Raw genomic sequence first — 72,089 nt, 5'->3', positions numbered from 1 at the left:
ATTAACGTGATTGGTACCTGCATCAATATATCATTCTAGTGATATTTATAGCTCGACATCAACTAGTTCACCTACTTGAGTTTGGGGATATCTATCTAGTCATCTGTCAAATTAGTGTGTTCACACTATGGACTACTTGTGTATTATGTATATTGTATGATCTCTTATTCTAGATAGACTATTATAGTGGATAAGAAGAAGAAGAAGAAAGACTAGGATTTTCAACTTCCTATCATGTGCCCATTCTCTATGTTTTTTATATCTTGTAAGAGCTCAAGCTCCTTTCTCCCCCTATCTTATAAGAGCTCAAGCTCCTTTCTTCCCCTGTCTTTTCATGGTATGAGAGCGGCATTCAAGTGAGGAGCTATGCGCCATAGGGACAAGAGTCTATAAGAAAGCCTTTCTATGAAGTACACTTGTGGAGATCTCTCTCATATAATCTCCAATTGATAGGCCATCTTTGTAAACTTAGAGCACTCAAGAGAGTATAATAGATCTTTATTCTATGCTTGTACAATTAGTTCTGTATTTCAAGTTCATTTTGGCCTTTGTTCAGGAGTTACAAATTATTTATGTGTGAATGTGGCAAGGTTCACAAACTCTACAACCCTCGTCATTTTGCAAATAGGTTACAAGTGTTTGGTGTGACAGACACTATTTACAAAATATTAGATATTATGGGTGTTACTCAAGGTATGCTTATGGACTAAGTTTAATATATGTAATGAATGAAGCTGAGACGAGAGAGGAGAAATACTGAAGAGAGATAAAGAGAGCAAAAGAAGGGAAAGAAGACTAGAAGACGAGAGAGAAAGTTAGAAAAGAGGGGAGGAAGAAGGAGGAAGCCATGGAAGTTGAAGACGAAGGTGAAGAGTATGTTCTTGATAATAACTTGTTGCCCTGATTTGGGACTCTTACACCGTATATACCCCAATCAGTGTGACTGGGTGTCTAACCCTTAGTTTCTATGGATCCTGCTTTTGTTACAATCTATCCCCACCCGAAACGTTTTTGCCCTAAAAAATGAAGAGGATTGGAGGGGAGTGATGGGTGGGTTTAGGGAGTGGAGTGCACAGTACTACTCTGACCCACATTAAAATAAAAATTGGTGGGTAAAGATTAGGGACAACATGTTGTCCATGACACGCATGTTGAGATAAAATTGTCATAACTTTTGATAGGCTACTCCTAATGGGGTGTGCTGCATGTCGAAATGGAGCTTATGATGAGTACTTTTAAATCACATAGGATGCACATTCCTAAGATTTTAGCAAGTACAAAACTATTCTAAAATAGTGTGCAGTATGCAGACAGGGCGTGGTCAAACATGGGCATAACTAGCTAGTCTTCAGTCCATTGGGCCTCTTGGAGGTGAGGAAATTCATTAATAATGGTGGCTGGGCGCCGGAGGCTTCTTCTAGCGGTAGGCCTTACCATTTGATGAGGTATTCCTTGATTGATTGAGATGTCAAACATGGGCATAACTAGCTAGTCTTCAGTCCATTGGGCCTCTTGGAGGTGAGGAAATTCATTGATAATGGTGGCTGGGTGCCAAAGGCTTCTTCCAGTGGTAGGCCTTACCATTTGATAAGGTATTCCTTGGTTGATCGAGACCTTAAGTGCTTATCTTGTTGCCCAAGGATTGCTAGAGGGATATATTGAATAATACATTCTTAATCTATGGGGGGAAGTTCTTCCACATAGTCCATTGTTGGGCGCTAACACTCAACCACCAAGACCCACTGATTGCTTATTGTTTCAAGCATTTCAAGTCGAGCACTGATGGCTACCTCTCACATAGACGACGGGCAATCTCTCTCTATGAGTGTAGTGAGCTTACCTCCATGCCCGATCAAGTTACCTCCTCTCCCGAGCACTTTGATAGCTCCATGATCCAAGTGCAAGCTTCAAGCAAGCTCGATCCTCAAGCTCCATGCTCCAAGCTCTATTTCGATGAGCAAGAGAAGAGAAGAGAAGAGAAGAGAAGAGAAGAGAAGAGAAGAGAAGAGAAGAAGAGAGGAGAAGATAGAGAGCTTCTCCACCATAGTTTCTCACCCTCCACTCTCACTCCCTCACATTCTCACACTCCCTCTCTCAAGCACAACCTTAAGCAAGCAAGCAAGAAGAAGAAGAAGAAGAAGAAGAAGAAGAGAGCTAATTTTGGCCACACACAAGAATGAGCTTCTCATTCACTTTTCAACTTTATATACAAAACCCTAAATCCCTTTTGGGCGGTCATCCCCTTATACCCTTTTTCACATGGCCTGGGCCCTTTTTCCCACTGTCCTCTTATCTTCCTAGGCTCTTCCTTCCTACCACCCATCTATCTTTAAAATTTTCATGGCGGGTGAGAGCCTGGAGAGCCCGACGCTCTTAAAATAAATCACTCATTCATTTTCATTATTCAATCTCTACTAACATGAAAGAGATAGTACAACTAGGTTACCACTAACTATGACTAACTGTAGTTAGGTCAACACCAAATTATTTAATGTCCCACACATGAGTACAACTGGACACAATTGTAGGTAATGTCGGTCATACACATATACATATGAGGAGTTGAGCTTGAAGTCTCAACACTCCCCCTCAAGCTCAAACCAAGTGGTGAACTCCAAGTAGCTGTCTAAAGTAGATAAACTTCTCTTTATCACGTGATTTGGTAAAGATATTTGCTACCTAGTCTTTTTTCCTCACATGCAATAAGTCAATCTTCCCTTGCAAGTATCATTTCTCTGATGAAATGGTAGTGAACCTCGATATGTTTGGATCTAGCATGATAGATAGGATTTCTAGCTAACATCACACTGCTAAGATGATCACAATGCAATTTGACTTTGTTGTCCAACTGTATCCTGATGTCATTTTGTAGTTTCATAAACCAAAGTGCTTCACATGCCACTAATATTGCACCCCTGTATTTCACTTTCGTGCCGGACAAAGCAACAATAGGCTGTTTCTTACTACTCCTACACTTCTTCAGGCAATTCACCATTCAAAAAAGCATTTTAAATATCCAATCTGCCACCATAATTTCTAGCCCTTGGATATTGTCAATGCAATGACCGTTCTCACTTTTTCATCTTGGCAATTGGACTAAAAGTCTCTTCATAATCCAAGCCGTACTGCTACGCATACCACCATTCTAGCAAACCATCTGACTTGCATTTTACCTTGTAGACCCATTTGTAGCCAATGGGTACTTTGCCTTCAGGTAGCTTGACCAAATCCCATGTTTCATTTTCAGCCAGTGCTGCATATTCTTCATCCATGGAAGACACAAATTCTCATCTACAACTGCATCTTCAAACTTCATAGGTTCTTTTGAAGCCTGTTAATCTAGTCATGTAAGCATAATGATGGGCGGAATATCCACTATATGTCAACTTGTCAACTAGTTTTTTGACTCTTTCAGACCTTCTTAACTGCGCTTCACTCTAAGCTTTCCTTCATGAGGTGGCACATACCTACTATACCTTACATCAAGTGTCATAACTAAAGGTATTCCCAACTCACTGTCCAAAATGTCACTACCATGTGACTCATATCTTGCTGCAAATGGATTTGTCACATCATCAAACATATTTTCCTTTCCTTTATCCAATCTCCCCCTCGCTAACATATCCATGTCAGTGGATGTAGGAGTACATTTATGCAGTTGTCATGTCCAAGGACTAACTGTAGATAAAGCATCACTTGTAGGACCACTTATAGAAGTACTCACTGAAGAAGAATTTTTAGCATTAGTAGTGCTAGCTAATCCATCAGAAACCAATGTAGTAGGATTACCATACCATGAAGCCAACTTGTCAATACTACGTCTTTATTGATCAAGCTCTCATGAGTGAACTGTACATAACATTTGTAAGCCTTCCTATCTTATGCATAACCCAAAAAAACACTCTTGATAGCTTTTGGATCCAATTTCTTCCTCTTTTCATCAAGAACATAAACCTAAGCAATGCAACCAAACACCTTAAGATGCATAATGTCAAGCTTGTGCCCATACAGCTTCTCATAGCGAGTTACATCATGAATCCGAGATGTAGGATTTAATGCTCTTTTTAGTTCATACACCATCCAAACCTGTATATGTTCATAATCAGGGTCCACAGATACTATCCAATATCATAGATTACTTTAAGAAGTAATAGATGCTTGATGTCCACAGTTCATGACAAATTTTCAGCCTGTTAAAAACTTCCAAAGCTAAGAATTTTGACACTCTAAAACCATGCTCAAATGCATGAGAATAAGGGCATATACATTGTTAGGATGAAAGCCACCAGTGATCTGGAACCACTTATTGTTTATTGTAGTAAATAACCAGTCTACATAGGTCTGTGCTAAATATCTCAAAATCTATGAAGAATTTGAAAAAACTTTCTTCTGCAAAGTTGTAGATCATACTGAACTAGTTAGCAATAACAAAATATTTCTCCAAAATCCATTTTTCTAGCAAGATGACTTCTACAAAAAAATGGGCTGCATGTATTGTCTCCTTAGATGACGTTTTTTCAGATATGATGTCTTTGATATCAAATTGGCACTCATGGGTGATCAATGAAGCCTTAGGAAGTTCCCAAACAAGCCACAACAAGATTTTGCACAAACACAAAGCATAAATTCTGATGCATACCTTGACATGAACAATGGTAGCCTTTCTTCTTCACCAAAGACTCTTATCTTTAAGCTCTAGATCCAAACTTCTTCAACGCCATGCTCTAGAGAGCACATTCATGTTGGCTCTAATACCATGTTCAAAGATAAGAGAGATAGAGTGGAGCCAAAGAGTAAGCAGTCAGCTCATCTTATTCATCTTCATTATTCAATGTCTACTAACATGAAAGAGATAGTACAACTAGGTTACCACTAATCATGACTAACTGTGGTTAGGTTAACATCGACTTATTTAATGTCCCACACAAGTACAATTAGACATAGTTATAGGTAATGTCACTCACACACACATACATATGAGCAGTTGAGATTGAATTCTCAATAGAAGCCCATTGTGATATGAGTCCATTTCCCTTCAGGAGTAGGGATAGGCTGTAAGAGGCCAGTGGGACTCGCCTGAGTGTACTGTCCTTGTTCTATTGGCATGGGACATATTTGGTTACAAAGTCCTTGACATCCCTCCATAAACCTTTCCAATAAAAGCTCTTGGAAATCTTGTCATTATGTTTTGAAAACACCCAAATGACCATCAGTGGGACAAAAATGCATCTCTTCCATGATCTTCTATGTGAAGGGAAAAGTGTGTGGGATGACGATCTTACCATGGGACCAAAGAAGGCCATGATTGAGTTGATATTGGAAGTTTTCAGCCATGAACTCATGCTGTAATTTTTGGAAGATGTGGCTGGAGTTATCGTCTGACAAATAAGCTTCTTGAAGCTCTTCAATCCAATCACTATGCAACTCTGAAATAGAGGATACTCTGTATGCCCACATTCAAGAGAGTGAATCAACCACTATATTATCTTCTCCCTAACTGTGAGAAATGTCAAAGGCATAGTTTTGTAAGGTTTCCACCCATCACCTTTGCTTAGGAGTCAAAGTGGACTGAGTCGTCAAGAATTATTGGAGGACGTGGTGGTCACTTTTTACTTGGAAGCGACAACCATACAAATAGTGGTGCCATTTCTTGATCGCACGGAGAGTAGCCAACATCTCCTAGTCATACACATTCATCTTCATCTCCTTATCATCAAGATTGCGGCTCTCAAATGCAATCACACTATGCTTTTGTAGCAATACTGCACCAATACTGCTACCATTGGCATCACAATGAATGGTAAATATCTTAGAGAAATTATGGCAGACAAGGATGTGGGCGAAAGTAAGCACATTGTCACACGGGATTTGTGCTGCGAGGGTTCCTGAATGTCACTCATCATAGGGATGCTAAGCGAGATGAAGAGAACTCACACTATAACAAAAAGGTCTCATAGACGCACTTTTAGACGCGATTTTTGAATATAGAGAAAATCTTACGAGCGCGTCTATCCGCCCATCTATTTGTGCGTCTACAATGTCGCGTCTATAATCGCATGTATGAACGAATTTACACGCAAAAATAGACGCGCAATAGATGTATATATACACGCGTGAATACATGTGTATAATAAACCAAAATTACTCTTTATTTAATTCATTTTGCGCGTCTATTTGGTAGTTAGACGGGCATATAGACACGCTTATAGACGCGCTTTTACAATCACCCGTAGATGCGAACGGAAAACAAAAAATCTCATTAAAAAAAAAGATATTTAATTTCTTTTTTAAATTTGAATTATCTAGCGCGATAAGCGCGTGTACTCTGCACTGTAGACGCGCATATAAACACGTATTTTTTGCAATTTAGACGCACGGATAGACGCGCAAAACAGAACTTGAAAAAAAAAACCAAAGAGCTCCACATGCTCTTTGGTTTTTTTTTTTCCCTCCCATACATTAGATTGTGCATTTGGGAAAAAGACAATGGATCTAAAAGCACGAGAATTGAAAATAAAAGTCCATGTATTTATTATAGATCAAAAGCATTTACATGGGAAGTTTAAGCACTTGCGACCTAAAGCGTGGCCGCAAGCAGTAGGCTCAAAGATAGATCATACATATACAAGAAAACAAGGCCATAGAGGAGGTATGGTGCTCCTCTACGAATCTGAAGAAGAAACATCTTCGCTAGTACCACCATGGCTACTAGTGTCGCTATCCCCCTCCTCGCGATGCTCCACATCCAGGTTCGCCTACACACACAAAACACTACAACAAAAAGGCCTCATAGATGCACATTTAGACGCGATTTTTGAATATAGAGAAATTCTTACGGGCGCGTCTATCCGCCCGTCTATTTGCGCGTCTATAATTTTGCGTCTATAATCGCATGTATCAATGAATTTACATGCACAAATAGACGCGCAATAGACGCACATATACACGTGCATGTAGACACGCTGGTGGTAGACACGCTTTTACAAGCACTGGTAGATGTGAATGAAAAATAAAAAATTTCATTTTAAAAAAAAAGATATTTAATTTCTTTTTTAAAATTGAATTATGAAGCGCGTGTATAAGCGCGTATAGTCTGTACTACAGACACACGTATAAACGTGAATTATCTGCAATTTAGACACGCGGATAGACGCGCTTCCACATGCTCTCTGGTTTTTCTTTTCCCCCTCCCATACATCAGATTGTTCATTTGGAAAAAAGACAATGTATCTTACGGGCACGAGAATTGAAAATAAAAGTCCATGTATTCATTATATATCAAAAGCATTTATAAGGGAAGTTTAAGTGCTTGTGACCTAAAGCGTGGCCGCAAGCAGTAAGCTCAAAGAGATATCATACATATACAAGAAAAAAAGGCCTCATGAGGAGGTATGATGCTCCTCTACGAATCAGAAGAGGAAACATCTTCGCTAGTACCACCATGGCTACTAGTGTCGCTATCCCCCTCCTCGCTATGCTCCACATCCGGGTTCACCTATACACACAAAATATGAGGGTTGCTTACATAGACAAGGTGGAGAAAAAGTTATAATTAGCTATACTTTTAATAGGAAAGTAAGAAAAACATACCTCCTATGGCTGTCGAATCCTCATGGCTCGGTTGTATTGGTCCTCAGTGATGAGACCCTCCTCATAGAAGTGAAGCCATGTTGCTACACGGTTATGGCCTCGATGGTAACCTACCTCTCTAGGAGTAGGTGTCCTACCAACGATGATAGTCTCCAAAAAATTTAGATATATACAAATAATTATGAGTCACAATATATTAGAATAAAATATACAAAGAATTGAAAGAAATATAAATTTAAAAAAACTAAAAATCAAAATATACTTACAAACTCTGCCTCCCATGACTCTCTGTCGCCCGATCCGTAATGCGACGATCCCATTGTTTCCATTTGGATCCGTCGTGCCTCTACGTACAAGATGAACCTCACGAGGATGTTCAAGGAAATGCAGAACAAGATAATAATGTGATTGTCGATGATATTGATGAAGTTATTGAGCAATATAGCAACACATCTGATAGTGGGATAGACTTATTTGTTTCGTTACCTCTTGATAACATAGATCTAGAAGTAGATAGTTTAGCAAGGGCTGATCTCATTGAAGTTGAGATGGATCATTCACTGTAACATACTTAATTTGCTTATTGATTCAATGTGTATTCCTAATTCTATTATGGTTTTTATCATGCGCACACGTGCATACTCAAGAATCAATAGTCAAGTTTAAAGCTAAATTGAATTTTCCATAAGAAAAAGGAAGTATCTTTTAGATGCACGTGTTTCTACAGATGCTTGTGCTTCAGCCGATGTACATATAGGTGCTGCACGTGGAGTACCTGCATATGAAGTACCTGCATGTGGAGTACCTGCATGTGGAGTACTTGCAATTGGAGTTTGGGAAGTAGTGCCAGGCTGAGATCGAACACCTCGTTCGCTATGGGAGAGCGGCCAAGGTGTCTGGTCATCTCTCCCATGAAGTCTTCCCTACTAGGAAAACCTCCAAAAAATGCATTGACTCCCCTGCCAAACGAGGCCAATGTATCATTCATGCGATCCAAATCTGGGTCATTGCTAGATGAACCAAGATACGACATCTGCAAAAAAAAGACAGGAAAAAGACAAATTTGTTTGCATACAAAAAATCATATATTACCTATATTTTCAAAGAGCTTTCTTTAGACATTGAGCATAAAACTTAAGTGCTAATGCTTCTCATAAACAAGAAAACTGATAAAGACAAACATGGGATTGGTCACATTCATCATTGCAAAAATATATTATTTTTTATCAGAGCTGGGAGAGCTGGCACGTGTATAACCACATCTAAATTGCAGGTTAGACGCGCTCTCAGATGCGCTCCTAAAGTCAACCTTCTGTTCATCGCGTCTATATTCGCATCTAAGATGCAGTATAGACGCACTGTCAGACGCATATTCCAGGTCAATCTGCATGCGCGTGTATCATCGCGTGCAGATTGACCAGCACACGCGCCAGTACATGCGCTCTAAGACGCGCCCTCAGACGCAATGAGAGGAAATATTTTTTTGCATCTATACCTGCGTCTACACTGAAATGTAGACGTGCTAGCAGACGCGCTTAGTGGGCTGATTTTAGTCTGACAACCGCCATTGATGATTTACAAAATGCAATACATAATGGAATCAGAAATCCTAATACACAGACAGAGTAGAGAGAGAAAGAGAGAAACAAAGAGAGAGAGAGAGAGAGAGAGAGAGAGAGAGAGAGAGAGACTCACCTTGGGTGTTTGGTGTGGCGGGTGGTGGCGCTTCTTCCTTCTCCTTCTTCCTCTCCTTGGTAAGTTACCCTCCCTTGATGCTTGCTTGCTGCTTCTTCTTGTTCTCCTCTCTCTTGTTCTCTCTTTCTTCCTCTTCTTGGCTTTCCTTTTTCCCTTTTTGTGTGTTTGAAATGAAAGAAGAGGTGAGTCATGAGAAGGTGAGGCATGAAGAGACTAGGTGAGGCATGAAGAGACTGCATGTTGGCTAAACTCAAGCTTCAGAACCGCAAAAAATGTAGGAAATGAAAGGTGCAGTCTGAGAAGAAATGATTTAAGTATGGTTTGAATTTTGATGTGTGCGTCTATTTTTGTGTGTATATGCGCGTCTATTGTTCATGTAGACGCGAGTATAGACGCGAACATAAATGCGAAAATAGACGCTAATATAGACGCATACGTAAACGCGGATATAGACGCGCATTTAGGCTTTATCATAATTTTTTGTTTTTAAGATAAGTTTTGATAGTGAATTCTTATCATAAGTTTTAATGTATTTATGATGATTTTTGTGTATTTAAAATTGAGATCTTAGAATAATTAATACACTAGCTTTAAGTTTTTATATAAACATATGAATGAAAAATATTTTGATGTTGTCATGAATTAGGTTTAATCATGTCGTCGTCATCACCTAGTGCGGTGCACGCTGATGAGTCAATGAGCACATTCTCAAGTGAGGATGAAACATTGCGTCTTCATAATCGAGATGCATGGCTACGACAAAAAATTAAATGCATGTGTGATCGTTGTCGTGGATGTATTTTTCGAGCACGTCGAATTGCAATGTCACTAAGATTGTATGGAGAATGGGACCGAGAAAAATCATCGGTATTCATTGTTTTTTTTTTACCACTAAGATTGCTAGTCTATGTTACGGGAATTATATATCAATGTACATGAAACTCCCTTTTGTGGTTGAGCTGGATGTAGTGCCACATCCTCAGATGCTCCCTCCCGGGCATCGAGAGGCTGCAAAACATCGACGCGAGGAGATAGAGTCTTCAAGAAGAGTAGAGACTCATGACCATGATAGTAGCCCTCATGAAATGCCCCATCAAGTCGTAGAGGATGAGATTTTGGATAACATGGTATACCATCTATTTTTGCAACCGGTTCAGGGAGAAGGTCACTCTACGAAGCCAGATGATCCACTATATATAGCATCATCTACTCCGTTGTATGAAGGTTGTACGTACTCCGTTATATATAGCATTTGTACGTACTCCGTTGTATGAATCATAATATTAATTGTTCTATTTTGAAATCAGACAAAAATATATGTTAGTGGTTTTTTAACTCACTTTTAAAAATATATGTAGGTTATTATCACAAATGCTTCCAAAAGGAAACAAATTGCCAACTAAGAGAGAGCAAGCAAGACATTACTTGACATCTTTGGGAGGCCTCGATTATGTCAAGATCCATACATGTGTCAATGATTGTGTCTTATTTCGGGGGATTCATGAGTTCGCACGAGAGTGTCCTGTTTGTGGTGAATCAAGATACGAAGTGGAGATGAAGTCAATGGATGTGCCTCGTAAGATTTTGCGACATTTTCCGATTGTTCCACATATAAAACTTATGTTCAAGTGTAAGTCTATTGGAAAGCTCATGTCATGGCATGCTAGTCATCATTTAAGTAATGGAAAATGGAGAATCCCTGCAGACACACCGGTATGGCAACATATAGATAATTTATGATCTGTTTTCAAAGAAGAGCCAAGAAATTTGAGATTTGGTTTAGGTATGGATGGAATCAATCCATTTGGCATCAAAAGCACATCATACAGTGTATAGCCAATGGTATTTGTGAACTATAATATTTCTCCATCCATGATAATTAAAAAGGGACATGTAATGTTGTCCCTTCTGATTCCTGGAAAGCACAAGGTAAAAAACATGGACATTTACTTAGAGCCTTTGATTGAAGAGTTAGAAATGTTATGGGAAGGTATTGAGGTGCAAGATACAAGTGCGTCTGCATCCTCTAGAGATTTCACGTTGAAGGCCATGTTATTGTGGACCATGCATGACTTTCCAGGATACAGAGAGTGTTCAGGAACATGTATATAACTCTATATTTGAAATTCAAGACTTGAATCAATTGCATTTTATTAATTTACTTGTTTTTTCATATTTAACCACATCAGGATATCATCCAATTCAAGATGGGAGAGCTTGTGAGGTGTGTATACATTGTATTTTTTGATTATATATCTTTGAATTTCTACACAAAAATAAACAATTCTCAAATACATCCTGACAGATACATGAGCTCGAAGGAAATTAATCCAAACACATTGCAAGATGCTCGAGTATTATCTGTTGAGGTGGTTTGTTTGGTGGAGGAAATTTTTCCTCGATCCATTTTGACTACTCAATTACATTTACTCGTACATTTGATTGATGAGATTGCACTTTATGGGGCAATTCATGTAAGGTGGATGTTTTTTCTTAAGCGCTTCATGAAAACCTTGAAAGATTTTGTGAGGCAAAAAGCACGGTCTGAGGGAAGCATTGTTGTTAGTGTAATCATCCCTTGTTTATATCTCTGAATATCTTGCTAAAGTGGATCCCTCTCAACCACGACTATGGAAAGATGATGAAGACTTGAGGATGGCCTCTATAGTACCTCAAGGAAAAGGAATGAGTAAAGTGCTAACAAAAGAAGAACTCAGTAAGTTAAATAGTTTTTGTGTGCTCAATAGTGATGTAATGAGCAAATGGGTGACACTATATGATGAAGGAAGGGCAAGAAGAAAAAGCAAAAGACAAGAATTTCGCACTAGATATGGACGTAATGTCTCATTTCCAGATCATCTAAATGCGCTCCCACTTCATATTGATATAGATTGGTTACATGAGGAAATGGAGAGAATGAAAAAAGAGGAGGAAATTAATATATCTCAAGAAGAGTGGGAATACACACGAGGTTGCTTATCAAAGGTGAGACATACTATCAATTAATTTTTTTAATAAGTTTTATTTTATATAAATAATTGACGTGTTTGATCTTTTATCTTTTACTACTAGTGCACATTATTCAATGCACTTTGGTATGAGGGTAAACATCTTCGAACTCAACGTATAGATGAAAAGAGAAATATCCAAGATTGTGGTGTCCTTGCTAACTTCGAGGATGCCAATGGTACCATGGAAGGTTATTGTGGCTTGATCCAAGATATTCTGAAGCTTGACTTCAAACGATTCTTTATATATGTACTCAATGTGAAGTGGTTTAAAGAAGTGGTAACAAATGGTGAGTATTGCACAATCGGACGTCATCCAAGTGATTTTGTAATCATTGACTCTACAAAATTTCACCAAAACAAGAATAACACATTAGTACTACCTCAACAATGCGAGCAAGTATATATGCAAAGGCTAATTTTTTAATATGTATACATGTGATACATATACACAATATAATAAGTATTTAAGTTTCTTGCTTTTGTTTTTCAAATACAGGTTGTGTATCATCCAATGGTAAACAATAACCGATGGTGGTATGTCATCTCTATATCTAATCATTCAAAACCAATATATGGTAATATTACCAACATGGAGATAGCAGATGACAATCCAACAATTAATGATGATGTGTAGGATGACACCATAATGGATGATATGCGTGATATAGTACAATATAAACCTCACGAGGATGTTCAAGGAAACGCAGAAGAAGATAATAATGTGATTATCGATGATATTGATGAAGTTATTAAGCAATATAGCAACACATCTGATAGTGGGATAAACTTGTTTGTTTCGTTACCTCTTGGTAACATAGACCTAGAAGTAGATAGTTTAGCAAGGGCTGATCTCATTGAAGATGAGATGGATCATTCACTGTAACATACTTAATTTGCTTAATAATTCAATGTGCATTCTTAATTCTATATTTATCATGCACACACGTGCATACTCAAGAATCAATAGTAAAGTTTAAAGCTAAATTGAAATTTTCATAATAAAAATGAAGTATTTTTTATCATCTTCAAGTAGAGAAATTACAAGATACATATTGCAATGCTTGCTACTAATTGTAAGGTTTGTGTCGCTTGCTGCTAATTACTTATATCAGGCTTATCAACTGGAGGAACTGCCATTTATTAGAGAGTAATGAAAAAGTAATTACTAACTCTATTTTTTTAATTCAATGATTCAATGTGTATTCTTAATTCTATGGTTTTTATCATGCGCACACGTGCATGCTCAAGAATCAATTTCAGGTGGTTAAATAATTATTAACTTGGTTTTTTAATTATATTAATTCCAATTTTAGGTGGTTAAATAATTGCGCGTCTGTTGGCGCGTCTATATTGGCGTCTATTTGCGTGAATATATAGACGCAAAATTTGTGTCTATTTACACGCACATATAGACACAATGATAGACGCGCCCGACTTTGCGCGTCTGTGCCTCGTTTCTATTGTAGTGTCAAGATTAATCCATGTTAATGACCATAATTAGGAAGATGTTCATTTGGTGTTGATAATGATTAGGAGCAAAGTGAAGTCAGAGAGATCACCTTCACTTCTTACAAGTTGCTTTTTTTTTTTCAAATAACTTTCACAAAAGATGTTCAAAGAATCTTACTTACATGAGAGGATGACAATAGGACAATTGAAGTGATAGAACTTGAGATAAGGTTCCAAAAGGAGGAGTTTCTTTTGAATACCTTAAATATAAGGCTCACGATGTAACCTTGACATTTGTCATATAGATTAAGTTAACAGTCTTGTCTAATACTGCTTCGAATTCCTGAAGTGAAAGTATGACGATAGTATGCTTGATATTCAGCTTGTCCTTGACACCTTTCAAGTTTGACTCGGACTTCATAAATACATCCTCGATCTGCTGTAATGCTTATTTTTCAAGGTTTCTTTCTCCAGAAAAAAAAAGGCATCAAAATAGGGCATCACCGTCTTCCGAATTTGCCGTCGTCACCTTCTCTCTCCGGTGATAATGTTAGGGTGTTCATACTGCTGATATTGCTGGCAGGAATGCTGGGGGCATGCATGGTGTGGGTGTATCTAGCAGCACCAGGCACATACATCGAGGTAGGGTAGCTCCGCCTTCAGTATGTCCACTTGCGAGATGCTTATTAACGGCGGGTATGAGCTGAATGATCATCCTTACGGACAAGCTCGACTAGCTCCGCCTTATCTCCTTTGCCAAGTCTACATAGCATCCCCGTGGTGGCTTGGAACTCTCGACATCCTGAACTGCTCTAGCGATCTTGGAAGGTAAGGAAGCCGCTGCATGCCAGTTGTCGACATCCTCCTTCTTCCTTCCGATAATTTCTCTTCGTCTCTGTCATTGTCTGCCGCTTCATCACCTTCCTTCTCTGTCGCTCCTCAGTCCACCGTTTTCAAGTATTCCATCTTCAGAACCACGTCCGCAGCTTCAACACTCTCGTCTTGTGAAAAGCTCGTTGATCGTCTCCACCCTTCGTACTTTGTCTTCTCGTCCTTCTGCCTCATGGCCTTGATCGTTGCAGTCTTCGCCAATGCTTCGCCTTTCTTATCGCCGATTCATTGTCTTCCAAGCTCATCAACTTCGGCCGTCTCTTCTGCTGCATTGTCTCTCGTTCTTCTTCTTCGGCTTCGCTGCAGCCTCACCCTCGCCTTTGTCATCGCTTGCTCTCAGCTCTCCTTCGTCGTCACTTCAGGATAGCTCGCCACCTTCCTCCTTGATTTCGCCTTTGTTCTGCATTTCATCACCTCCTTTGTTCTCCGTCGTCTCATGCCATTTGACCTTCTTCCTCATGGCTTCATCTTTGTACCCCCCTCGTTGCAGTCTACTCTGATCCCTTTATATATTTGCCCGCCACCTCAAAATTTCCAAGAAAGTATCATAGCTTTTAAGCTATTAATCTTCCCGTTCTTTGCTTTTCTCTGTTTTCATAGGATGAGATGAACGTAATCAATGACGTCCGTTTGACGATACTTGTCAACCAGTAGCCCTTCCAGTAGTCTGCATCTCAGCTTCAATATTTATCTGAGTTTGTGCAACATCGAGGCTCTCTCTCTCTCTCTCTGTGGAGTACCTAGCCATTGCTTACACATCGTAGAGTCACACTTCTGTTCGAGATCACTGGCATACTTATGCTTATAAAAACTAAGCTGCCCATGCAATGAGACAACCTCTTCTTCAACGCTCAGCGGCCACAATACATCCAGCGTTTGAGCTAAAGGCTCCTATGTTTTCACAAGGCATAGGAGTTGTGGCTACTATTGACATTTTCCATGAACATATTGGCCATGTAAAAGTGACGTAGCGGTTGAAGAATAGACAACCATGTAAAATTATGATGGGCTTGCTTAAGTTCAAAGTGGCTAATATGTACAAAGTCTATGAAGCATACCAATTTGGAAAACAAACAAGGGATATATTTTTTCATAATAAACATGTAAGTAGGCATTTACTTCATGTTATACATTTAAATGTGTGGGGTCCTACAAATACTACATCAATGACTCGATGTAAGTATTATGTAACCTTTATTGATGATCATACACTAAAGATATGGGTGTATGTCATGAAGTAGAAAAGTGAGATACTCACTCATTTTCAAGATTTTAAAAACGTGGTTAAAAAACAACTATGTAGATTAATTCTTTGAGGTTAGATGGAGGAAAAGAGTACCTCTCCAATGAATTTAATAATTTTTTGAAACAACATGGAATTCAAAGGCAATTTACATGTAGGTACGCTCTACATTAGAGCAATGTTACTGAAAGAAAGAACATGTACATTGCAAAAATTTCAGGAGACTTAGTTGACTTAAAAAAATAAACCTCATTTTCATACGGCTAAAGTCATCTTTACAATTGTATATATTACAAACAAAACCCAACCCATTGCTATAGGGCTTGCATGATGTGATATTAAAGGAGAAGTTTATTAGTAAGAAACCTGATTTGTCATATATTAATATATTTGGATAAAGTTTCATATGTACATGTTCTTCATGAGCTAAGAAAGAAGTTGGATCAGAAAGCTAAAAAGTGTGTATTTATTAGTTATTTTCTTAAGCAAAAGAATCAAAACTATTATAATCCAATTACACACAAGTTATAGGTAAGTAGAGATATTGTGTTTGATGAGATGAATAGTTCATATGCTTTTGAAAAATAAATTGCTACAAATGATGTAAGAGAAAAGTTGATTCCGAAAATTGTAGATCCACAAACACATACATTGACTAGACTAGAAGAATCCTCTTCTAATAGTCTTTTGAGAGACAATAGCATGCCAAGTTGTGTGCAAATATCACTTCTATAAGTGCAAAAACTGTATCACAAAAGGGAAAATAAAATTTGATTAAGCCACTTGGTGTGCCTGATATTTCTATAGACTATTGACATGTAGATTGTGAGTTTGATTATGGTTTAGATTAGAGCATGGATGAGGAGTTTGGTATTCCAGTTGTTCACATACGTAGTGTAAAAAAGAAACAAGGCTGATATAAAGGAATCATAGAGTGGCACTCCGCATGTGCACCAGTCAATGAGAGTAAAATATCTTGTAAAAAGGTTGATATATGGTGGTTATGTTGCTTACTATTATGCATATATGGTGAGTGTTATAAAATTAGTTGAGCCTACTTATTTTGAGGAATCCATTGGTTGTGTGCCTTGTGAGAAAGCTATGGATTAAAAAATGGTTGTGTCAAATGTAAATTAGGCTCAGGATTTGGTACCATTGCTTGAGGGAAAGAAAGTTGTAGGTGCAAGTGGATTTACAAAGCAAAACATAATGCAAATTGAAGTGTGAACATATATAAAGCAAGACTAGTTATACCAAAATTATGCATAGACTTATAGAATTGATTACAAGGAGACAATTTGCTCCAATGGCAAAGATGGAAACTATTAGATCAATCATTATAGTGGTTGCAAAAAAAGGTTGGGCCTTGCATCAAATGGATGTAAAGAATGCATTCTTGCATGGTGAATTGCAAGAAGAAGTGTGCATGGAGTGGCCATAAGGTTATGAGTATGGTTCACCCCTATTATGTGTGTAGGCTATGCATGGTAAGTTGCAAGGAGTATACATGGAGAAGCCACAAAGTTATGAGTGTATGGCTCATTCCAATTATGTTTGTAGGTTATAGAAAGGCTTGTATGGGCTCTCGAGGGGTCACTCATGAATATATATGTATATTATGTAAGGTCAAAATAAGGTATTTCTAAAATATCATATATATATATATATATATATATATATGTATATATGTATATGTATATGTATATGTATATGTATATTATATACATATATATATATATAAGCATATCATATAAAGGGGTTATTTATAGATTGAAATATAGACAAGAGATGTGTTTAATTTTCAAAATTTTTATAGATAAGAGTATTTATAAATAGTCATTGAATGCAAATGATATAGAGGATATATCTAAAGTGAATTCTCCAAGTATAGGCTTAAACAAGAACCAAGAGCATGGTATGACAAGATAGCATAGTATATTGTCTCTATTGGTTTCCACATTGAAAGTGTAGACCATTTGCGTTGTGGATGTCAAAGTGAAAGGGGCATTGCCATGACTACCTTGTATGTGGATATTTAGATTATTGGGAGCAATCATAGATAAGAGGTGGAACATATGAAGAGTCTTTTCAACAGAAAATCACTACAACAGAAACGAGGAATAGACGCACGTGTTAGACGCGCAAAGTCGGGCGCGTTTATCACAGCATCTATCGGCACGTCTAACCGTCCGTGTAAATAGACACAATTTCTGCGTCTATATATCCGCGCAAATAGACGCACTTATACACTCAAAAATAGAGGCACACGTCAAAATTCAAATCCTACTTAAATCATTTATTTTCAAACTACGGCTTTCCTTTCCTACGTTTTTTGCGGTTCTGAAGCTTGAGTTTAGCTGACATGTAGTCTCTTCATGCCTCACCTAGTCTTTTCATGCCTTATCTCCTCATGACTCACCTCTTCTTTCATTTCAAACACACAAGAAGGGAAAAAGGAAAGCCAAGGAGAGGAAGAAAGAGAGAACAATAGAGAGGAGAACAAGAAGAAGCAGCAAGCAAGGAAGCAAGCATCAAGGGAGGGTAACTTACCAAGAAGAGAAAGAAGGAGAAGGAAGAAGCGCTACCACTCGCCACACCAAATGTAACGTGTCCACTAGTATCATCCAGGACACGTCTTAGCAGTCCATCGGAAAGGATGTCTAGAAAACTCCGCCCGACACTCCCATGGAATGTTACGGGTTTTGCGATCTAGGTCTTCTCGCGTCTGCCACGTAGCGGAAGTATCCTGGCTGTTCCCACTTAGGATCGACCGGAATTAGGGTTTTTTTGATTGGTCATTAGCTAACAGCAACTAGCGTCAGACCCGAGCAAACTACTTTACGCAAAAACGCCAGGTCCGAAGCGAATTCACGCTGTACTTGGTTCAAAGAGAATGGGAAACGAGAGGGATGCAAGGCTCAACCTCTCTGCCATAAGGCATAGTCCCATTCCGTTCCCCTAAAACAGCGTAAATTGGGTAAGACGTAACTCTAGGTCATCGCTCTCGTTATTCGTTTTGATGATGATGATCATCCCGCTGTTCTTCGAGATTTTTGAGAAAAGTACCCGGCTAACCGGGACCACCCAACCGTAGGGTGGATCCATGGCCCATCCTCCGCACTTTCCTCGGTTTGTTTTAGTTATGTAATTATCTAACACATTAATTTGACATATAACAATCAGCTTCTTTAATTAATCCTGTTAAGCACTGGTTCCTTCACGTAATCTTATCACGTGACATAGAAAAACAATATCAAGCAAGTTTTTTTTTTAACATTTCATTATTTTATCTTTGAAATACAAGGAGTTCCGCTCGTAGGCTTGTCCATAATCCGCCCGAAGGCTATCCGGTAATCCCCAGGGATTACTATTCCAAGCTTCCGCCCGTAAACTAGTATGCAGGCCTCGAGATCTAATCCCGAGTCACGTTAGCCTCTTGCACAGGACCCGGAAGGCGAGGGATTTACAGCTAGAGCCCCCCCCTGGCACCTAAGCGTCCTCCTGCTCCAAGTAGAACTCAACGGAGAGACCTCTCACGGCGGGTTCGGTCCACGTTCCCGGCGCGGTCAATAACCCCCTTGGTTAGGGTCAGGCATGCAGTCGGGGGTAACTGAAGCTGCCTCTCCCTTCAGGCCTTCAACCTGAAGCATTAGATATCTTTTCATCCTTTAGTTCCTTGAGCAAACAATGCAAACAGTGCTTTCTAAACTATTACAAGCACAATCAATTCCAATGGTCGTTTATTTGGCCAATTGCTAAGGAGTGAATCTTTCTCTCCGAATGCATCCAGCACTCGATCCAGGATCAATTGCGACTTGGCAAGATCCCCAATGGTTTGTCTGTTAACCCTATATCCTTGGGTTAGGGCCGTACCCTACTAACCCAACTTAACCAATACCTTAAGTTCTATTGGCAGTAAATATGTTATTTCAATTTACTAATTGGTCTTTTGCTTCCAAGCAAATATCTAATCCTCGTATCTTGGTTACTTTACCCAAGAAAGGTACTATATCACGACGATTATTTCTCCTCTTGCAAGATAAACTTGCGTAAGAATCTGCCAATCTCATTCCGAGGAATTTGGCCATTCCCTTTTGATCAAATCACAAGATCATGCGACTCTACAACCTATTGCGGGAGTGTCGCATAAAAATCATGGGACTATTTTACCCATCGAATAGCGTTGTCTAATCACGAAATCATGATTAGATAGGAAACAGGGTTAGGGTATCTTCATAACAATCCATTCCCGATTGCAGTAGGTCGATATTGTCGGTCCTAAAGGTCCAAATCAAAATCGAGTTTCATTCTTTTAGCGAGCGATCCTTAGGGTAAAAACCCTAGATCGTTTCTCGCAAGTGTGTCTTATTGTCCCTACATTCCGTGAATGAGGGCAAGTCTTTAGGGTATAAGAGTTTCAACTTGGCAATAAGTGCGACTAGGTCATGTCCTCAACGTGCTAAACCCTAGTTAGCACTTAGGATATGTTGCATCGATTTAAACAATCCTAAGCAAGTCCTTTGCGGTTTAGGTGTTTAGGGTAAAACACTATCATTGTCTATTCATGAAGATATTGTCTTGACCAAAGAGAAGAAAAACTAGTTGCATTACGATACCATACACGATTCATTGCCTACCTATGATTAGATTTACAACTCCTAACTTTTCTTTTTAAGATCGAAGCGTATGTTAAGTTACGACATAATTTCCATTGATGCATTCATGATTCATGCTACTAAGCTTTTACGGTTTTATGTTAAAACAAACCATGCAATCTTTCCCTAATTTCATTTCTGAATGAAATATTCGTATGCTGAATGAGCATTACACAACCTTTCTCTAACTACTTACGTAGTTGATTGAGATTTATGCTAATTGACTAGAGTTTAACCTACTTCATGCAGCCCTAGAATCATTTCCATGCCTTGCAAATTCCTACAGTTGTCAGCAATCTTCTTTAATGAATCATTACTAAGAAAGATTCGTCTAATAATGCGACATGTGATTTAATCTTTCCATGCATAGTCAAAGGTGTACTATAATAATTCCGACTTTGTAAATTATAATCGTTGTTTGTTCTAGATTCATTACTTTGCAATGCACAGAAGCCACTTGCTAAAAATGCATAAACATCTTTCATTCATTCCCTTTAAAAAAATACAATTGACCAATCTTCATTCGTGAGTTATTTCCTTTAAAATATCCAATGTATTTCAATCATAAAAGTGCATCCTAATTCCATAAATTATCCATGCACAATTTCAATACTTCAACGTAAACTAAAATTAGGAAGAAAACCTGGACTAGTGGGTTCGGTGAAATATCCACATGAATGTTAGGAGATGATCCTCCTGCGGTTGCACCTTTTTCTTTTTTAGGGGCCATCGTGAATTTGACCTTCTTGCTTTGGCCGCAATCTTACGATCTTGGCCCGTTCTCCCTTGTACACAAAATTCCCTTTTTAGTACGGCTTCCTTGACCGAAGCATCGCCTTTCAGAATTGGGCGTTAGAAGGCTTTATAGGTTTCCTCCTAAAACTTCGAGGAAGAAGGGGTGTAAAAGATTTGCTTTGTGAAGGCAAAGGGGATTTTTAAAAGATCCCAATTTAACAAGAACCCGCTTGAGAGGCAATAGGGAAGGCCCTCGGGGAGGGTTCTAGCACTCGGGCTATTGGGAGCTTGTGGGCAATCCAAGGGGAAAAAAACACTTGACAAGGCTTTTTAAAGGCCTCGAATAGGACTCCACGAGAAAGGGGGTATTAAATGAACTTTAGCGGATTGGAAAAGGGGGGAAAAGGGTGTAAAAGACCTTAAAGAAGGATTTTTGCGGAGAGGGAGAAACCCACAGGAATGGGGTTTAAATCCCGGGGAGGGGGGGGTTTATCAAACCCACTTTGAAAAGGCCTAATAAAGACCCACACGAAAGGGGGCTTCCAAGGAGGCTTTAGAAGCTTCCTAAGAAGCTTCTAAAGCTTCAAGAAAAATCGTGAAAGCCCCACGTGAAAGAGAGAAGGCGATTTCCTCTTTCGGCATGATGACCGCCTGATGGCAGCGAGTTGGTGGCGTCCTACGGCAGCTTGGCGACCTCCCTTCCTCCACGGTAGTGACCACCGGCTGAAGCAGAAGTTCTTCCTTCTCCCACACGGCCAGCCTTACGCCCTCCCTCACAGTCCTCACTGCAACATGATCCCTCTCAATCTCTTCCTTCCTTAGCGTGGGCAGCGTTACGCTCTGCTCCCTTTGTGCTTGCCATAGCCCTGGCTTTTATAGCTAGAGGGAGAGGTACCTCCCTCCCTCCACGTGCTGTTTTGCATGGCATTCTCCCCCTGTAAGCTCCAGCAAGGAGCTTATTCACTCTTGCTATTCCCCTCTACTCCAGCCCGATAGTCGGCTGGGGGAAAAAGTGGAATAAGTAAAAAAAAATTCCATAATTTTCAATTTATTATTCTCATGACTTCCTATTAAGAGGAGGTTCATGTGAAGAACGCGTGCTTAGAAATCGGGAATGTCACACCAAACACCCAAGGTGAGTCTCTCTCTCTCTCTCTCTCTCTCTCTCTCTCTTTCTTTCTATCTTCCTCTCTCTGCTTTGTCTGTGTATTTAGGATTTGTGATTTCATTATGTATTGCATTTTGTAAATCAATAATGGCGGTCGTCTGCCAATATCATCCGACCAAGCACGTCTGATAGCGCGTCTACATCTCAGTGTAGATGCAGATATAGACGCGGAAAACATTTCTCTGGGGGCATGTCTTTGAGCGCGTGTGCAGGCGCGTGTGCTCTGCAGTGTTGTACACACGATGATACACGTGCTAACAGACTCTCACAGAGACGCAGGTATAGACACGCACAGAGACGCAGGTATAGACGCTGTATGTAATATGTTTTATCTACACAGGGTAATATGATTTCTTTTTGTGTAGATGTGGAATCTTGGATCCTCCAGCACCCCATTCAACAAGGAGCAATTCATGGGGGAGATGACCAATTATCTTGGTCGCCCTCCCACTGCAGATGAGGTTTTCAGTGTGATGTCTGGGACACCTATCACATCTTTGCCGACACAGGGATTAGCTGAGGTACATGGATCGGCCGAAGCACGTACATCTGCAGAGGCACGTATATCGAGTGAGGTAGAGGGTAGTGCACGTCGAGGGAGGAGGGAGAGTGGTGCGCGAGGACGAGGAGGTCGAGGGCTTTGTGGGGGTTGCCTAGGTGGTGGCTCTCGATCACCCTCACCGGAAAATGAGAGAGGTGAGCCTCCACAAATGTACTACTCTATCATTGATGTTGGTGGTATCTTGCATGACTTCGAGGGGAGGGAAGTGATAGCCTACTTGAGGAGTGTCTTGCATGCCACATACAAAGATTGCATGATTTCCTTCAAGCACCAAAAAAATGGTTTGTGGCAAGAGGTGCTGTGGGCAGTACATGAAAGGTACCCTAATCCCGAGAATTCACGATTCTCAAATGATTGGGGACGGTCAAAGGTGAGAGACATGCTTCATAACAAGACGTCTCACCTTATGATGCGCGCCAAGGAGTCATTGCAGAGACAAGAGCAGGGGCGCCCTGGATTTGGCCAACCACCCAATTGCCACCGCAAGGAGTGGAAAGAGGCCAAGAAGAGAGCAACGGAGAAAATGACAAGTCGCCAGCATGTAGAGGCACGACATATCCAGATGGCAACCATCGTCGCATTATGGATCGGGTGGCAGGGAGTCATGGGAGGCTGAGTTTGTAAGTATTATTTGATTTCTTTTTTTAAATTAAATTTTGTAATTTGTTTCACTTCATTATCTAGTGTGTTTTAATACGTTGTATGTTCAAATTGTTTTGTAGTTCCATATCGTTGGTAGGATGCCTACTCCTAGAGAGGTAGGCTACCATCGAGGTCATAACCGGACGTTCACTTGGCAGTATTTCTACGAGGAGGGACTCATCACGGAGGAGTAATATAATCGCGCCATGAGGATTCCACCACTAGAAGAGATATGTTTTATTTTTTACATGAAAAGTATAGATCAATATGATTTATTGTTTGTAATGGTACTTATATAATTTAATCCTTTGTGTAGGCGAACCCTGATGCAGTTGAGGATAGCAAAGGGGGGACTAGCAGTAGCGGTGGCGGCAATGGCAGTGGCACAGCCAGCGGTGGTGGTAGCGATGTATGATGTCTCTTCTGAGGAGATATAGAGGAGCCCCATGCATGCATGCCTCCCCTTGGCTTGTAATTTTCATTTTTGATATGTATTACTTTCAGCTCTAGTGCTTGCGATCATGACGTCATAAGCACTAGAACTCATAATGTAAAAATGTTTCATCTATATATATGAAATTTTGTGTGCTACATACATTGTTTTGTTTTCAGTATCCAATCTTCGAAATAATCTTTATCGGTTTTTCCCAAGTATGCAATTTGATGTTGATGGGGGGGGGGGGGGGGGAGGAAACAGAGAGCATGTGGCCTACATACCTCTGTTTTGCACATCTATCAATGCGTCTAAATTGCAGGATAAATGCGTGTCTATTCTCATAAAAAACTTTCAGAGTAAAGGCGGTGTTAAACGCGTAGATACACACGCGTATAGATGCACAATATGAATATATCCACTTTTTTTTAAATATGATTATATATTTACATAGTGCGTTTATATCTGCATCTATAGGCGCGTCTAAATGTGCGTCTACTTCTGCCTATAAGTGCGCTTTTAGATGCGATTTTGTAGACGCGAAAATAGACGCGTTAATAAACGCGCCCGACTTTTTTTTTCACAATTCAAATATTGCATCTACAAGCGCGTCTATAGAGCCTTTTTGTTGTAGTGAATTTGGGATGAAAGATTTAGGAGAGTTGAAGTACTTTCTTATCATTGAGGTGATAAGAACAACTAAGGGGATAGGGCTCTCAGAAAGGTAATACATCTTGGATATGTTGATGAAGTATGGTGTGGCTAATTATTGTAAGCCAACCTTAGTGCCATTGGATCAAAATGTTAAGCTGACCACTAATGTGGGTAAAATATTGGACGATTGTACAATGTACTATGGCTCCCACTAATGTAATACATCTTGGATGTCTTGGAAAATTATTATGATGGGTGATTGTAAGCCAATCTCAATGCCATTAGATCAGAATGTTAAATTGATTGGTCTTGATTTTATTGGCATAGCCAAAAATGAGATTGTAGGAAAAACCATTGCTACAATTACCATAATGAGAGATAAACACACCTTAAGGAGCAAAAATCTTTGTGGCAATCCCATTGAAAGGCCAAATCTACTCCTAATATGTTGGTCATCTTATCTAAGAACCATTCGAAACATTGTTTTAAAGTGATGCCTACCACCCCGATAGGGCAGGCCAAGTACTTAATGCGCCTACCTTTTGGTATGATCTTGAGTTTTGGTTCACTAATACATTCAACATCATGATTCTAAGAAAGAGGTAATAACTCTTATTTTTCCTTCAAACCTAACAAGGAAGCAAATTCTTCATATATCTATGTGATAAATGGCATCAAAGCTCCAATGTGCTTACATACACAAATTCACATGTAATTAGGAATCCTTGGGTAGTTTAGTCTTTATTTATAAATATCCATTCACTCATGAAAAATTCACATGTGAGTAGAAACCAGGTTGGACAACTAATTTTATATGCCTTAAGTGTATCTACATGTTATCACATTTTATTAGGATATACTTTTTTGTTTTGGATGCCCTTTCCAAAGGCTTGGAAATTTTGGGAATATTTAATACTTATCACCAAAGCTTTGAGTCTTATTTATCTACAAGAAGCTTCATACACAACTTCTATTCTCATATGTTATCAACAAGTATGCTCCTTACTTGTAAGACAATATGAGTTTGGACGTTGGTTTTCAAAAATATATGCTCTCCCTATTAATACATTTAACATGCATAGTTGAAGGCATCATGTTTAATAATGCATGTTCTTTGTGTGTTTCTGAATCCCCATGCTTCTCACTTTATAAGCACTTTGTGAGTTAAGAAGGACTATACTCCATATATTACTATAATATGATGAAGATTCATATGGTTAAAATCAAGTACAAGACACTTTGAAAGTGGTTATTCCACATTATCAAATGATGGCAAGTATCCCATTCCAATTTCAGTCCCTTTGAAATCAAATGTTTTGGTAGAGGATGAAAACTTCAATAAAGCATTTGCTTATTTCTTGAAATGGAAGCTTTGTTTTAAAGAATTTGAACAAGCCCATGTTCTAAAGAGCTTGATTTAAATAAAGAACATTGAGGTCAAAGTACTTGTCATTTATGAGCCATGCCAATCATGTACATCTTTTCCTTCAGTTTTTACTATCTTCGGTGTGTAAACAAAAAAGTATTTGTTAGCCCCTTTAGCAACAAGCCAATTATAGAATAATGATGTGAGATGAGTCTTTTATCGAAAGGAAAGAACATGTTTGAAGTATGAGTTGCGTGGAAGAAAAGAATAACATCTAATGGTTTTAGGAGACAACTTGTAAGATATTGCAAATAGCTTGTTGTAAGTAGACAATTATGGATATTTTTCATTCAAAGCCAGCTTGTAGGGCATGCAAATCCATAATTCACAAGTGTTATGAATGCTAAACAATGCACAAAACAAGACCTAAGGGCCTTTTAGGGTGTGCATGTTGAGGGAGGTGAAGGGAGTGGTCGGGTAAAGGAGAGGCACAACACAAGTGTTTGATAGATGCGCTTAATTGGTAGATAGGTGTGAGGTGTCACACATGGGGGAAAGAATCTATGTACATTGGTATACTCAAAACATTGAGAGGAGAGTATGAAAGGGAGAGAGGAGATACCAATGCATTGAGAGGAGGAATAGGGTAAAGGGGCCAATAAAGTGGAGCCCCCAAAAAGAAAAACACACCCCACCCAATTGAGTGACAATTTTGCAAAAAAGATGTGGTTTTTAAAGCCACTTAATATAATTATATGATTTTTTAAAATTAAAGATGATCTTAACGTAAGTGAAATAATTAAGCCATGCAAAATTTTTGATATTTTGGATTGTTTAAAAGCCTTAAACAATGCATCCTCAAGTGTCACTCTATTGGCCCCTCACTTTCACTCTTTTGTAAAACTTTCATTTATAACTAAGGCTACTTGGTAAAAATATCGAAATGTTCCAATACTTTTTCTTTGGGGTCTATATGATATAAATATTTTGACCTGTACAAAATATTATGCAACTCACTTGGAGAAAAAGGTTTTAATGGAGGATTGTTAGATGACACTCTATTGACCCCTTTACTTTATAAAAAGGTGAATCGTGTCTCTGAAGTCATTGTAATAACAAGCTATAGGAGTGACTTACTCACGGGCTTTGTCTCTTCTTGTCTCTCAATCACTCGTACACAAAACACATCGTAAGTGCTAGCTATGGAGTGGATTCATGGGGTGTGAGCAATAGGGAGTGCTCATTTAGACACGCACATACTCACACACTCTCTACCCCGGCCCCCCAAAGATCATGGCAGGATCAGGATCCTTCTCATCGTCGGCCAGTGCGTATGGAAGCAGCAGGTCGTCCGCGTCGTCACTGGCTGCGCTGCGGCATCACTTGTATGGCGACAACATCAACAAGCCTCCTCCTCCCAAGCGAGGCCACGTCAAGCTCTGCATTGCCCGCTCCCTCCTGCGCTCTCTCTCGAGCCTTCGGCTTTCCCCTACCAGCAGTAGCATCAGCCCTAATTCCTTCTCCTCCTCCTCCTCCTCCTCCTCTTCTTCAGCTGCTCTTGCTTCCTCTAATTCCCCCTTTGCATCATCGTTGTCATCGTCGTCGTCGTCGTCAGGTCTGGCCAACCCCAAGAGACAGCGCAGCGCCCCTCGCTTCATTCGTCTCCTCGTTCGTTGCTCATGCAGATAAAGTAATGATGATTAACCCATGATAACCATATTGATCACGATGATGATGGTCTTGATTACAAGCGCTCATGATGGTCATCGTCATAGTCTTAATAGGCTAGAAGATGGTCAAGATAGTGAAGGTGATGATGGTGGTAATCATGATGCCATGATATATTGATGGTTGTGGTACTGGTTGGGAGCATGGTCATGGTAGTGGTGTTATGGTACTAGTGATGATCTTGGTGTGTAGGCCATGCATATACTCTAGAACAATGGCACACACTTCTAATTTCATAGAAATTTGGGGCCCCATTGTACATTGAGTTGAATCAAAACATGTTAGTTCACATTTTCCATAAGCAATTCTACCTTTCTTAGCAAGCCAACTTGTAACATGTAAGAGCTTTTATCTTTTTCCCTAGCCTCCATGAATGTTGCGCTTTGAAATCACCCACTTATGCATTTTCTATGAAACCATGTTATCAATGGTGCATAGACAAACGTTGAATCCAATATTTAAATTCTATATTCAATGCAACTTTTGAAATTCTAAAAACTCTTTATATATACGTACGCTGCATGTAGTGCTACTTATGAATCTTGCTAACACTTAAAAAGGCACTTTGTCTCACTGAGATTTGCCCCTTAGATGTCTCGTGTGAAATGATACATGACCTTTTTTGAGTATGATTCTTTTAGCACTACCTACTTTGCATTCATGATTGTGATAAACTAGTATATAGCTATGTAACAAAGTTCTTTAGTACATATATGTAACTAAGCTTTCACTACATCCTAAGTTCCTCTAGTGACAACCATGGGGGTGCACCTTAGAGAACATATAAGATACATAATGAGTTCAAAAGAAAGGGTATTTTATTTAGTAAAATTTACAAAATATATTTTTAATCAATTTTTTTAAAAAAATTATTAATTTTAGTAAAGTAAAAGGGGTCTTTTTTTGCCTTATAATATGTTTAAAAATGTTATTTCTTAATACCCTTTGAACACATGTTATACAAATGATTTATTATAACTGTGCCCTCTAAGAGTGGGAATTTTAATTTTGATTATTTTAAGATCCAATATTAAAATACCAAGAAAATAAAGCTCTAGTGACAATGTTAATTTTGATTATCTCAAGCTCCAATATTAATCTTAATTATTCAAGAAGTTTTACGATCACCTTCAACGTTGATTGACATGTGCCAAAGATTTGATATTTCATTGCTCTAGAATCTTATGAGCATTATGTTGTCTATTACTACAAGTCACATGGCTATGGGTTCTTTCTAGAGTTTAATTCTAAGAGCTAAAAAGCTTTGTGCCATGCTACTATGATCACTTGAGATTTTCAAAATGAGATTTGTGATTAGTGTTATTGAATTTCTTGCATGTTTTTGTTGTGGCATCAATGCTCAAGCTCAAGAAAATATAATTTTACATTAAAAAGAACTCATTGTGGTGTCTCAAGAAGGCAAAACAATGAACAACTATACACTATGGTGTTGGTACGCTCAAGAGTATTTTGGTTGCCCAGAGACTTTAGGAACATGTTTGGATAGATGGACTTTGTTCTTCTAATGTCGCATGACCTACTTTTGTGTGTGCTAAAGGTAGAGGTGGTGGATAGCCACAACCTTAGGGGATGCACCTATAAGAAATCATCTATATAACATGCATTCAAAGGATATTAAGAAATACCCTTTCTTTACATACTATTATAAGGCCATAAAATGATCTCTTTTACTTTACTAAACATATGAGTTTTTCTAAATTATAATTACAAATATTTTTTATAAATATAATCCTATAAATTTTACTAAATATTACCCCTTTACTTTTGAACTCATGTAGTATCTTACATGTTCTATAAGGTGCACCCCTTAGAGCCACAACTAGTTACATAATCACAATTAGCTCCAATACAAAAATGTTGGGATGTATAAGCTATGGTGTGATTGTGTTGGCCATAAAAGAGTTTTTCACAATACACTTAGATCATGTAAGAAAACAAAGCATGCATGGAAAGTGCTTTAAACTTTGCATTAGTATAAGAATAGAGTAAGGATTGAATACTTGAAAAAGCAATTAGTTACAAGCATAGGTTTTGTTGGTTTAAGTCATCATTTTGGGTCTCTTGTTATCTCACTTTAGGCAACAACGATACGTCTATTTGAGCATCACGAGTTTGTTCCAAAGAGGTCAGCTACATTATTTTTATAGTTTAACTTAAGTGAGTCACCTTGTTAAACAATCCTTTTAGTAATTTGGGCTAGCACATTTTCTAGTTCTTCTACAAAATAGCTAGGTTAAAATTTCAACTTTCATGCAACCTAGCCATTTGTATAATTGGGATTTGAGTAGAGAGAAGTTGATCTTAAGAGGGTATGCTTAATAGCAAAGATGAGTGGGGAATATATAAGTTTTTTTTGGAGGGATTTGATGTAGTCTATTAGGATAGAGAAGCAAGGTAATTTGCAATGATGAAGACGAGTTGAAGTGCCCCGATGCTCAAACCTCAATTCACAATCCTCTTCTTCAATCCTTCACTCTCCCTTTTTCACTCTCCTTCTCTAACTATCTCTCACTCTTCCCTATGCTAGCTCTTATCTATATACAGAGAAGCACGATCTCACTTCTTCTATCGATAGATTATATGTGTGCGATGGTCTGGTAAGTTATACATTTTTTCTATTTTAAGTTTCTAGATTTTTGTGATGCATTATGTTATGTAGATTAACCTTTTATTGTTTCATATTCTGGAGTCTATTCGATGCTCCATTGTGTTAGGATGAGCTCTTAGATAGTGAGGAGTTGTAGCAATCACTTGGATTCGTGAAGCACACATTATTTTCTTTTTTGGCCCTATAGTCTATGCATGTTCTTTCTATGATATATTTCTCATATTTTTTATGGACTCACATTTTGTGATATTTATTGATACATTTGTCTATTTTTGAATTTTGCTCCCTATCAATCCATGTAATTTTATGAGATGTCATTTGTTGATATTATACTTGTTTGAAAATTGAATCAACAAACACTTTTCTTCAAGCATATCATGATGGTATATGTTTTGAAATCAACTATATGCTTAACCTATAAATGATTTATGGAACAATTTTAAGCACACGGGGCTAGAAATGTAGCATGTCATCCATTTTTTCCCCCTTTGTAACCATCGCTATTAGTGTCACAAATAAACCTATATGAATAGCTATATGCATCACAAATTGCATCGCAATATGCATTGCAAATCACATCACAATATGTGTCATGTCTCACAAAGAAAATAGTGATGCATATTCCAACACAATTTGCAATGCATATAGCGATGCATATTGCAACGATTTCATAGAGATGTGTATATCGACGGTTTTAGCGATGATGGGGAAAATTTTTTGGATGAATAATTTAGTCACTTTAAACCTTGGTATATGGCTTGTATCTTGTAGTTTAAGATAATAAAAATTGAAGAAACATTGTGTATGATTGGATGAACACATGCTTATCTCTACATAACCAAGATAACCAAAATTGAAGAAACATTGTGTATGATTAGCATGACAAGTATCCTAATGGGAGGTTCGTTATTCATTGAATTCCTTGCAACATGAGCTAGTTCAATTTTCTTTTAGCAAAGACCCCATTCAAGGATTAAGTAAATGTTGTATAAATTTTTGTCCTCCTTTATTGAAACATGTGATTCATAGGGCTGATGTTGGAAAGGGACACTTACCATCATATGATTTTCAATTTATTATTCTCATGACTTCCTATTAAGAGGAGGTTCATGTGAAGAACGCGTGCTTAGAAATCGGGAATGTCACACCAAACACCCAAGGTGAGTCTCTCTCTCTCTCTCTCTCTCTCTCTCTTTCTTTCTATCTTCCTCTCTCTGCTTTGTCTGTGTATTTAGGATTTGTGATTTCATTATGTATTGCATTTTGTAAATCAATAATGGCGGTCGTCTGCCAATATCATCCGACCAAGCACGTCTGATAGCGCGTCTACATCTCAGTGTAGATGCAGATATAGACGCGGAAAACATTTCTCTGGGGGCATGTCTTTGAGCGCGTGTGCAGGCGCGTGTGCTCTGCAGTGTTGTACACACGATGATACACGTGCTAACAGACTCTCACAGAGACGCAGGTATAGACACGCACAGAGACGCAGGTATAGACGCTGTATGTAATATGTTTTATCTACACAGGGTAATATGATTTCTTTTTGTGTAGATGTGGAATCTTGGATCCTCCAGCACCCCATTCAACAAGGAGCAATTCATGGGGGAGATGACCAATTATCTTGGTCGCCCTCCCACTGCAGATGAGGTTTTCAGTGTGATGTCTGGGACACCTATCACATCTTTGCCGACACAGGGATTAGCTGAGGTACATGGATCGGCCGAAGCACGTACATCTGCAGAGGCACGTATATCGAGTGAGGTAGAGGGTAGTGCACGTCGAGGGAGGAGGGAGAGTGGTGCGCGAGGACGAGGAGGTCGAGGGCTTTGTGGGGGTTGCCTAGGTGGTGGCTCTCGATCACCCTCACCGGAAAATGAGAGAGGTGAACCTCCACAAATGTACTACTCTATCATTGATGTTGGTGGTATCTTGCATGACTTCGAGGGGAGGGAAGTGATAGCCTACTTGAGGAGTGTCCTGCATGCCACATACAAAGATTGCATGATTTCCTTCAAGCACCAAAAAAATGGTTTGTGGCAAGAGGTGCTGTGGGCAGTACATGAAAGGTACCCTAATCCCGAGAATTCACGATTCTCAGATGATTGGGGACGGTCAAAGGTGAGAGACATGCTTCATAACAAGACGTCTCACCTTATGATGCGCGCCAAGGAGTCATTGCAGAGACAAGAGCAGGGGCGCCCTGGATATGGCCAACCACCCAATTGCCACCGCAAGGAGTGGAAAGAGGCCAAGAAGAGAGCAACGGAGAAAATGACAAGTCGCCAGCATGTAGAGGCACGACATATCCAGATGGCAACCATCGTCGCATTATGGATCGGGTGGCAGGGAGTCATGGGAGGCTGAGTTTGTAAGTATTATTTGATTTCTTTTTTTAAATTAAATTTTGTAATTTGTTTCACTTCATTATCTAGTGTGTTTTAATACGTTGTATGTTCAAATTGTTTTGTAGTTCCATATCGTTGGTAGGATGCCTACTCCTAGAGAGGTAGGCTACCATCGAGGTCATAACCGGGCGTTCACTTGGCAGCATTTCTACGAGGAGGGACTCATCACGGAGGAGTAATATAATCGCGCCATGAGGATTCCACCACTAGAAGAGATATGTTTTATTTTTTACATGAAAAGTATAGATCAATATGATTTATTGTTTGTAATGGTACTTATATAATTTAATCCTTTGTGTAGGCGAACCCTGATGCAGTTGAGGATAGCAAAGGGGGGACTAGCAGTAGCGGTGGCGGCAATGGCAGTGGCACAGCCAGCGGTGGTGGTAGCGATGTATGATGTCTCTTCTGAGGAGATATAGAGGAGCCCCATGCATGCATGCCTCCCCTTGGCTTGTAATTTTCATTTTTGATATGTATTACTTTCAGCTCTAGTGCTTGCGATCATGACGTCATAAGCACTAGAACTCATAATGTAAAAATGTTTCATCTATATATATGAAATTTTGTGTGCTACATACATTGTTTTGTTTTCAGTATCCAATCTTCGAAATAATCTTTATCGGTTTTTCCCAAGTATGCAATTTGATGTTGATGGGGGGGGGGGGGAGGAAACAGAGAGCATGTGGCCTACATACCTCTGTTTTGCACGTCTATCAATGCGTCTAAATTGCAGGATAAATGCGTGTCTATTCTCATAAAAAACTTTCAGAGTAAAGGCGGTGTTAAACGCGTAGATACACACGCGTATAGATGCACAATATGAATATATCCACTTTTTTTTAAATATGATTATATATTTACATAGTGCGTTTATATCTGCATCTATAGGCGCGTCTAAATGTGCGTCTACTTCTGCCTATAAGTGCGCTTTTAGATGCGATTTTGTAGACGCGAAAATAGACGCGTTAATAAACGCGCCCGACTTTTTTTTTCACAATTCAAATATTGCATCTACAAGCGCGTCTATAGAGCCTTTTTGTTGTAGTGAATTTGGGATGAAAGATTTAGGAGAGTTGAAGTACTTTCTTATCATTGAGGTGATAAGAACAACTAAGGGGATAGGGCTCTCAGAAAGGTAATACATCTTGGATATGTTGATGAAGTATGGTGTGGCTAATTATTGTAAGCCAACCTTAGTGCCATTGGATCAAAATGTTAAGCTGACCACTAATGTGGGTAAAATATTGGACGATTGTACAATGTACTATGGCTCCCACTAATGTAATACATCTTGGATGTCTTGGAAAATTATTATGATGGGTGATTGTAAGCCAATCTCAATGCCATTAGATCAGAATGTTAAATTGATTGGTCTTGATTTTATTGGCATAGCCAAAAATGAGATTGTAGGAAAAACCATTGCTACAATTACCATAATGAGAGATAAACACACCTTAAGGAGCAAAAATCTTTGTGGCAATCCCATTGAAAGGCCAAATCTACTCCTAATATGTTGGTCATCTTATCTAAGAACCATTCGAAACATTGTTTTAAAGTGATGCCTACCACCCCGATAGGGCAGGCCAAGTACTTAATGCGCCTACCTTTTGGTATGATCTTGAGTCTTGGTTCACTAATACATTCAACATCATGATTCCAAGAAAGAGGTAATAACTCTTATTTTTCCTTCAAACCTAACAAGGAAGCAAATTCTTCATATATCTATGTGATAAATGGCATCAAAGCTCCAATGTGCTTACATACACAAATTCACATGTAATTAGGAATCCTTGGGTAGTTTAGTCTTTATTTATAAATATCCATTCACTCATGAAAAATTCACATGTGAGTAGAAACCAGGTTGGACAACTAATTTTATATGCCTTAAGTGTATCTACATGTTATCACATTTTATTAGGATATACTTTTTTGTTTTGGATGCCCTTTCCAAAGGCTTGGAAATTTTGGGAATATTTAATACTTATCACCAAAGCTTTGAGTCTTATTTATCTACAAGAAGCTTCATACACAACTTCTATTCTCATATGTTATCAACAAGTATGCTCCTTACTTGTAAGACAATATGAGTTTGGACGTTGGTTTTCAAAAATATATGCTCTCCCTATTAATACATTTAACATGCATAGTTGAAGGCATCATGTTTAATAATGCATGTTCTTTGTGTGTTTCTGAATCCCCATGCTTCTCACTTTATAAGCACTTTGTGAGTTAAGAAGGACTATACTCCATATATTACTATAATATGATGAAGATTCATATGGTTAAAATCAAGTACAAGACACTTTGAAAGTGGTTATTCCACATTATCAAATGATGGCAAGTATCCCATTCCAATTTCAGTCCCTTTGAAATCAAATGTTTTGGTAGAGGATGAAAACTTCAATAAAGCATTTGCTTATTTCTTGAAATGGAAGCTTTGTTTTAAAGAATTTGAACAAGCCCATGTTCTAAAGAGCTTGATTTAAATAAAGAACATTGAGGTCAAAGTACTTGTCATTTATGAGCCATGCCAATCATGTACATCTTTTCCTTCAGTTTTTACTATCTTCGGTGTGTAAACAAAAAAGTATTTGTTAGCCCCTTTAGCAACAAGCCAATTATAGAATAATGATGTGAGATGAGTCTTTTATCTAAAGGAAAGAACATGTTTGAAGTATGAGTTGCGTGGAAGAAAAGAATAACATCTAATGGTTTTAGGAGACAACTTGTAAGATATTGCAAATAGCTTGTTGTAAGTAGACAATTATGGATATTTTTCATTTAAAGCCAGCTTGTAGGGCATGCAAATGCATAATTCACAAGTGTTATGAATGCTAAACAATGCACAAAACAAGACCTAAGGGCCTTTTAGGGTGTGCATGTTGAGGGAGGTGAAGGGAGTGGTCGGGTAAAGGAGAGGCACAACACAAGTGTTTGATAGATGCGCTTAATTGGTAGATAGGTGTGAGGTGTCACACATGGGGGAAAGAATCTATGTACATTGGTATACTCAAAACATTGAGAGGAGAGTATGAAAGGGAGAGAGGAGATACCAATGCATTGAGAGGAGGAATAGGGTAAAGGGGCCAATAAAGTGGAGCCCCCAAAAAGAAAAACACACCCCACCCAATTGAGTGACAATTTTGCAAAAAAGATGTGGTTTTTAAAGCCACTTAATATAATTATATGATTTTTTAAAATTAAAGATGATCTTAACGTAAGTGAAATAATTAAGCCATGCAAAATTTTTGATATTTTGGATTGTTTAAAAGCCTTAAACAATGCATCCTCAAGTGTCACTCTATTGGCCCCTCACTTTCACTCTTTTGTAAAACTTTCATTTATAACTAAGGCTACTTGGTAAAAATATCGAAATGTTCCAATACTTTTTCTTTGGGGTCTATATGATATAAATATTTTGACCTGTACAAAATATTATGCAACTCACTTGGAGAAAAAGGTTTTAATGGAGGATTGTTAGATGACACTCTATTGACCCCTTTACTTTATAAAAAGGTGAATCGTGTCTCTGAAGTCATTGTAATAACAAGCTATAGGAGTGACTTACTCACGGGCTTTGTCTCTTCTTGTCTCTCAATCACTCGTACACAAAACACATCGTAAGTGCTAGCTATGGAGTGGATTCATGGGGTGTGAGCAATAGGGAGTGCTCATTTAGACACGCACATACTCACACACTCTCTACCCCGGCCCCCCAAAGATCATGGCAGGATCAGGATCCTTCTCATCGTCGGCCAGTGCGTATGGAAGCAGCAGGTCGTCCGCGTCGTCACTGGCTGCGCTGCGGCATCACTTGTATGGCGACAACATCAACAAGCCTCCTCCTCCCAAGCGAGGCCACGTCAAGCTCTGCATTGCCCGCTCCCTCCTGCGCTCTCTCTCGAGCCTTCGGCTTTCCCCTACCAGCAGTAGCATCAGCCCTAATTCCTTCTCCTCCTCCTCCTCCTCCTCCTCTTCTTCAGCTGCTCTTGCTTCCTCTAATTCCCCCTTTGCATCATCGTTGTCATCGTCGTCGTCGTCGTCAGGTCTGGCCAACCCCAAGAGACAGCGCAGCGCCCCTCGCTTCATTCGTCTCCTCGTTCGTTGCTCATGCAGATAAAGTAATGATGATTAACCCATGATAACCATATTGATCACGATGATGATGGTCTTGATTACAAGCGCTCATGATGGTCATCGTCATAGTCTTAATAGGCTAGAAGATGGTCAAGATAGTGAAGGTGATGATGGTGGTAATCATGATGCCATGATATATTGATGGTTGTGGTACTGGTTGGGAGCATGGTCATGGTAGTGGTGTTATGGTACTAGTGATGATCTTGGTGTGTAGGCCATGCATATACTCTAGAACAATGGCACACACTTCTAATTTCATAGAAATTTGGGGCCCCATTGTACATTGAGTTGAATCAAAACATGTTAGTTCACATTTTCCATAAGCAATTCTACCTTTCTTAGCAAGCCAACTTGTAACATGTAAGAGCTTTTATCTTTTTCCCTAGCCTCCATGAATGTTGCGCTTTGAAATCACCCACTTATGCATTTTCTATGAAACCATGTTATCAATGGTGCATAGACAAACGTTGAATCCAATATTTAAATTCTATATTCAATGCAACTTTTGAAATTCTAAAAACTCTTTATATATACGTACGCTGCATGTAGTGCTACTTATGAATCTTGCTAACACTTAAAAAGGCACTTTGTCTCACTGAGATTTGCCCCTTAGATGTCTCGTGTGAAATGATACATGACCTTTTTTGAGTATGATTCTTTTAGCACTACCTACTTTGCATTCATGATTGTGATAAACTAGTATATAGCTATGTAACAAAGTTCTTTAGTACATATATGTAACTAAGCTTTCACTACATCCTAAGTTCCTCTAGTGACAACCATGGGGGTGCACCTTAGAGAACATATAAGATACATAATGAGTTCAAAAGAAAGGGTATTTTATTTAGTAAAATTTACAAAATATATTTTTAATCAATTTTTTTAAAAAAATTATTAATTTTAGTAAAGTAAAAGGGGTCTTTTTTTGCCTTATAATATGTTTAAAAATGTTATTTCTTAATACCCTTTGAACACATGTTATACAAATGATTTATTATAACTGTGCCCTCTAAGAGTGGGAATTTTAATTTTGATTATTTTAAGATCCAATATTAAAATACCAAGAAAATAAAGCTCTAGTGACAATGTTAATTTTGATTATCTCAAGCTCCAATATTAATCTTAATTATTCAAGAAGTTTTACGATCACCTTCAACGTTGATTGACATGTGCCAAAGATTTGATATTTCATTGCTCTAGAATCTTATGAGCATTATGTTGTCTATTACTACAAGTCACATGGCTATGGGTTCTTTCTAGAGTTTAATTCTAAGAGCTAAAAAGCTTTGTGCCATGCTACTATGATCACTTGAGATTTTCAAAATGAGATTTGTGATTAGTGTTATTGAATTTCTTGCATGTTTTTGTTGTGGCATCAATGCTCAAGCTCAAGAAAATATAATTTTACATTAAAAAGAACTCATTGTGGTGTCTCAAGAAGGCAAAACAATGAACAACTATACACTATGGTGTTGGTACGCTCAAGAGTATTTTGGTTGCCCAGAGACTTTAGGAACATGTTTGGATAGATGGACTTTGTTCTTCTAATGTCGCATGACCTACTTTTGTGTGTGCTAAAGGTAGAGGTGGTGGATAGCCACAACCTTAGGGGATGCACCTATAAGAAATCATCTATATAACATGCATTCAAAGGATATTAAGAAATACCCTTTCTTTACATACTATTATAAGGCCATAAAATGATCTCTTTTACTTTACTAAACATATGAGTTTTTCTAAATTATAATTACAAATATTTTTTATAAATATAATCCTATAAATTTTACTAAATATTACCCCTTTACTTTTGAACTCATGTAGTATCTTACATGTTCTATAAGGTGCACCCCTTAGAGCCACAACTAGTTACATAATCACAATTAGCTCCAATACAAAAATGTTGGGATGTATAAGCTATGGTGTGATTGTGTTGGCCATAAAAGAGTTTTTGACAATACACTTAGATCATGTAAGAAAACAAAGCATGCATGGAAAGTGCTTTAAACTTTGCATTAGTATAAGAATAGAGTAAGGATTGAATACTTGAAAAAGCAATTAGTTACAAGCATAGGTTTTGTTGGTTTAAGTCATGATTTTGGGTCTCTTGTTATCTCACTTTAGGCAACAACGATACGTCTATTTGAGCATCACGAGTTTGTTCCAAAGAGGTCAGCTACATTATTTTTATAGTTTAACTTAAGTGAGTCACCTTGTTAAACAATCCTTTTAGTAATTTGGGCTAGCACATTTTCTAGTTCTTCTACAAAATAGCTAGGTTAAAATTTCAACTTTCATGCAACCTAGCCATTTGTATAATTGGGATTTGAGTAGAGAGAAGTTGAGCTTAAGAGGGTATGCTTAATAGCAAAGATGAGTGGGGAATATATAAGTTTTTTTTGGAGGGATTTGATGTAGTCTATTAGGATAGAGAAGCAAGGTAATTTGCAATGATGAAGACGAGTTGAAGTGCCCCGATGCTCAAACCTCAATTCACAATCCTCTTCTTCAATCCTTCACTCTCCCTTTTTCGCTCTCCTTCTCTAACTATCTCTCACTCTTCCCTATGCTAGCTCTTATCTATATACAGAGAAGCACGATCTCACTTCTTCTATCGATAGATTATATGTGTGCGATGGTCTGGTAAGTTATACATTTTTTCTATTTTAAGTTTCTAGATTTTTGTGATGCATTATGTTATGTAGATTAACCTTTTATTGTTTCATATTCTGGAGTCTATTCGATGCTCCATTGTGTTAGGATGAGCTCTTAGATAGTGAGGAGTTGTAGCAATCACTTGGATTCGTGAAGCACACATTATTTTCTTTTTTGGCCCTATAGTCTATGCATGCTCTTTCTATGATATATTTCTCATATTTTTTATGGACTCACATTTTGTGATATTTATTGATACATTTGTCTATTTTTGAATTTTGCTCCCTATCAATCCATGTAATTTTATGAGATGTCATTTGTTGATATTATACTTGTTTGAAAATTGAATCAACAAACACTTTTCTTCAAGCATATCATGATGGTATATGTTTTGAAATCAACTATATGCTTAACCTATAAATGATTTATGGAACAATTTTAAGCACACGGGGCTAGAAATGTAGCATGTCATCCATTTTTCCCCCCTTTGTAACCATCGCTATTAGTGTCACAAATAAACCTATATGAATAGCTATATGCATCACAAATTGCATCGCAATATGCATTGCAAATCACATCACAATATGTGTCATGTCTCACAAAGAAAATAGTGATGCATATTCCAACACAATTTGCAATGCATATAGCGATGCATATTGCAACGATTTCATAGAGATGTGTATATCGACGGTTTTAGCGATGATGGGGAAAAATTTTTGGATGAATAATTTAGTCACTTTAAACCTTGGTATATGGCTTGTATCTTGTAGTTTAAGATAATAAAAATTGAAGAAACATTGTGTATGATTGGATGAACACATGCTTATCTCTACATAACCAAGATAACCAAAATTGAAGAAACATTGTGTATGATTAGCATGACAAGTATCCTAATGGGAGGTTCGTTATTCATTGAATTCCTTGCAACATGAGCTAGTTCAATTTTCTTTTAGCAAAGACCCCATTCAAGGATTAAGTAAATGTTGTATAAATTTTTGTCCTCCTTTATTGAAACATGTGGTTCATAGGGCTGATGTTGGAAAGGGACACTTACCATCATATGATAAGGTTAACTAGTCGCTTTCAAGATACTTTGTATTTGATTTTTGGGACCACATGTCTCCTTATTCATATTAAAAACCTGTATGGACTACAATTCTTCTTAACCCACAAAGTGTATGCAAAGTGAGAAGCATGGGGATTTAGTAATGCATAAAGAACATGCATTATATAGACATGATTCCAATAATAACTATTGCCAAAGTAATCAATAGTTGAACACAAACTTTTGGCAAACACACTCATATTGTCAAATAAGTAAGGAGCATGTCTATTGGTGATATGTGAGAAAGACACACTTATGTACGAAATCAATTATTTAATGTTGCATTCCTAATTGCATGTGGGTTTATAGAAGTAGATATAAAGCTAGCATCTAATAGCCATATTCTAAGACTATCACAAATCTAAAGGATCCTACTAGGTCCTACACAATTCATAAGTAGAGATACAAAAGTTGTACTCAAGTAGATTAATTAGATAATGGATGTGTATGACTCATCAAAGGAAAACATATGCATTCCACACATGCCTTTTTTTCACAGGGTTATCACAATCTTCCTTTCGCAAAAGTTCAACAATGTCATATTCTAAGTAAAAGTAAGTGATTGATATTTTCCCAAGAGCAACATTCATTATATGATAATTTGCTTTAATAACCCTTTCATCTAGCATCAAAATTTGTAGAAACACATTTTGATTCTATACACCATATGTTTCTTAACACTTTGTCATTCTTGAAATGAGTGTTATTTTCCCCAAACAACTTAAAAATATGTATGATTAGTACTTGATGATGATAGAGCTATGAGTTTGTTAGCTCATTATTCTTCATATAACTAGAAATGATTTTCCTTATCTTACTACATATAAAATCAAGGTCAAACTTAGAAGTCTTCCAAGTTTCCATCTTCTATTAGAATGCATAGATATAGTTCAAGTACAATAGTATGTTGCCATGATCCTCTATTGATATTTCTAATGTAGGGTTGTTGTAGTGGGAGGCCATAGTCCATAACCTTCGTTACTACAAAGTTTATTGAAAACACCACCCCTCTAATCATGAATTGCTAGTTAGCTCAAATGTAGTTAAGGTTGTCAGGGAGAGAAACTGGGAGAGAAAGAGGAGAGAAGACTGCAGAGAAGAAGAAGAAAAAGAGCAGAAGAGAGAGAAAGAAAGTTACGAGGAGAGAGAAAGACTAGAAATAGAGAGAGAAAGACTAGAAGAGAGGGAAGGAAGACATGGAAGCTTGGAGAGCAAGGTGAAGGAGAAAGAAGACTTGTACATTTATCTGATGATGAAAAATTAAGTCTCTCTCACCTTATATACCGGCCAGTGTAGCTAGTATTTCCCCGTTATTAAATCCCCCTCTCTTACATTCCATCCCCACCCGAAGGTTTTTGTCCTAAAAAACAATTTGGGCACGTGTGGTAAAACTGGGAGGGGCCAATCAGAGTACTACTTTGTGGCATCATTACAAGGGTATACTGATGAATGAAGAGGTATTATTGTGTATGATGGGCCATGGGGTATGTATGATACATGGGCCTTATTGGGGAGTTATAAACATGAGTTTTTTTAACCCAAATATCTGGAGTAAATGCGGGCTATAGACAGTGGACAGCATGATGTTTACGACAAGACCCTGATGTAGTAAATCTATCATAACTTTCTGTGGGAGACTCTGAATGGGGTGTGCTATACATCAAAACGGAGCTCTCAAGAAGTACTTTCAGCCCATGTATGGTGTGCATTGCTGTCCGTAGTGCAGAATAAAATCTGCTTTAAAACAGAGTACTATCTGCAGTCTGTCTAGGGGAAAATAAGGTCATAGTTAGCTAGATTTCAGCCAAATCGACTTCTAAAAGGTATGGGAACTCTTCCAAGATTGAAGCTGGCCTCCAAGAAGCTTCCTCAAGTGGTAAACCTTGCCACTTAATCAAGTATTCCATGATCGAGCAAGAGCGAAGCCTTTTTTCCTTTGTCCTATGACTTTTTCAGGTAAATGATGCATTCTTCATCTATCGATGGGAGTTCCTCAACATAGTCCAGTGCTGAGCCAATGAAGGGCTTCAACTGACTCACATAGAAGACATTATGGATCTTTCTAGATGGGGGTAATGCCAATCGATATGCTAAGTCTCCCACTCTCTTGATAATTCGGTATGGTCCATAGAACCTATGTGCCAACTTATTGCTGGACCCATGTTTAAGGGAGGCATATCATGACTTGGGCACTTTCAAGAGCACCAAATCCCCTTCTAGGAACTCCACATCCCATATTTTTTCATCAACATAAAGCTTCATTTGATCTTGGGCTCTCTTCAAGTTAGCTTTACACTACTGAAGTAAGGCCTACATTCTCTCCCATTCTTCCTTGCTTTGTGGATTTATTTTATCATTGAAGATAACCACAGGAAGGGGCACCTTGTAGCCATACAAGGCCTTGAAAGGTGAAACTCCAATGTTAGCATGTGTAGAGTTATTATATGCAAACTCAGCCAAGTACAACCATGAGTCCTAAGCATGCTGCACATCATGACAGAAATGCCTCAAGTAAGTTTCCATCCATTTGTTAACCCTTTTTGTCTGACCATTTGTCTGTGGATGGTAAGTAGTGGAAGGGGCTAACTGAGTGCCCATAGAGTTAAAAAATGCCCGCCAAAAGTTACTCATAAACTTAGCATCTTGGTCATGCACAATGACCTGTGGTAAGCCATGTAATTTGAAAACATATTCCATGAATTGGTTGGCTACTTGAGAAGCATTATATTGAGTCTTTGTGGGAATGAAATGGGCTGCCTTTGTGAGTTTGTCCACAACTACATAGATGCTGTCCCAACCTTTCTTGGTCACCAGTAGGCCGGTGACGAAGTCCATAGTGATGTGTGTCCACTTGCCTTTAGGCATAGGCAATGGCTGAAGTAAACTAGCTGGTTTTAAGGTGCTATCCTTGTTTTGCTAACAAGGCATGCAGCCCAAGACAAAGTCTTTTACATATTTCCAAAGGCCCTTCCAGTAAAAGCTTTTAGCAATTTTGTCATAGGTCTTAAAGACTCACAAATGACCAGCTATAGGGTCTGAATGAATGCATCTCCTGCATGATTTTCTACTTGAATGGGAAGGTTCTGTAAGGTGGCTACCCATCTCCTCTGCTTTAGAGTCAGATTTGACTAAGAGAAGAAGTAATTGAGTACTCTATGGTCGCTTTTCACTCTAAATCGGTTGCCATACAAATAGTGATGCCATTTCTTGATGGCATGAAGGATGACTGGCATTTCCTAATCATAGACATTCATAACCCTCTCATTTTCAACCAGCTTTCGGCTCTCTAAAGCTATGACCCCATGTTCTTGCAGCAAGATTGCACCAATTTCTCTCCCACTAGAATCACACTGAATGGTGAATTCCCTAGAAAAATTAGGGCATACCAAGATAGGGACTGAAGTAAGCAAATCTTTCAGCTCATTAGAGCTTCTATCTACCAATGCATTCTAGAAAAATGCTTCTTTCTTCAGCCTATCAGTGAGAGGGGCTGCAATGGTGGCATAGTGCCGAATGAATTTGCGGTAAAATGAGGAGAGACCTAAGAATCCTCTCAAAGAGGAGAGACCTAAGAATCCTCTCAAAGAGGTAGTATTTGCAGGTGTGGGCCAATCTCTGACACACTGCACTTTCTTTGGGTCAGTTCTAATGCCTGCTTCACTGACAATGTGTCCCAAGTACTCAACCTCAGTCTGCATGAACGAACACTTTATCTCCTTAGCAAAGAGTCTATGCTGTCTAAGTATATCAAATATTTGCCTCATGTGCATAAGTTGAGCTTCCTTTGAGCGACTATAAATGAGGATGTCATAAGAAAATACCAATACAAATTTGAATAAATAAGGCTGAAGTATTTTGTTCATGAGGCTCTGAAACGTGGTTGGTGCATTAGTCAAGCCAAAGGGCATGACTAAGAAGTGATAGAGCCCATGATCGGTCCTAAATGCAGTCTTTAACTCATCCCCTTCAAGCATACGTATCTGATGGTAGCCAGATCTCAAATCAATCTTTGTGAAATACTTAGCTCCCTTCAACTCATCTAACAAGTCATCCACCCTAGGAATAGGGTATCTATTCTTGATAGTGATCTTATTCAAATCTCTGTAATCAATGCACATCCTGAAAGTGCCATCTTTCTTTTTGACCAGCAAGATAGGTGATGCAAAAGGGGATGAGCTAGACTCATTGAATCCCATATCTACTAAATCTTTGACCTGCTTGGCCACTTCTTCTCTTTTACATTTGGACAACCTGTAAGGGGGTTTATTAACCGGCTTGGAATGGGGCTCCAAATCAATGGGATGATGAACCGCTCTTGGGAGGTAATTTGGACAACGTGTAAGGGGGTTTATTAACCGGCTTGGAATGGGGCTCCAAATCAATGGGATGATCAACTACTCTTGGGAGGTAATGCTATAGGTAACTGAAACAAGTCACCATACTCCACAAGTAGAGCCTTAAGGGCTGAATTATCATGCATTTTCCGAGACTGATCTGCATTTTCTTTGTTAATTGAAGCACAAAAATCTGGAAGCATTTCTTGAACTCTTTCTTGAGCTGTTTGGCTGTAATAAGTTGAAAATCACTGCTGTTTTTAATTCCTGCAAGTGCACAAGCTGTCCAACCCTGAAAAACTACATGTATAGCAATGAAAAATCTATGGAAATGGTGCCCAAAGTTTTCAGCCAATCGCAGCCCAACACAATGTCTATCGGCCCCATATTGAGTGCAATCAAATCCACATTCTGCTCATAATTTTTAGCAAGCTTAATAGGTACATTTGGGCATACATGAGTACTAATTTCCTCACTCCCATTGACCACTTGCACTCTCATTGGTTGCTATAAATCAGAGATAAAACATTTCAGCCTATCCATGACGGCCGTACTTATGAAATTATGTGTGCTACCACTATCTACCAAGACAAATACATATTTCTCGTAAATCGTGCCTTTAAGACGAAGAGTGTTGGGGCTCCTAGATCATGTCCAAGCATCTAGGGAGATAGTGCAAAAAGTGGCAGCAGCATGTGAATGATTCTTATCACCCATATTTACATCCACATGATCACTGAGGTCAAATGGGAAGGTGTCAGTCAGGTCAAAGAATTCTTCTTGCCCACATTCCTCTTCAACCTCATCATTTTCAGCCGTGATTGCAAAGGCACTAGCATCCTCATGATCCTCATCCAATTTATCAAAGACTAACATGCTATGTACCCTTGCTTTTGCATTCCTGTAAGCACATTTAGATGCATGCTCGACTGTATACTTTTCCTCGCATTTAAAGAAAAGTCCTTTTTATTTCCTCTCTCTGTAGAGGTCAATTGGGATAGAGCGTTGACTACCAAAAGCTGAGGCATTTTTCCCTTTGCTGTCTCCTTGTCTATTTTTAGCTATTTCTTGGTTTGCAGTCCTGAAATTACTATTTTTCCTAGAGGCATTAAAGGTGGGGTATGTGGGGATCTTCGAGGTGCTGAATGGCACGATTCCACCACCATAACCTGCTCCAAACTACCCGGGTCTTACACCACTTCTTCGCTGCCCAAAATGTGACTGCATAGGTCCTCTTTACTGCCCAAACAGTGGCTGAGACGCTCCTCTTTGCTATCCATGCTAAAATGAAGCGTCTTGGCGATACTTATGAGAGTACCTCTCAGCCAACTCAATAGCTTTGAACAAATTTGATGGGCTTTGGGCTAAAACATCAGTCAAGAGTTAGGGATCCAACCCATAAATGTACTTGTGGAGCTTCACATCATCACTAATGGACTCAACATACATTGTGAGATCGAGAAGGAGGGGTTAGAAAAAATGTTGGCTAAAGATCTATCAGTTGAGGAGAAGGCAGCCTACATGGAAGTGGTGATAAAACACTCTGCACTTTTTATTTCTGATTATGAACACATCACAGGTGTGATAGCAGTACAACATCACATTAATCTAAAAGAGGGAGCACGGCCAGTGGTGCAGCGACTACGACGATTGGGAGTAGTTCAACAAAACACTGTACTCACTGAGGTGCAATGACTTTTAAAGGCAGGCTTCATCTATCCAATAGGGGACTCAAAGTGGGTTTCACCTGTGGTGGTGATACCCAAGAAGAATGGAAAATGGAGGATTTGTGTGGATTACAAGCCGCTAAATGCTGCAACTAAGAGAGATCACTTTCCTCTTCCCTTTCAGGATGAAATACTCAACGAGGTGGCCGGGCATGAGAGATACACTATTTGTGATGGGTATTCAGGTTATTTCCAGATCCGAATAGCTGAGAAGGATCAATAGAACACCACCTTCATTACACCTTGGGGTTGTTTTGCTTCCAAAGTAATGCCATTTGGATTAACAAATGCCCCAGCTACCTTCCAGCGATTCATGAATTATGTCTTCCAGCCATATTTTGGGAAATCCATCAGGGTTTTTATTGATGATTTTTGTATTTATAGTTCTAAGGCTTTACATCTAGGAAAGGTGGATGAAGCTTTCAACTGCCTTGCACAAATGGGGGGGTAGTTAAACCATGAGAAGTGTCGCATTGGCGAAAGCAGTGTAACTTTATTAGGGCATGTCGTAAGTGAGAGGGGCATTGAAGCAGATCCAAACAAAGTTAAGGCCTTATTGGCAGTGCCATCACCATCTTCTGTGAAGCAACTAACCTCTTTCATTCAGAAGGTGCGATATATGGGGCGGTTCATTCATCTCCTCTCCAATTAATATTTCCACTGCAACAGTTAACCCACTCTGAGGAGCTCCTGTGGAGTGACGAAAGCGAAAGGTGCTTTCATGAGGTGAAGAAGGCTCTTAGCACCCTTCCTATAATTTTACAGCCTTGTTGGGATCAGGAGTTTTTTATACAAAAGGATGTTAAAACTGGACTAATGAGACCGGTTTACTTTTCTAGTAGAGTAATGACAGCATCAGAACGAGGGTATAAGATGGTCGAGGTGATGGTTTTGTCTCTAATGTTTGCTATAAGAAAGTTTCGTCCTTATCTTCTCCCTAGGCCATTCATAGTGATCATGAAAGAAGAGCATTTTCCCTATGCCTTACAGCACATGGATCTTTCAGCTAGAATCGCTAAGTGGGTGATACAATTCCAAGAGTTTGACTACACCTTCAAGGTGGAGGATTCTACTTGAGCTTGCCTAGCTGATTTGTTGACCCATAGATGCCATCAAAAGAAGGAAAAGGAGAAGGGAAAGGTAAAAGAGGAGACACCTCCTCTTGAGGAGCTGCCACGGGTGGAGAATGCCCATGCCCTCTACTTCAATGGGGCCTACAAGCATATTAAAGACAGAGCGATAGCAGGAATAGTGGTGTTCAGTCCCGAAGGTGACAAACTTTATGGAGAAGGTATCAGCTTGGAGGATGTCCATTCTAATAATGAGGCAGAATATCAAGCCTTGGTTTTAGGTTTGAGGTGGTGTCTCTCACATGGTGTCACTCGACTTAATGTTTTTGGGGATTCTATGCTAATTATTAAGCAAATGAAAGGAATATGGGCTTGTAAAAATGATAACTTAGCAGTGAAAACGAGGGAAGCTAAAACTCTCATGAGAAAGCTACAGAAAGCCCAAATCTATTTTGTGACAAGGCGCACAAATGGCGATGCAGATGCTCTAGCAACTGAAAAATTGAAAGAGGTAATGGTGAGCATCATTACAGTAAAGCTTCCCTTGTTTTAGGGTAAGTTTCAACTACAAGATGTGCTTTATTTTCTTGAGTAAGGTGAGGCACCTACACATATGAGTAAAAGTGAGAAAAGGTGGCTAGCTACTGAGGCCACTAAATACCGGTTGATAAATGATGTGTTGTATTGCAAAGGAAAGGATGCAGTGCTTAGAAGGGTGCCAACATCAAAGGAGATTATAGATGTGATTAAGAGCTGCCATGAAGGGGTTTGTGGTGGAAATTTTGCTCAAGAAATAACCAGTAGAAAGATTCTCCAAGTCGGTTATGTGTGGCCTAGTCTACATCGAGATGTGCAACATTGGTACCGCACTTGTGACGATTGCCAAAAGGCCAGACCAAGGAAGCTAGTGCATGAGGAACAAAATCCCATAACTACATATGGCCCATTTGAGAAATGGGAGATTGATGCAATAGGGCCACTCCCACGAACTCAATCAGGCAAGGAATACATCATAATGGGAGTGGACTACATGACGAGGTGGGCAGAGGCTTCAGCAACTAGTAGGATCACAGCCCAAGAAGTGGGAAAATTTGTGTTTGCAAATATTTGTTGCAGGTTTGGCACACCTTTGGAAATTATCTTTGATCGGGGTCCTGGTTTTAGGGCGAACCTAGTAGGGGAGCTAATGGAAAGGCTAAAAATCAAGCACAGGCATTCTACTCCCTACTATCCACAGTGTAATGGTTTGGTCGAAAAAGTAAATGGGCTGATTTGTAAGATAATTACCAAGCAAGTACACATGCACCCCAAGCACTGGGATCAAAAATTGAGCATAGCTCTTTGGGCTTACAGGACTTAATTTAGAACCTCACTTGGCTATACTCCATTTCATCTCGTGTATGGCCAAGAGGCTTTGCTTCCTATAGAGGTGGAACTGGCCAGTTTGCGTGTTTTAGTAGCCAGTCAAGAGAAGAATCAAGATAAGAAGTTAGAGGAAAGGATCTTGGATCTAGAGAGGCTGGAGTTAGATAGAGAAGCAGCAGTCCAACACTATTCCATGCAAGCTGAAGAGAGGAGGAAGACCTTTAATAAGAAGCTGGCTAGCAAACACATAAGGGAATGATCACTTGTGCTACGCTATGATAACCGCTTTGATAACAGAAAGGATGCTAAACTTGTGTTCAAGTGGGAAGGGCCATTCATGGTCATAAGAAGATATCCAAATGGCATCTATAAGCTAGGTGACATGGATGGGAAGGTTCACAAGACAAGGGTAAATGGATGGCAACTGAAGCCTTATTTTTAAAGAAATATGAACACTTTGGAGCAGTCATTCAATGAAGAGCTACCAATGAGGGGGTGCAGTCCTCCTTGCTCTATTGGACCATCATTATCAAGCTAGAGGCATGAATACCTCTAGCCTAAGGGGAGGGATAATGATTTGGGTTTTTTACAACCCAGATTATTACCACAAAATTTAGCCAAAGCCTCTATCAAGAGCTTACCATATCACTTTGGGTTTACTCTTCAAGCACTAAGTATGCTACATTGCTTCTCGATTATGATAACTCTAGCAAATGGGGGGAACAAATTCTTAGGAGGCATGTCAATGTAAAGGGTAAAAGGGATGGTTATCTTAGTGAAGATGAAAATGGATTACATCTAGGAGTTGAGTGAGTGCATAGATTTTTCAAAGGACTAGCCTCCAAGTACACATGGGCCCCATCTGCATCACTAAGATTTGGAATCTATCACCATTATTAGAGGACACCTCACCCTAGCACACAAGTCAATATCCACATCATGGTGTTATTTGGATCTTGCACAAAAGCTTACAAGCATGACCCCTTTTATCACATGCTTATATGTATTTATATACATATGGGGGACTAAAGTCAAAGCAACTTTTAGAAGTCGTTTTTAATAATCTCAATAACTCCCAAGAAAAAGCGAATTTCAAGAAAATTCCCGCAATGCCCGATTGGTTTCAACCTGGTCTACAAAGTTGCAAAAGAGACTTTTTTCAAATTCCTTACGGATTTGAAGTTACGAAGGCGCAGACTGCTGGCTACATACAATTTTCTTCTCTCTTTCACCACACCAACTTTCCACTCTATCCTTCTTGTAAATATATTATAATAATGTGCTTTGGGCACCCACCTCTTGTAATCTAGCTCCATTTCTCTATATTGTCTACCACCACCCTTGGCTTCTTGCATGATGACCAAGGTGGGGACTTGTCCCATCCACTATTCTCCATATTTTCAAAGATGCCATACATCATCTAGGATTATGTTAATCAGGAAGATTAGCTTAATCTAATCCCTCATGGAGGCTATATAAAGAGCCCATGGAGAATGAAGAAGAAAGGAGGAAAGACAATGACAAGTCCATGAGAGCACTCTAGAATATCCTCATCTCTTTGAGGTAAGCTATGAGTAAGTTCTTTTATTATGTAGTATAATGGCAAGCTTCCTCTACCTCTTCTCCTATTATCTCCCTCTCCTCTCATCTCTCTCTCTTATATTCCAATATGGTGTCTAGTACATATATTCTCTCTTGTAAATTTGTGTCTTGGTTCTCTTGATTCTCTTTAAGAAAAGGGATGTCCTAACCCATCCTCCCTTTGGCTAGGTGGTGCCCCTTTTTAGTTCTCTTAGTGAGGATTGGAGGTTGGATGGGTAAGATGCAACCCGTTCATCATTTCAGCCCTCAGTATGGATGAATGAAAGCCTATGGAGATACCTCTTGATCAGAATGTCAAGCTACAGATTGATGTTGGGAATGACATAGAGAATTTGATGATGCATGGATAGATGGTGGATAGCTTGACATACTTGACTATTACTCATCTTGACTTATGTTATGTAGTGGGGCTAATTAGTTAGTTCATGAAGAAGCCTCGCAAACCACATTTAGATGCAGTTAGGAGGATCATGAGATATATAAAGGGTACTACAGATTATGGGTTGCTTTATGCATATGAAAAATCTCTTGACTTGATAAGGTTTACTAATAATGATTGGGTTGGTTGTGCCTATGATAGGAGGTCAACCAGTGGTTATGCATTTGGATTGGGCAATAGTATGATTAGTTGGCAAAGTAAGAGATAGCCTACTATTACATTGTCTATTATAGAAGCTGAGTACAAAGGAGCTACCTTAGTGGCTTGCAAAGTAGTTTGGTTAATGAAACTGCTAAAAGACTTGGGAATACAGCTGGAAAGCAAAGTGAGATTGCATTATGATAACCTTAGTAGTGTAATGTTGGCTAGCAATCATGTCTACCATGCTAGGTCCAAACATATTGAGGTTCACTACCATTTCATAAGAGAAATGGTTCTTACAGGGCAGAATGACTTGATTCATGTGAAGACTGAATACCAAGTAGCATATATATTTACCAAGTCTCTTGGTAAAGAAAAGTTCATATATTTCAGACAGCTACTTGGAGTTTATCAGATGGTTTGAGCTTGAGGGAGAGTGTTAGAATATCAATCTCCCATTACTCTTTAGTCATTCTATCTTTATGTGTGTGACTGAGATTAACTGGATACAGCTGTACACGTATGTGACATTCAATAAGTTGGTGTAGTCAGTGACTTAACCACATTTAGTCTTGGTTAGTAATACCTATGTATATAAGTATCTTTTAGTTAGTATGATGGATGAACAATGGAAGAAGAACAAAAATGAGCTGAGGCTCATCTTCTGCTCCACTCTATCTCTCTCCCTCTCTTCCAACACTCATCAACATGTGCTGGGGCATCTTGTATACCAAAATCTATAAAATCATCAGGTTCATCACACACCATGATACAATATAGTTATTCTTCTCTTAGCTCCAAAGTTTCTAGTACATGTTGCATAAGTAAATATTCCACCCCCTCGATGATGATATCATGGAGAGAAGCGAGGGGTGGCTCATTGTTTGTCGCGTCTCATCAGGGCAAGGAGGTGGGTGCACAATGGCTAAGCATTGTGTTGCCTCTACTCTTGGATCAAGTGTGATCTCCTCATGCATAGATTATCGCACGATTATAGATTATAGATAATCGAGTTCTATAATCAAGTGTGACAATATTGCATAGATTACAGAACTCCATCTTGCAACTTAATTATGATTTTAACCAGCACGATTGACTAATTACAATATGTATTATCGCACGCATGGATCACAGTAAACTAAGATTATCTAAATTGAAAGTACTTAGAAGTTTTAGAAAAACTTATATTCGTTCCTTATAAAAAAATTCAACAAGGATTCCACTATCTCAAGGATATTTGGAGAAGCACATTGTTTTCATGTCATGGATTGCTCACTACAAATCTTGACTTTTCTATTATCTAACTTGAAATAGAAGCTGCAAAGGGGCTCATTGGATATTAATTGGATTTCTTGTCTTAGAAAAGAAATGGGTCAATGGCTCTCTGCGCTACCACAAAGGATTATGACCATTCCACAAGATAACCACATCTATGAGAGTTGTAGGTGTCTCATCTTGGGTATCTTGATCCAAGCTAATCCACTTCCCTCACAAAAGTCACCATCTTCTATATCGAAAGTGAATCCACAGAGTTTTTCTAGCGATGAAATAATGGTAAGTAAATGTGAATAACGCAACAATTCATCTAAGCAAGACCTATGTCAATTGAATCAAGGCATTCAAAGTAGTAAAAATTATTTACTTGAATGTGAGATCTGATTGGTTGACCTTGCACTCAATCGTCTCATCAAAATGTGTTATTTTGACTTGCCAAGTCTCACCCAATAGCTGACTCATCCATTTCTTGGATGGACACTTGCATTGATAAGTAATCTTTGTTTTCTTTAGAATATCACATGAACCAAACAAATGTGCAAACAATGAGAATGGAATAATCCAACTAAGATGCACATCTTTGGAGCCCATGGTGGATTTCATAGCACTATTGATGCCAGATTTTATATTGGACTTACATGCTCGTGACAACACTAAGCTACCAATCAACCATTCACCACTAGATAGTGGCAGTAATGGGATATGTTGCAATCTCTGGCTTTCTACTATATACAATGAGATTTAAAAAAAGATCTTTTGAGTTGCAAGTTCACTTGCAGAGTTATTATCATAGATCAAAGAACCTATGTCTTCATGCCAAACATGTATCTTGCCGCTCAAACATTCCACATTCTACCATTCATGTAAAGTTGATGGATATAGAGCTATCAGTAAAACAAGATTGAATTAAAACACTGCAAAGATTTTTAAAAAGAACTCTAATGCAAAAGAATAAACAATGATAAAGTTTAAAAACTTATTGTTTTGTTTATAATTTACAATGTAGTTCTTGTCGTGTACAGAGATTTGTTTGTGCATATAAACATGTTGGATCAACACTTCTGTTACTATATTTGTTTCATTAAACACTTTTTTGAACTCTAAAATTCTACCTTTCCAATGTTTGCTAGGGTTTGCAACATCCTTATGCCTGACCTTGAAACTCCCTTGAGTACTTGGGTGCATCAAAATCTAGTCCAACTTATAGTACTTATCACACATCCAATTACTGCTACTATCTTTCCTAGTGAAGACCTCCACTGCAAGTATGTTACTGATGTTTTTCCTCCGTGAAGACATCTATAATAACCAAAAACACAATGTTAGTGAGTTTGGGAATCTCCCAATTTTCATTTTTTGAATACTAAAAAGGTGGCACCCGGACAACATGCCCATATGTTTCTCAAAACCATATGATGTAACCTATAATTGGAAAGCACTTGAAAAATGGAATCTATTGAGCTATAGAGCGCTCGATTTGGAGTTATAGTGTTCAAGTTATGAAAAATCCAAAGATTTGACCACGTGTCCCAAACTTATGGGAAATTTTCATATTTCCCAATATGGTATTCAAATAGAAAAGTTACCTATCAGCATGTGTATAATTTTCAAATGTTCTCTCCAAATGAAATGAAATTTAAATCAAGCAATTAAAAAGAAACATTGTACCTGTAATTCTTTTCACAAAAAGGCCTAGAGATGTTGAACAAGTTGACTTACAACAAGACCATTGTTCCTTCACTAACAAATTCCTAGTCTAGTACAAAAACAAAAGAAATATCAAGTCAAAGCATACATATAGCTTACATAGGCTTTGTCCAAATGAGTTGAAACTTAACCATGGAGCAACAAAAAAATGTAGCAATATACCTGTGGCTCTCTTTGCAAAGAAGCTCAAAGATGTTGAACAAGTTGAGTTTTTAAAAAATCATTGTTCTCCACCCTCGAAAACTCTTGGAGTAAAAAAACAAAGGAAAGCTCAATATGCATATAGCTTGCATACATTTTTTCCAAACGAGATAAAATTTAACTATGGAGCAGCCAAAAAACAAGACAACATACATGTAACTTTGTTTACAAAGAAACTGTAAGATATTGAAGAAGAAGTTGAGTGATCAAAAGATCATTATTCTTGACTATAAGAGACTCCTATGTCAAAGAGAGGAACTAGGAGAGAGAAAGAGGAGAGAGAAGACTGTAGAGAAAAGAAGAAGAAGGGCAGAAGAGAAAGAAAGACAGTTACGAGGAGAGAAAAAGACTAGAAATAGAGAGAGAAATACTAGAAGATAGCGAAGGAAGACATGGAAGCTTGGAGAGGAAGGTGAAGGAGAAAGAAGACTTGTATATTTATCTGATAATGAAAAATTAAGTCTCTCTCACCTTATATACCAACCAGTGTAGCTAGTATTTCCCCATTATTTAATCCCCCTCTCTTACATTCCATCCCCACCCGAAGGTTTTTGCCCTCTGGGCACGTATGGTAATTGGGAGGGGCCAATCAGAGTACTACTCTACGGCATTATTACAAGGGTATACTAATGAATGAAGAGGTATTATTGTGTATGATGGGCCGTGGGGTATATATGATACATGGGCCTTATTGGGGAGTTATAAACATGAGTTTTTGACCTAAATATCTAGAGTAAATGCGGGCTATAGACAGTGGACAACATGATGTTTACTACACGACCCTGCTGTAGTAAATCTGTCATAACTTTCTGTGGGAGGCTCCGAATGGGGTGTGCTATATATCAAAATGGAGCTCTCAAGAAGTACTTTCAGCCCATGTATGGTGTGCATTTCTCTCCGTAGTGCAGAATAAAATTTGCTTTAAAACATAGTGATGTTTGTAGTCTATCTGGGGGAAAACAGGGCCATAGTTAGCTAGATTTCGGCCAAATCTGCTTCTAAAAGATATGGAAACTCTTCCAAAATTGAAGCTGGCCTCCAAGAAGCTTCCTCGAGTAGTAAACCTTGCCAGTTAATTAAGTATTCCATGATCGAGCGAGAGCGGAGCCTCTTTTCCCTTTGTCCTATGACTTTTCGGGTATGTATTGAATGATGCCTTCTTCATCTATCAGAGGGAGTTCCTCAACATAGTCCATTGCTGAGCCAATGAAGGGCTTCAACTGACTCACATGGAAGACATTATGAATCTTCGTAGATGGGGGTAACGCCAATCGATATGCCAAGTCTCCCACTCTCTTGATAATCCAGTATGGTCCATAGAACCTGTGTGCCAATTTATTGTTAGACCCATCTTTAAGGGAGGCATATCTAGACTTAGGCACTTTCAAGAGTACCAAATCCCCTTCTTGGAACTCCACATCCCGTCTTTTGTCATCGGCATAAAGCTTCATTTGATCCTGGGCTCTCTTCAAGTTAGCTTTACACTAGTGAAGTAAGGCCTGCATTCTCTCCAATTCTTCCTTGCTTTGTGGATTTATTTTATCATCGAAGATAAGGGGCACCTTGTAGCCATACAAGGCCTCGAAAGGTGAAACTCCAATGCTAGCATGTGTAGAGTTATTATAGGCAAACTCAACCAAGTGCAACCATGAGTTCCAAGCATGCTGCACATCATGACAGAAATGCCTCAAGTAAGTTTCTAGCCATTTGTTAACCCTTTCTGTCTGACCATCTATCTATGGATGGTAAGCAGTGGAAGGGGCTAACTGAGTGCCCATAGAGCTAAAAAATGCCCACCAAAAGTTACTCATAAACTTAGTATCTCGGTCATGCACAATGACCTATGGTGAGCCATGTAGTTTGAAAACATATTCCATGAATTGGCTGGTTACTTGAGAAGCATTATATTGAGTCTTTGTGGGAATGAAATGGGCTGCCTTTATGAGTCTGTCCACAACTACATAGATGCTGTCCCAACCTTTCTTGGTCACCGATAGGTCGGTAATGAAGTCCATAGTGATGTGTGTCCACTTGTCTTCAGGCATAGGCAATGGCTGAAGTAAAGCAGCTGGTTTTAAGGTACTGTCCTTGTTTTGTTGACAAGGCATGTAGCCCAAGACAAAGTCTTTCACATCTTTCCAAAGGCCCTTCCAGTAAAAGCTTTTAGAATTTGTCATAGGTCTTAAAGACTCCCAAATGACCAGCTATAGGGGCTAAATGCATCTCCTGCATGATTTTCTGCTTGAATGGGGAGGTATGATGGATGGCAATTTGGCCATTATACCATAAAGGCCCATTTTTCAGCTGATATGAAGAGTTTTCCACACATTGTCCTTGTTGTAGTTTCTGAAATACATTGCTGAAATCAACGTCTAATAGGTAAGCCTCCTCAAGCTCATGTATCCAATCACTGTGTAACTCCATGATAGCAGAGACTTTATATGCCCACATCCTAGACAGGGAATTAGCCACTACATTGTCCTTCCCATGAGTGTGGGTGATGTCAAAGTCATAGTTCTGTAAGGTGGCTATCCATCTCCTTTGCTTCAGAGTCTGATTCGAGTGAGACAAGAAGTACTTGAGTACTCTATGGTCACTTTTCACTCTAAATCGACTGCCATACAAATAGTGATGCCATTTCTTGATGGCATGAAGGATGGCCAGCATTTCCTGATCATAGACATTCATAACCCTCTCATTTTCAACTAGCTTTCGGCTCTCAAAAGCTATGACCCCATGTTCTTGCAGCAAGACTACACCATTTTCTCTCCCACTGGCATCACACTGAATGGTGAATTTCCTAGAAAAATCAGGGCATACCAAGATAGGGGCTGAAGTAAGCAAATCTTTCAACTGATTAAAGCTTCTATCTGCCAATGCATTCTAGAAAAATGCGTCTTTCTTCAGCCTATCAGTGAGAGGGGCTGCAATAGTGGCATACTGCCGAATGAATCTGCGGTAAAATGAGGAGAGACCCAAGAATACTCTCAAAGAGGTAGTATTTGCAGGTGTGGGCCAATCTCTGACACATTGCACTTTCTTTAGGTAAGCTCTAATGCATACCTCACTGACAATGTGTCCCAAGTACTCAACCTCAGTCTGCATAAACAAACACTTTGTCTCCTTAGGAAAGATTCTATGCTGTCTAAGTATATCAAATATCTGCCTCATGTGCATAAGGTGAGCTTCCTTTGAGCGACTATAAATGAGGATGTCATCGAAAAATACCAATACAAATTTGAATAAGTAAGGCCGAAGTATTTTATTCATGAGGCTCTGAAATGTGGCTGGTGCATTAGTCAAGCCAAAGGACATGACTAAGAAGGGATAGAGCCCACGATTAGTCGTGAATGCAGTCTTTATCTCCTCCCCTTCATGCATGCGTATCTGATGGTAGCCGGATCTCAAATCAATATTTGTGAAATACTTAGCTCCCTTCAACTCATCTAACAGGTCATCCACCCTAGGAATAGGGTATCTATTCTTGATAGTGATCTTATTCAGATCTCTATAATCAATGCACATCTTGAAAGTTCCATATTTCTTTTTGATCAGCAAGACAGGTGATGCAAAAGGGGATGAGCTAGGCTCAATAAATCCCATATCTACTAAATCTTTGACTTGCTTGGCCACTTCTTCTCTTTCACATTTGGACAACCTATAAGGGGGTTTATTGACCAGCTTGGAATGGGGCTCCAAATCAATGGGATGATCAACCACTCTCTTGGGAGGTAATGCTGTAGGTAACTGAAACAAGTCACCATACTCCACAAGTAGAGCCTTAAGGGTTGAATTATCATGCATTTTTCAGGATTGATCTGCATTTTCCTTATTTAATTGCAGCTCTTTCTTGAGCTGTTTGGCTGTAATAAGCTGAAATTCACTATTGTTTTTAATTTCCCGCAGGTGAACAAACTGTCTAGCCCTGAAAAACTGCATGTATAGCAATGAAAAATCCATGGAAATGGTGCCCAAAGTTTTTAGCCAATCCTAGCCCAACACAATGTCTATGGGTCCCATATTGAGTGCAATCAAATCCACTTTCTGCTCATAATTTTTAGCAAGATTAATAGGTACAACTGGGCATACATGAGTACTAATTTCCTTACTCCCATTGGCCACTTGCATCCTCATTGGTTGCTGTAAATCAGAGACAAAACATTTCAACCTGTCCATGACTGCTCTATTTATGAAACTATGTGTGCTACCACTATCTACCAAGACAAATACATCTTTCCCGTGAATCTTGACTGAAGACAAAGAGTGTTGGGGCTCTTAGATCCTATCCAAGCATCCAAGGAGATAGTACAAATAGTGGCAATAGCATGTGAATCATTCTTATCACCCTTACTTACATCTACATGACCGCCGGGGTCAAATGGGAAGGTGTCAGCCGGGTCAAAGAATTCTTCTTGTCCACATTCCTCTTGTACCTCATCATTTTCGGTCGTGATTACAAAGGCACTAGCATCCTCATGATCCTCATTAGATTCATCAAAGATTAACATGCTATGTACCCTTGCTTTTGCATTCCTATAAGCACATTTAGATGCATGCTCGGCTATATACTTTTCCCCACATTTAAAGCAAAGTCTTTTTTCTTTCCTCTCTTTGTAATAGAGCGTTGACCACCAAAAGCTGAAGCATTTTTTCCCCTACTATCCCCTTGTCTATTTTCAAATCTTCCTTGGTTTTCAAAAGCTGAGGTCCATGGCAATAGAGCTTTGACCACCAAAAGCTGAAGCATTTTTTCCCCTACTATCCCCTTGTCTATTTTCAACTCTTCCTTGGTTTGCAGTCCTGAAATTACTATTTTTCCTAGAGGCATGAAAGGTGGGGTATGTGGGGATCTTCGTGGTGTTGAATGGTATATTTCCACCACCATAACCTACTCCAAACTGCCCGGGTCTTATAGCACTTCTTTGCTACCCAAAATGTGAGTGCATAGGTCCTCTTTGCTTCCCAAACAGTGGCTGAGACGCCCCTCTTTGCTATCCATGCTGAAATGAAGCATCTCGGCGGTACTTATGAGAGTACCTCTCAGCCAACTCAATAGCTTTGAACAAATCTGATGGGCTTTGGGCTGAAACATCAGCCAAGAGTTGGGGATCCAAACCATAAATGTACTTCTGGAGCTTTGCATCATCACTAATGGACTCAACATACATTGTGAGATTGAGGAATTGGTTTATGTAGTCACGCACCATCATCCCACATTACTCTAATCCATACCATTTCCTTGCAAGCTTCTCCTTCTCAATCAGAGATACAAAGACTTGATTCATGAGGGCTTTGAATACATCCCATTTGTCAACAAGCTTGTGATTTTCCCTCTTTATGTAGTGCCACCACATGTGGGCAAAGCCCTCTAAGTGTATCGTGGCAAAGTGTATCTTTTGATCGTCATTTCTTGGCATTATGTCAAAGTAGTCTTCAAACTTCGAGAGCCATTCTTCTAATTTAGTCAGGGAGGATGACTGGCCATTGAACTTTGAGAAAATGATCTTGTCTCTCAACTCCCTTTCATAGTTGGGGGGCTATCCCATATACCCAAAGTGGGGTTGATCCATTGGGCTGCCAAGAAAGGACCCACTGTTTGAGTGATTCCTTCCAAAAGATGATTGAGCACGCATAGGTGGCATGGGTGCGGTTGGTGGCTGAGAGTTACTTCTTATCCCATTGTTTGTGGGCTCCTCATGCCTTTGTGAGGGCTTTCCTTGCTCAAAGCTGATGTTGGGAATGCCCATTCTTCCCAAAATACCTTGGGTACTTGCATAGGCTGCATTCACGGATGGGATGGTCACTCTTTTAGCTTGCATGCTTGGTCTATCCTCTTTATCCTTGCCTTTCATTTGGGACTCCATCCACACTGAGAACTTGGCTGCAAGTGCTTCCATGGTAGAGGTCATTTGGTTTATCTCCGTCATGTGAGCTTGACCTTCCATTATTTTCCTATACCTCTCCGGATGTCTAGTCTCGTGTGAACTGAGGGTATGATTGAGTGCATGAAGACTTCCCATGGAGTGAGAGAGGTCTTCCTCTTCAACCTCAAAGTTGGTGTCATCCCTCGGGGTGCGGCATCCCTTATCTTGCTGAACATCTTCATTTGCTTTATTTTTTCCCCTGTTACCTGCCATGTCTAGGTGCAATCCCATGAGACCACCTGTCACTCTTTTGGCTATAACTAGATCTAGGCAACTCCAATTGACTTACTTTTTCATTCAAAATGGAGGCAGTGATGCCCTCTTCAAGATGAGCATATGCAAGAATTCCCAGGTTTTACACAAAAATTTATGTAATTAGAAATGTGGGACTGTTCTGTGTAGTCCACCACCCTGTCCATACCTAGGAAAGGCCTGTTTTGGGCTGTAAGTGTTTGGTATGCTCCAAGTGGGTATCTAAAACCGAACAGGGTTCTTGGCAAGGCCTGAAGGTACTCTGCAAGATCAGCACCTCGATTCTTGGGAGTGGCAACATCTCTGCAAATGCAAGCAATTTCTCCAGCACCCTAAAACAGTCACAAGAGGGCTGAAATTGGGTTCTCCTTCTATTGCACTGTGGGATTCACTGTTTGCTTGGTATCATGCATCATTTGAGCACCCCTTATCATGTTCAGCATCACTTCAACATTATTGAGCACAAGAATAAGCATTCCCATGACCATATCAATAAGATAGGCTCTCATACATGCATAATCACTGCCATTACTGCATATATGACTGCATAGGTGTATCCAATGATACATACATCCATCTTCAACCCAAGTAAGGCAATGCATTCCCATACATCATTGCATACATAGCTGCATGTGTATCTAAAGATACATTTGCTGAGGTACATCTAGGAGGTGTGCAAAGTTCCCCCCAGGCCGGGTTGTGCATCCCTTCAGGGTCTTTGATGGCAAGGGAGGGGTCACCCCTCTTTTGTCTTGCTACCTCGTCTGGCATCAGGCTTTTTCTCACCCGGAATATACATGGCAGACCTTTATTAATTAAACACCCAACATGAGATGCATTTTAGGAATGGAAATTTTGGGCTTTTCATGAAGTGCATGGAATTGGAATGGAGAATAGGGATAGAGAGCTTACCGACAGTGACTCACTGCCTACTCACCCTTATATAATGGATTTCTTGATCAATTCTTGGCTCAGCCAATTCACAAGAAACCAAACGGGTTATGGGTAAGCAAAATATAATCTCAATGAATCTTCAGCATGAATAAAATCCATTCCAATGCCATAAGATCAAATGAGAATGGCTGAGATTAATATTCAGCATGCATACAATGTTTGGGACTCCTATTACCTACTTGGACTCATGCATCCTCTCAAACAAGTGGATAGGATTCAACAAGAGGCTTAATGGGAGAGAATGAGAGCCAAGAATCGGTTATCTTGAGTTGTTTGATGAAGAAGGCAACCACTAATGCCACTTCAATCCTTCATGAGAGCTCCAATTTGATCCCACATGAATGCTTTGCTTTATCTACACTTGCTGCTTAGCACTATCTGAAAGAAATGCTTTTCTCCCAACTATGAAGAACAAGGAGCAGACCAGGATCAAAGTCCTTATAGTAGAGACTTATTTTGCTGACTTACCAGCTGCAATTTACAAGACCATCGTTGGCTTAGAGTATATCTCTGCCATCAGTGTTGATCTTGTTAGAGGTTAGAAAACCCTTGGTCTTATCAAGGATACGAGACTTCAAGATGGAGAGATCCTTTTCGCTGGGGTAGTTGATGGACGAAACATCTAGGCTAATGATTTGTCTGCGTCATTGACTTTGCTTGAAGATGCAGACCTTGATCTTGCAACAGCAAATATTATGCTTCCGCAGAGTTTACTGCACCTCCAATTGCTCCTTGTAGCTCTTGATCTCAGTGGCCACAAGAAGCAGGCACTGCTGGATATTGGGAACTAGAAGTAGCTGCTTGAGGGGTAGCCATGGGAAGCCTGAGAAGATTGACAACTGCCCCTTCTCTCAAAAGGGTTTTCCAAAAGAAGCTCTAGCACCAGCGAAGGTAGAAGATTCAGCATCTGCCAGATATAGATTGTTATCATAGATCACACCCGCCAGTTCTTATCAATAAGGCCCACAAACTCCTCCTATGTTGCACGAGAGGCTTCCTTTAAAACTTTAGTGGACATGTCCCCCCTGAAGTCTGTGCAAATGCTGCAATATTTGGAAACAAGGGATTAATGATAAATCTACAGGCCTCAGGCCCTCCATGCCCATCATAGACACCAATCAAGCCATGAATCTACTCCTTTTCTTAACCAACTACCTTTTGAGTCAACACTCGTTCATCTTTTGTGATTGCTCCTTCCCTCAGCATTAGGCTGGGCTAGACTTTCGAGATCCTCTTAGTACATCCTCGTCTGCTAGGTCATCATCCTCACATGGATTGGATACTCTTAGTAAGGGAGCTAGTATTGATGATCATGTGGTGTAGGTGCTCTGCAGCCCTATTGCCCTGAATGTGGTTGCTGGGTTGGCTCTTTTGTTGCCTTGAAGTTGTAGAAGTAGAAGTCACAAGCCAAGATTACAACCATTAACATTCTATTCTTCTTCCAGTCACTACAGTCTCTCTCTCAATTCTTCTTCCAGTCACTCACTGCAGTCTCTCTCAAGGTCGAGCTCCATGCCTCTAAATCAACAAGATCTTCTCCCCTTTCCTACTCATAGATATTGTTTTGAATCATGGGAGAGTGCTCAAAGAAGAAGGATTCTTCCCAACATGGGAGAAGAGTAGAAGTAAGATCTTGGGATGCAAGACTCCATAGCTCTCAAGAAGCTTAAAGGGAAGAAGAAGAAGACCGCCTTTACAAAAATTAATTGAAACCAAAGCCTTCACCAACTCTGTGGCTCCTCTTTCAAGAAGTTACCTCTAAATTTTGCTTGGGATTTGAAAACGTGCTGCCATCTTTGTCTGTATGCCTCCATTTTTGGTCCAAGCTCCATTTAAGACTCCAAGAAAGGCTGCCATGGTCTGTGTGGTCTTCAAGAAAGCTACCATTAATGCTCCTATCCTTGTGGTCCAGAGATCTTTGGAAACTCTCGTGCTGCTCCCTATACCTGTGTACCTGTGACTCAAAATTCCATGTGACTAGATAGTTGTAACTGGGTAAAATGAGGGACTAACTAGGACCAAGAACCTAGGCTCTGATACCAATTGTCAAAGAGAGGAACTAGAAGAGAGAAAGAGGAGAGAGAATAAAAAGAAGGGAAAAAGAGAGAGAAAGACAGTTACGAGGAGAGAGAAAGACTAGAAATAGAGAGAGAAAGACTAGAAGATAGGGAAGGAAGACATGGAAGCTTGGAGCGCAAGGTGAAGGAGAAAAAAGACTTGTATATTTATCTGATAATGAAAAATTAAGTCTCTCTCACCTTATATACCAACTAGTGTAGCTAGTATTTCCCTGTTATTAAATCCCCCTCTCTTACATCCTAGAGTGCCAAAACAAAAGAAATTATATGTCAGAGAATGCACATAACTTGCACATGTTTTGTCCAAACGAGATAAAACTTTACCATAGGACATCCATGGAAGAGAACAACATACCTGTAAAGTTTTGTGAAGAAAATATTAGGGCTCTGGTAGAACAATCTCTGCTCTCATAAAACATGTGAAACTCACTCTGTGTTTGTGTAGAGGAAATGAAATTTCACAGGGTTACAGATAGGGAAAGCAACAATGAGGCTGTAAGATTTCGTTAGGAAAGAAGAAGCGGGGAAATAGATATGATAAATTTGATTTCCACCTAAGAAACAGGGGGAAACTGAAAAGGGGAGAAATGAAAAGTCAAACATTAAAAAAATAAGAAAATGAAAATTTGAGTCACAAACTTCCAGGAAGTGTCAATATTATATTCCCCACATTTCCCCTTATTTTATTGTCGAGGGAAGATTTGGGCCAAGATATGGCTAGAAGATTCATGTTACATGAATTTGGAGTCCCATCTCTCTCATTGCTTAGGCCTATATTTGTTTATTCACTCCTTAAGGGGAAAAAAAGAGTCCATATTTCTCCTAATGGAAATTTTAGTGTTTTAAAAAATTCATAGTTGATAACTTAACATCACCGTAGTAGTGAAGTATAGTAAAATTTATGCTCTGATACCACATGAAATGTACCCAACCCTAATTCTTGAGAAGGGTAGTTTTGTTAGTTATCTAGGGATACAATCTTAGTCACCACCATTCAAGATATCTTTGAGCTTACAGATTTAGGTGATTAGGTGTTCTCTAGGTCTACATTGCAAGCGAAGCATCGAGCCTCATCCCACCATGATCGACTTGTGGGTTTCCAAAGATACGACGAGGGTCTCTACTAGAAATCTAATATCAAGCTTAGACAAATGAATTTTGTGAGCAATCAAAGACTCAAGGTGGGCTAGTACCGTACTTAGTTCAATAAGAATAAGAAATGAGGGGGAGGTGATCATCAATCCCTCTGTCCATAAGGCTTAGTCTCACATCAACCCCCTTAAAATAGTGTTTAACGGGTTCTAGAAATGACTCTAGGAAGACACACTTGTTTTTCTTTTTCTAAACCTTGTGAGAAAACCACTTGGCTAATTGGATCTACTCAACTCTAGAATGGTTTGTTTAGGAGACCATCCAACCACTTTCCATAAGAGACATGGCATAATTTAGTGATTTAAACAAGCATGCTGCCTCTCTATGGTGACAAATAAAAACAACTCCATTAATTGATCTTGCATAGGTTCATTAGCACACTTTTTTGATACAGACACTAAGTGATCCACTTTGAAGACATAACTGTTTAGATTTATTCTTATATATATAACTTGATATAAAGAGGGAACCAACCCACAAATTGAGTTGCCACCCTTGCTCTATTCATCTCGAGCCTTCCAACTCTCAACCATGTTGGGCTCGTATAGGTCTCCTTTCCTATTTCAAAATCCGGATTAAGATTACAAACTCAAACTAAAGCCCCAATGATTCTCGCCCCCACTGTAGGGGAGAACCTTTCTATACGAAAGGCCAAATGTATATAAGCAGTGGTTGGCTACCTTGGATAGTATATATACACTTTGGGTGAAGAGCATCCAAGGTGGTCCTAGGGATGGTATCACACCTTAGTTCTATCTAGTTGTGCTAGAGCCATAGATGTAATTGGCATAAATCTACTCATACTTCATTATAACCACAATCAATTTCTAATTTTCTAACAACCGTTCTTTTTAAAGCAAGATATAACTAAAATTTCTAGTAAGTTAAAATAATCTAATAGAATTTTTCTATGATTTTTCAATTCATCACTACTATGAATCTAATTCCAAACAAAGCTTAACTTTGTACACATGTTGCTTTAATATTTCATACTTGTGAGTACACTTGTTTTTTCATTTCTATGTGCGAAGTGTACTTTATTATTTCATATGCCTGAATGCACTTAATAGAACCACAAGGAATTTAAGCTAATTCATTTTCGAAAAGAACTATGAAATAATGAAGTTTATGCATTTATCCTTTTCACTACGTATTTTTTAAAAGACCACATCATCTAAAAACTATATTTTTGGGATATAACTTCAAGCTATGCAAAAATGATTATTATACTTGTTTTTTCATTTCTATGTGCGAAGTGTACTTTATTATTTCATATGCCTGAATACACTTAATAGAACCACAAGGAATTTAAGCTAATTCATTTTCGAAAAGAACTATGAAATAATGAAGTTTATGCATTTATCCTTTTCACTACGTATTTTTAAAAAGACCACATCATCTAAAAAATATATTTTTGGGATATAACTTCAAGCTATGCAAAAGTGATTATTATACTTTTTGTTCACAATTTAATGTCTTCAATAAAAGAACTATATTAGAAGTTTAATAAAAAATTCAATAAATTTTTCTATGTAAAAGTAAAAATTTCATTCATATACTAGATATTCTTTATAATTTTAACTAATTTTCTAATTAAAGCTCTTCCATAATTATCAATGTAATTTGGCTATAATATTTCTAGTCTTATTTAGTTTTTTATGAAATTAATCCAAATTTTTAGGAATTTTTTATATTGTTAAAATTTGACATATTAATTTCTAAAAAAGTAATATTATTTTAGCTATATTTCTAGATTAGGAAGTTAGAAATTCTAAAAAAAAAATGGATTGATTTATTATTTTAAAATATTTTTTAAATAAAATTAAAAAAATATGATTTAAATATAAAAATAAAATAGTATACCTTGACTGTATTTATGGCCATATCCTCGGCATTATGGGGCTGGTTGGTGCCTACCATGTGGATATGCTTGCATGGGAGCCATGGTGAGTGGAAAGATGATAGAGAAAATAGACAATTTGGGTAGAGTGCTGATGGGTGAATCACCACTAACTCCTCTTTTAGTTTTTGTAAAACTCCATTGTCTCTCAAAACAATTATTTGCATTGACCCTCACACACACACACACACACAGACACACACACACTCTCTCTCTCTCTCTCTCTCTCTCTCTCTCTCTCTCTCTCACAAATGTGGCCTTCCATTATTGTATGTATTGTTGTATTCTTGTTTTTTTTGGGAGAGGGGAATTGGCTTTATATAAGGGTTTAGTAGTAGCAAGAGAGTACTTTCCTTTTATTATCTAGAATAAGGTTTTCATTTTTTAATTTATTTTTAGAAAAAAGAAAAATTTTAAGTAATTTAGTGTACTTTTTAAAATTAAATTTTCCTTTTATTAATAGAAAAAGGAGTTCTATTTTTTAAAGAACTAAAGGGGGAAAGGAGGGGGTTTAAGGGTTTTTTTTTTAAATTCTAAAGAGGGGGGAGTGTGGTAGGGCTTGTGGTAAAGGAGAGGGGCAAGGGGTGGAGGGCTATAGTGGGGCCCACAATAGGGAGGGGAGCAGAGCTGTTGATGAATTTTGGTGCTATGTTATGAAATATAAGAGAGTAATTGAGCCATTTGGTACTACAAATGGTTAAAGTGCCAATTGTGAACTTTACAGAAGTATTTGGTATTGCTATAGAAAATATAAGAGTATTAGAGGCATTTGGTACCCTTATTCGATACCATGCTATATCAATTTGAATCTTTATAGTACCCTTTTGGTACTATTCTAGGGAACGCACTGGAGTAGATCCTTTTGATAATGCATAGTAGCAATTTGGTACTTCACAAAAGCATTTAGTACGTTAGTATTTTGTTGCTATATTAGAAAATGTACTACAATACTACATCCATTTAGCAATTTACATTTTCAATTTGACACTTTATAGAGGCATTTGATACTTCAAACTAACCTTTTGGTACTATATCAAGGAATGTACTAGAATACTAGATCCATTTGATACTATGCATTATAAATTTGAGATTTTATAGAAACATATTTGGTACTTTATTATGAGACACAATAACTAGTAGAGCCAGTTTGTCACCCTATTTGGCAAATTTTTGTATCATGCTGGTATTATAAAGTACCAAATTGGTATAGCACTAGCAATGTGCTAGTGCCCAAATCAGATGGAATGCTCTAAGGATGTGCCTTATATGAAAGTAAAGAGTAGATGAAATCTAGAGATTATTATATGATACTCCAGTTAGTTGAAAATTGTTGTTGAGTATTTAATATGGAAGCATAGGATGGTACAAGGTACAATTCAAGCACCTTCATATTAGTATAGGTTCTCCTACAACAAATATTTCTATAGGAAACAAATGATGTGTTCTAAGCTCATTATAAGTTTACTATAAGAAATGTAACATGCATAGTGACATGTATTGCATGTAGACTATATCACATCTGGCACAAAATAGAGAAATAAAAGATAATAGGAATGGTTCAAATTAAATTGGATGTCATCGTGAAGATATACAAGATGCTTCACAACACATTTTTGTTCAATCTGCTTCTGACATGCATCTTTTTTATTGGGTGAAACTCCAGTCTTCATACTCCAAAAGGTGCACACACACACACACACACACACACACGTATGTCTAGAAGGTGATATCAGATGAGAGAGAGGGAGATAGCTCTATCAACATCAAGTATGGAAGGGGATGGAACAAGGCACATACACATAGAGAGAGAGATAGACAAACAGAGATAGAGAGAGATAGATGAGGAGAGAGAAAGTTTGTGTGTGTGTGAATCTTTAGCTCCTTACTATAAGACAATTAGAGCTCATGATGTAGGCCTAAAACTTCACCTCATCAATACAAGAGAGAGCTACAAAATCACCTATGTGTTGAGTTGGCAAGCTCAACATGAGTAGACACTCATGTAACTGGATGACCATTTTCACATCCAACTCATTAACGTGATTGGTACCTGCATCAATATATCATTCTAGTGATATTTATAGCTCGACATCAACTAGTTCACCTACTTGAGTTTGGGGATATCTATCTAGTCATCTGTCAAATTAGTGTGTTCACACTATGGACTACTTGTGTATTATGTATATTGTATGATCTCTTATTCTAGATAGACTATTATAGTGGATAAGAAGAAGAAGAAGAAAGACTAGGATTTTCAACTTCCTATCATGTGTCCATTCTCTAGGTCTTTTATATATTGTAAGAGCTCACGCTCCTTTCTCCCCCTATCTTGTAAGAGCTCAAGCTCCTTTCTTCCCCTATCCTTTCATGGTATGAGAGCGGCATTCAAGTGAGGAGCTATGCGCCATAAGGACAAGAGTCTATAAAAAAGCCTTTCTATGAAGTACACTTGTGGAGATCTCTCTCATACAATCTCCAATTGATAGGCCATCTTTGTAAACTTAGAGCGCTCAAGAGAGTATAATAGATCTTTATTCTATGCTTGTACAATTAGTTTTGTATTTCAAGTGCATTTTGGCCTTTGTTTAGGAGTTACAAATTATTTATGTGTGAATGTGGCAAGGTTCACAAACTCTACAACCCTCGTCATTTTGCAAATAGGTTACAAGTGTTTGGTGTGACAGACACTATTTACAAAATATCAGATATTATGGGTGTTACTCAAGGTATGCTTATGGACTAAGTTTAATATATGTAATGAATGAAGCTGAGACGAGAGAGGAGAAATACTGAAGAGAGATAAAGAGAGCAAAAGAAGGGAAAGAAGACTAGAAGAGGAGAGAGAAAGTTAGAAAAGAGGGGAGGAAGAAGGAGGAAGCCATGGAAGTTGAAGATGAAGGTGAAGAGTATGTTCTTGATAATAACTTGTTGCCCTGATTTGGGACTCTTACACCGTATATACCCCAATCACGGTGACTGGGTGTCTAACCTTTAGTTTCTACGGATCCTGCTTTTCTTACAATCTATCCCCACCCGAAATGTTTTTGCCCTGAAAAATGAAGAGGATTGGAGGGGAGTGATGGGTGGGTTTAGGGAGTGGGGTGCATAGTACTACTCTGACCCACATTACAATAAAAATTGGTGGGTAGAGATTAGGGACAACATGTTGTCCATGACACGCATGTTGAGATAAAATTGTCATAACTTTTGATAGGCTACTCTTAATGGGGTGTGCTGATTGTCGAAATGGAGCTTATGATGAGTACTTTTAAATCACATAGGATGCACATTCCTAAGATTTTAGCAAGTACAAAATTGTTCTAAAATAGTGTGCAGTATGCAGACAGGGGGTGGTCAAACATGGGCATAACTAGCTAGTCTTCAGTCCATTGGGCCTCTTGGAGGTGAGGAAATTTATTAATAATGGTGGCTGGGCACCAGAGGCTTCTTCCAGAGGTAGACCTTACCGTTTGATGAGGTATTCCTTGATTGATTGAGATGTCAAACATGGGCATAACTAGCTAGTCTTCAGTCCATTGGGCCTCTTGGAGGTGAGGAAATTCATTGATAATGGTGGCTGGGTGCCAAAGGCTTCTTCCAGTGTTAGGCCTTACCATTTGATAAGGTATTCCTTGGTTTATCGAGACCTTAAGTGCTTATCTTGTTGCCCAATGATTGCTTGAGGGATATATTGAATAATACATTCTTCATCTATGGGGGGAAGTTCTTCCACATAGTCCATTGTTGGACGCTAACACTCAACCACCAAGACCCACTGATTGCTTATTGTTTCAAGCATTTCAAGTCAAGCACTGATGGCTACCTCTCACATAGACGACGGGCTATCTCTCTCTATGAGTGTAGTGAGCTTACCTCCATGCCTGATCAAGTTACCTCCTTTCCCGAGCACTTTGATAGCTCCATGATCCAAGTGCAAGCTTCAAGCAAGCTCGATCCTCAAGCTCCATGCTCCCAGCTCCATTTCGATGAGCAAGAGAAGAGAAGAGAAGAGAAGAGAAGAGAAGAGAAGAGAAGAGAAGAGAAGAGAGGAGAGGAGAAGATAGAGAGCTTCTCCACCACAGTTCCTCACCCTCCACTCTCACTCCCTCACACTCTCACACTCCCTCTCTCAAGCACAAGCTTAAGCAAGCAAGCAAGAAGAAGAAGAAGAAGAGAGCTAATTTTGGCCACACACAAGAATGAGCTTCTCACTCACTTTTCAACTTTATATACAAAACCCTAAATCCCTTTTGGGCGGCCATCCCCTTATACCCTTTTTCACATGGCCTAGGCCCTTTTTCCCACTGTCCTCTTATCTTCCTAGGCTCTTCCTTCCTACCACCCATCTATCTTTAAAATTTTCATGGCGGGTGAGAGCCTGGAGAGCCCGATGCTCTTAAAATAAATCACTCGTTCATTTTCATTATTCAATCTCTACTAACATGAAAGAGATAGTACAACTAGGTTACCACTAACTATGACTAACTGTAGTTAGGTCAACACCAACTTATTTAATGTCCCACACATGAGTACAACTGGACACAATTGTAGGTAATGTCGGTCATACACATATACATATGAGCATTTGAGCTTGAAGTCTCAACACTCCCCCTCAAGCTCAAACCAAGTGGTAAACTCTAAGTAGCTGTCTAAAGTAGATAAACTTCTCTTTATCAAGTGATTTGGTAAAGATATTTGCTACCTAGTCTTTTTTCCTCACATGCAATAAGTCAATATTTCCTTGCAAGTATCATTTCTCTGATGAAATGGTAGTGAACCTCGATATGTTTGGATCTAGCATGATAGACAAGATTGCTAGCTAACATCACACTGCTAAGATGATCACAATGCAATTTGACTTTGTTGTCCAACTGTATCCTGAAGTCATTCTGTAGTTTCATAAACCAAAGTGCTTCACATGCCGCTAATATTGCACCCCTATACTCCGCTTTCATGCTAGACAAAGCAACAATAGGTTGTTTCTTACTACTCCTACACTTCTTCAAGCAATTCACCATTCAAAAAAGCATTTTAAATATCCAATCTGCCACCATAATTTCCAGCCCTTAGATACTGTCAATGCAATGACCGTTCTCACTTTTCCATCTTGGCAATTGGACTGAAAGTCTCTTCATAATCCAAGCCGTACTGCTACGCATATCCCTTTGCAACCAGCCTTGCTTTATACCACCGTTCTAGCAAACCATCTGAC

The sequence above is a fragment of the Lygodium microphyllum genome, chromosome 17 (assembly GCF_053477565.2).
Source record: "Lygodium microphyllum isolate KBCC chromosome 17, Lygodium_microphyllum_v1.1.10, whole genome shotgun sequence".
Lineage (NCBI taxonomy): Eukaryota > Viridiplantae > Streptophyta > Polypodiopsida > Schizaeales > Lygodiaceae > Lygodium > Lygodium microphyllum.
The sequence above is the reverse complement of the archived record's forward strand: the minus strand, read 5'-3'. Positions refer to the sequence as shown.